The sequence below is a fragment of the Phalacrocorax aristotelis genome, chromosome 1, assembly GCF_949628215.1.
Source record: "Phalacrocorax aristotelis chromosome 1, bGulAri2.1, whole genome shotgun sequence".
Taxonomy (NCBI): domain Eukaryota; kingdom Metazoa; phylum Chordata; class Aves; order Suliformes; family Phalacrocoracidae; genus Phalacrocorax; species Phalacrocorax aristotelis.
In genome coordinates, this window is record NC_134276.1 from 136,914,145 (window position 1) to 136,986,233 (window position 72,089).

The 72,089-nt window shown below is 39.5% G+C and overlaps 1 protein-coding gene across 2 annotated transcripts; it reads left to right on the forward strand.

The window, feature by feature from the left end:
• Positions 1–5,420: 5,420 nt before the first annotated feature.
• On the forward strand, positions 5,421–57,100 carry NTF3 (neurotrophin 3). Of its 2 annotated transcripts, XM_075111523.1 has the most exons (3): positions 5,421–5,656; positions 14,092–14,225; positions 55,975–57,100. In XM_075111523.1, exons 2-3 carry the CDS (start codon positions 14,199–14,201, stop codon positions 56,767–56,769), a joined length of 822 nt encoding a protein of 273 aa, XP_074967624.1. In that variant the 5' UTR covers positions 5,421–5,656; positions 14,092–14,198; the 3' UTR covers positions 56,770–57,100. The 2 variants fall into 2 exon arrangements, with proteins under 2 accessions (XP_074967624.1, XP_074967634.1); XM_075111533.1 differs by lacking the exon at positions 14,092–14,225 and having other exon boundaries at positions 5,422–5,656.
• The last annotated feature ends 14,989 nt before the right edge of the window (positions 57,101–72,089 follow it).

Here is a 72,089-nt window from a genome sequence, read left to right on the forward strand (position 1 = left end):
CAGCTCCAAGCCTGATGATATTCAAGACTGGGACAATGCTCTCAGAGATATGGTATGAATTTTAGGGTTGTCCTGTGCAGGGACAGGAATTGGAGGCCTGATGGTCCTTGTGGGTCCCTCCAAACTCAGGACATTCTATGATTCTATGAACTTGCTTCAGGTTTCACTGGACATCAAAAATACAGAAGCATCAGTCTGCAAGAGAAAAACAGTACTGAGGTTTACCTTCCTGCTGGGGAAATATTAGTGTGTACTAGTGTTTTAGTAAGCAGCTCTGCTATGTGTAGCAGTCAATTCCCCTGGTGATAAAGTCCCTTAGTGTCTCAAACCAAGACATATGGATATCTAAAAGAAACTTCCTGAAAGATTTCACTGGGGAGTTTTCTTCAAAAGTTGTGTCAGAGCACTAAGTACATGATGTTCCAGAAAAAATTTGTTTTCAGAAAATATGTAAGTCATACAGTCATGGGAAAGATGGACTGGGAGAGAGTGCCTAGACCTTCCCTTGCCCCATTGTAGGATCAGTTATGGTCTAGTGGGTCCTGACAGATTTCTTTACCCTGTTGGTGTGGACCTCCTATGAGGCAGATATCACAGCAGCCCCAGACAACCAGTTCTGGAGCTTGGGCTCTCCAGTTTTTCTTCATGTCTAACTTGACCCTGTCTTGCTGCAATTTATCAGCTCTTGTCTCAGTCATTCAGGACATGAGCTGGTCTCTTCTCTGAAGAACCTTTTTGTGAGTTTGAAGTATCCAGTCATAACACCTAGAAAGTTCTCTCTTTTTGGTAAGCAATTCCAATTTTTCATTTCTCATCATATGTTATGTTTTGAACTATATTACACATTTAATCATAGCGTCTATCATTTTCCAGGTTTTTGCTGACATGAACTTGGTCAGAACTAGAACCTGACCACATTCCAGCTGGTGCCTTACCAGAGTACTTTATGTATCTTGCAGGCTAGGCACCTTTATATGTCCCAGTGTGTATTTATCTTCCTTGCAAAAGAATGGTGCTTGATTCTAAATATCTCCTTCCTCATCTAGAATAATTACAAACTGAAGGTACCTCTTCCCAGTTCCAGCATAAGTACTGGCACCAAACTTCTTCATGTAGCATTAGTTCGCCTTTTTTTTTCTTAGGATTTATGGAAGGAAGAAATGGCTTTTTTGCAGATAGCCAAGTGAGTTCTGTTTAACTGATTTGGAAATCATAACAAATGAGTAGAGGCTAAAAGTATGTCTATTGTTACAAAGAAGATTTTTTGTTTGTTAGTTTCCAGAAGTGGTGCCTATCATCAACTAACCTAGTTCTGCTGCAATAATTTTTAATTATTCCTGCAATAAAGACTGTCTCCAGGAAAATTAGATACTATCAGAAAAAGAAAAATATTACACAAGTCCAAAATATGTGCTAAACTGGTAAGTTATGTAACACATCAGTATAGTAGAGAAGATCTGTAATGATCCATAACCCTATTGCCAAAACATAGATATTTATTGGCAAGTGCAAGTCCCCTCTTCTATATTACTTAATATATAACTTTATTTTGATACAGGAGTACAGATCCCTACATTTCATTGAACAGGGAACTTAGAAATGAAACACTTAAAATCTTTGGCTGAATACTGCTCTGTTGTGTGTGTGTAAAATAGTTCCCAGAAGAAAGTGCAAGTAGCTGTACTTAGTAGGTACAAAAAAAGTCTGTTTACTTATTATTTTAATTAATATGGTATTTATAATCCCATTTCATCTCATGTTGGTAATTCTCAGTCAAGAAAATAGGTTCACAGGTGAAATACATAAAAGCTAACTCTGTAAAGTGCATTGCTTTTAGGAATAGCTCCGAAGAGCAATAACTTCCAGAGTGTGACACTAATTCATGGTTCTTGCCCTGCATTTTTTCTGTCCTACTCTTGGCATGTCTACAGCTCTGCATACATGTTTTTCACTGTGTCATCTTTTTTAATTTTTATGAGCTGTTGTAATTATAAGAATTTATCAGATTATTTTTAATGAAAGAGGAAAAACTACAGAAGACAACTTTCCAAGAAATGTGCATTAGAATGAAATTTGGCCTTAATTGTGAATCTTCATTTGAATTAACACTTCTCATTTCTCTAGCCTGGGTGCAAGAATGTAAGGAAAACTCAAATCTGAGCATACATGATGGCTCAAGTTCTGCACTAATGCAAGTGTATGGAAGGCCAATATCAATGAGGTTTCAGCAATGTTTTCAGCTCTGAAACAGTACCATTGGTATTCTTGAAATAATATTTAAATAAAGTTTAAATAAATAATTTCTAAAATAACCTATTCTTTCCCACCACCATTTCTACCAGTTTAATAAAACCACGCTTGGATTAATTTTTACTTTTAACAAAACTTACAACACATGTCAAGGAAAAATCTTTTCTAGAGATGTTGTCATAACCTTTATTACATTCTGGAAGCTCGGACAAAAGTGATTTTGGCATTTAAAAGGCGAACATTGTCCTGAATTAGTGTTCTTAGTTAGACAAAGTGTTCACTGCTAATCTTCTGCTTCCACTTCTTCACCTTTGTCTTTACTTCAAAACTACCACCTCATAAATGGAGAACCATATGGCTGGAACATATTTCCATCGCAGGTAAGTGTGTTTGTCAATGTACATCAAGAGCACTATGGGAAAAGTGCAAACATGTTGAAGCACATGTGATGTCCCTACAGACGTTCCCCCTTTCAGTATCTGTTTGGGACTTTAACCACAAAGTGGTGCTGTTGCAAAAGCTAATGGATAAAGGGGAAAACCAGCTCCCGGCTTTTCTAATGACCCAAGGCATACATTAAAGCCAATAAAATTTTCATCCATTTACATACTCACATGCATATCTTCTCTATAAATATTCAATTTTTTAACATCACATGCAATTACAGTGGTATCTTCTAATAGGTAGAGAATAATACATCTTCAAAGTATATAAAATGTTACATATTTTGAAGTCTGATCAAGTACCTAATTAATCAGAGCACTGTCTAGTAATTATTCCAATTAAAATCCCCAGAATTTAAAGATTACTTTCTACAGCATGCTTTGAGAAATATTTCAAATTCTTCAAGACAGAACAGAGACTTGCTCAAGGTAACAACTTTTTTTGTCCATGTTAGAACCTGAAATCCACAGACTACACATAAAATAAGATGACCATTAGAGAGCTTTATTTTTTCTCATAAAAAATTCAAAAACATGTTTAAAGTGTAAAAAACTCCTCTTGTGCTAAAGGTTAGCATTAAAAAAAAACCCAAACACACCCAAGAATAACAGGTGAAGATGTAAAAATATCTAGAAAAAAACAGCTTCAGAACAACAGAATTGTCTTTAGAGGAAAGGCTGGAAAACTGTGAGGACCAAACATGCCTCCATTTTCTATAGCTGTGAAAACACCCTGTCTACAATGCTTTTTACAGTGCACACATATTTGGCAAGATTAAGGTGTCATATCTCAAATTACAAGGCGTCTGATTGCCCACAGACCCAGACACAAGCACAGGGCAAAACCCCTCAACCTGTGCAAACTGCCCAGATCTGATAGGTTTGACTCCCATCAGAGGTAGGCAGCCCCTCTACCTAGGACATTTACTTGTAACTTACTTATTTTCCTTTTTTTTTTTTTTTTTGCTGGGCTAGCTGCAAATGTGAAGTTCCCGGGCTAGGGCTGCCTTCAGATGCTTAACCCTTTGCCTACCTCTGGGGGAGCGTTCACCAACCACAGGAAAATTTTCTGTTCCTAGCACTGTTTGTCTACTTCAGAAGATTAAAAGCTGAGTCACATTTTAGGCATTTCTCAGGTCTGCCTACAGTGCTGGGGTGGACAGGATTTAATTCTGACTCCCTCCTCTTAGCTGAAAAAGCTGTAAAAAATATGGAAACTGCATTCAGCCAAATGGGGAAGAAAAAAAGGCTCTAGTGTTATTCAAGGTTGAGTGGTTTTTTGACTGGCAAAGCAGCAGGTTTTAGTAGAAAGTCTTAGGAGGCAACAGTGGAAGAGGACTCTTTCCTTTTGCATCTGGGCAGTTAGAGGGAATCAGCAACTCAGGCAGAATTTGTGAGACAGGTACAACTTGTAGTGTTCAGGGTTCCCTAAACAGGATTATTTTATGGTTGAAAAAAGTCAGGTAAAAGACAACCACAACAAACAACACTGACCGTGTTTCAATCCACAGTGGAAAATATTTCAATAAAACTGTAACAACTATCAAGGTAGATTAAAATGTCTTAAAGACAATGGTACACTGCTTTGACAGCATGAGAGGGCTAATCATCCTTACACAGGGAGGGGAAAGAGGAAAGATTCCGTGCTTAAATAACAAAAGAAAAACATTCATGAGCTAGTAAAGGAAGTACTCTTTAAGGAAACATTCCAGTGACTCTTAAGATTTGAAGTGTTGTACCATATCTTATATGACCATGTTCTTATGGTTATGACTTGCTCAATTATGCTTGAATCAAATAGAAAAGAAAGATGACTTAAGCAAGTAAATTTAGAGGGAGACTTAGAGGCATGCGGCTAAATTTATCAGCCATCTCTGTGAGCAATCACTCTAAATAAAAAGTTTGGAAACCAGTCACTGCTGGTTGCTGATGAACTTTCCATGTTTTTGGCACTCACCATCCTTTACTTAATGGACTAATCTGCAAATCAAAACAGGAGGAATATCTGGACACAAATCTATCCTAAGGTCTATTCTTAACAGTGAATATTTCTCCCAACACTTATTTTTGTGTCATGGAAGGTGACTTGGTTGACAGAAACGCTGACCAAAGAAACAAATTAGCCTAAGATTTTGAAGTAATAAAAAAAAAACCAACCCACAAAATAAAAAAGGAGCCAGAGGGAGAGAGCAGAGGCTTATGGCATTCTAGTTCTGTGTCGCTATTTCACCTGTTTTACATGTCCTATAGTGACTTCTGAACATGGGTAAGAATAGCAACACATGCTGGCAGTTTGACCAAAGGGCGTGCGTGTGCATGTGTGTAAGTGTGCATGTGGGAGACAGAGAGAGTATGGGGGGAAAAAAAGGAGGGGGGGAGTGGATGGACCATTAGAGTGCAAACACAGAGACATTCCTGCAATAAAATACTTGTCTTCTGAGAATCGCAGTCCGGAAGAGATGGTTATGATTTAACAAAAGAATTCTCTAAAATGTTCCCTGGTGCTAATACTGTTCTTAATAATATGAAAAGATTTTGCCAGGAAGAGGAATAAAACTGTCAATCAGATTAAAAAAAGAAAATAGACACATGATGTTTTTTTAGAGCACACAGGGGAAGAAATGACCTTCATGACGGTTTTGTAATTTAAAAAAAAATGCCTCATTCTCTGAAATTCCCCAACCAGGCAAAGTTATTATAAATGGTAGGTAGGGAAAGAGGAGTGTGGCAATAAAGGGGTTAATCTGCAGAGCACAGAGCCATCTGGCTGAGCTGGTTTGTTATAATCGAGCAGATTATGTTCACGGGACTCAGAGTTTAAGGCTCCTCTCCCATAGAGCAACTCTGCACAACCCAAGCAGACCAACTTTGGGACTTTGAATGAACATATTTACATCCACCTTTCTCTTCATGTCGACTTTTCTGGAAACATTCACACGGATGCCATGGTTACTCCTACCACGGTAAGGGAAATTTGACGTTTTCTAATAGGGTCCTAAGAGGGCGGGGAGGGGAGGGGGGGGAGAGGGGTCCTTTAAAGAAGTGTAATGAAGAGGAGAGGGGGGTATTGTAAACAGTAGATCTGTCCCAAATGCTGTTGCCTTTCCCATTGTGCCTCCTCCTTCCCCCACCCCTATTTGCCCTATAGCTTGCTTTAGTCCTGAGGTTCCTCTCCTCTTGCTCTGCATGCTGTTGTTCAGGTCCCTGGCAAGAAAACAGCAGAGGAGAAATATGAGGTGCTAAAGGAATCTGATTTAAGAGGCAAAAGCAAAGGAGTCTCTTGGTTTTATTTTAAGAGGGAAACCAGCAACTTCAGATATAACAAAAGGGGTTGCAAATCTTGAGCATGGATTGCAAGAACCAGCCTCAGCATAAGTAGCACGCTTGCCCTCAGGGAAAGTTAGACCCCATGACAAGCAAAGTCAAAATTCCCAATTTCTAGACCTTGCTTGTCTCAGGTAACTAAGTTCACTGGCGCTTTTGGGTTTTTTGTGTGCCAGACACTGGAAACCCTATTCATGACCTTTGAATCAATCCCCGTTCTCCTCAAACCCAAACACTAAATTCTCTGGGAGGAACGGGAGATCAAAGGATTGCCTGCACATCTGTGTCTAGGTGAAAAAGATACTTTGTGCTAGGATGGCAGGAAAACTATTCTTACACTGCAATTTCCAGCGTTTGGTAAGTGCCTTCTAGGAATGCAGCACACAACTAATCAACACAGACGCACATATAGAGAGCAAAATAGAAAGCTGTTTCTCATCTAAACAGCTGAAATGCAGCTTAAAGCGTCAGTTACTGGCGAGTCCTTATGGAGACACCAAACTGCTGTTAGCCAAGAGGGGAAAAAGTCCTTGAATGGTTTAGATAGTTTTCTGATCAGTTCTTAATCCTTCATTAAAATAAACGGGAAAGCTCTGTGTTGGTCCTATCTCTTGAACTATAAATATGCAGTATCCGGAGAGATGGATATTTTGGATTGAATAGGGCTGCTATGCGCACATTCTCTGGTTCCTATATTGCAAAACCAGTTATTTAGAGATGAGTGTGTGTGCGAGGGGGATTGCTTCCCCCCTCCCCCTTTTTAAATAGACAGAGATGTGTGCTATATGGTCCAGTCAATTGTTATGAGCTACAGTCTTTCAGAAAGCACTCTTTACTCTTAGACTCATGTGATTTGTTGCATGAGGAGTGCAAATGGTATGTAAAGTTTGCCTTTACATTGTCCCTTCAGGAAAATACCGAGAAAAGTAGGAGAGACATTCTCAAGCACAGAAATACCTGATCTGTGCAAGCCTGTAAGTGGAGGAGTGATGCAAGAAACACCTATAAATACGATGTAAGAAAAAGGAAAATCTAGTAATAAAAAAAAGAAAAACTTACTTTGTGGCAAGGCAGACAAAAGCAGTAGAGAATGGAAGAGAGTTCAGCATGGTTCCAGCTGCTTGTAGTAAAAAGGCTAGTCTTAGATACACGTGTCAGTACCAGGAGCTCTGTGTGTGAGCATGGTGGGGGGAAGAAAACTAGACATGATTGCAGGTGGTGGACCCAATATATGGGGAGAAAAGGGTGTACCAGCAGAGACAAGAGGGGAGTACTTTGTGTAGAAGCGTTTTATATACTGAGGTATGCAATACATGTAGGTTTAGGATTTTTTTTTTTTCCAGGGAAATAAGAATTGATGGTAAACAGAAAGATAGATATAAGGAGTTTGGAGGGAAAGTGTTATATAATGAAAATAACCTGCTATGTATTAAGTGTTGTGTATTGGGGTAATAAGGGCAGGTGAGCCATGCAAAGGTGGTCAGTTTAAAAGGGGAACCACTGCAGGTCAACTGGAAAAGGAGGATCTTTGTGGGTGGGAAAGGTTTAGGCTCTTAGAAGGGGAAGTAACACTTGAGAGGAATGGGAAAAAGTGCAGACTGGAGGCTGGGTGAGGATATGAAAGGGACATACAAGGATGCTAGAGTCTGCAAGGGATTTGTAGGGTATGGAGTGGGAATGGAGGGAGAAAGGTGAAAATGCAGGGCACAAAGGATGTTTGGAGGAGGAAGAAAGATATGAACTATTGTCTATTTGGAGAAAGGTATGGAAAATAATCAGCTACATGATGCTTGTGGGAGGTGTCTAAAGAAGACACCTTTGATTCTGTCAAGAAATAGATATGAGGATATATTTGCGAAGGTGTTACAGTATGAAAGAGAAAGCTTGCGTGGTGATGGAAATACATGTCAAGGAGAGGAATGCAGAGAAAGAAATAAGCTGGATGCAGACAGGGTGTGGTGATGGGAAAAGGGTATAGGGACCCATAAAGGTATGTGAGGGGGTAGTTGCTTAGAGAAATTTTAGAGAGGGTTGGAAGGCTGATGGAGTAGTGCTACAGACATGTGCTGCCTGGTTGCAAGGGAGAGACAGAACTGGGGAAAAAGCCATGTGAAGGTGCTTTGAGGAAATGCAAGATAATGGGAATGATGGGGGCAGGTTGAACTGTGCCAGAAATACAAAGACATGGCAGGTCTTGAGAAGCATGAGAATGCAGAAAAAAGGAATGTAGGAGACATGAGGGTGAGATTAAGAGCTGGGGTTTCTGTAAAGATGTCTGAGCAAAAGGTGGCTTAAAGGAGGCATAGGGAAAGAGAGCACAGAATGGGAGGAAAATTGGTTTTGTATTGCCTTGTAGGCAAACAGAGAAAGTGGTGCAAATGTGCAGGAGTGGCTTGGGCATCAGAAACAGAGGATGCCTCCTTACTGGGCAGTTGGGATAACACAGGGGAAGAATAGGCTGCATGTTACAGGGGAAGCAGTTGAGGAAAATAATGGAAAGTAGGGAATAATGGGGGGGAGGGGCTGGTGGGGAGGAGGAGGAAAACACTCAAATAAAAAAGACTGCTTTTCTGTTAAGAGACATGAATCAAATGTGTATATCTCTGTGGTAGGTACTGGCTAAGCGAAGAAGCAAGAGGGAATGGAACAAATGTGCTAGTGGAGAAATGACTAAAGATAAAAAGTGGTGGGAGGAGAAGGAACGGGAGGGATAGCTACCTGGAGAGCTGTATAAGCCACATGGCTGTACTAAGGTCAAAATTAAAGTGTGAAGTGTGTGGGGAGGTGAGTGGAGTTAGGCGCTGTAGGGCATGAAGTGGAAATGAATGGGAATGACAGTTCATGTTATGAGGGGTGAGATGTTTAGTGCAGGTTGACATGTGATGGTGTGTAAGCAAGTAAGGTACCTACCAGTTTATGCCTGGTTGTAAGGACTGCAGAAGGAAAGGTGAAAGGAGTGAAAAGTTGTGTCTGATAAGAGAGATTTGTGCACACAGCATCCTCAAAGTAAGTGAGGGAAGTAGAGGTAAATATGCAGACCTGGGTGTGGGGCCATGGAGAAAGAAAACAGCTTATGGGGGATGGAAGAGTGATGAGGAGTGGGAAAAAGTTTATGATAGCTTAAGCCATCTGTAGTTATCTGCCTCTCAGTTTAAAGGGAGGCTGTCAAAGTGTGCAAAGGGCCATTCCTGCATGCAGAGAGCAGAGAGCATGCATGAAAACATGCAGCATCAGAGCAGGTTGGGAGTTAAGTGCAAATGAAGAGCAAGTAGGAGGCACAGGTAAATGCATAGAGTCAGTGATGATAGGTGTACAGCTATATGAGATACTGGCTTTGTGTGAGGGTCAGGGACAGATGTGTTCAGTGAGTGTTGACCTTAAAAGACTGGCAGAGTTGTAGAGGGAGGCATGTGATGAGAACGACCCAGCTGGTCTGCATGAAGAAGCTGAAATCAGTGAGACCCATGTAAGAGCACTGGGTTGCTGTAAAGGACATATATCTGTGTGAAAGTTACAAACACACACCCAGGAAACTGAGTTGATGTGCAAGATGACTATCCGAGGCTCACTGGAGAATCACGTGTCCACCGTGTTTGTGGCACAACTCTCCATGTTGAAATAAGTTATGTAAGACACACAACAGAAGTGAGTTTCGCGAGTGCTAAGAAGCAATGTTTGCATTGAGAAGGAGGGTAGGGAAAGATGACTAACTGAGAAAATGGTTTGGTGCGTGGGTAGCAATAGGACCGAACGTGCACTAGTTGTGCTTGCTTTCTGCATAACATGCACAGCAGGCAGACTATCCTTTAGAGATTTTGCAGGCTTTCTCTAAAGAATTGGTGAATGATCCTGAGAAAATCCCAGGATGTCTAACTGAAATATTTATACCAGCTTCATTTGGAGAAACTTATTTTCATGCCTTAAAACTTCAGTATACATTTGCTGGCACAAAATGGTAGAGAGAATTCTCTAGAACCAGTTAACAGGGTTACTAGGTAGTTAACAGGTCTGTTGGATGAACAACCATTGGGTTGATGTACACATAGGGAGTACAGATGTTAGTCAAAGGAAACAAGAAAGTACTAGCTTTCTCCATGGCTTGAAGCAATACTGGAGTAATGTGCCCTGGTTGAAGCTTGAAAACATAGGATAGATCTTGGGTATCAGAGAAAAACACTAAGAACATCTTTCTCTTCAAAACAATCACATATATTGACCATACCTGCTCTTCAAATCTGTTCTACAAATATCTCAAGTTGTCCAGCTTGCCTAGGGCTTCGGTGTCTTCTTAAGAACTGTCCTACACTGGGTAGGAAAGTGCTCATTCCCATCCATAGCTGATCAGAAGATTGTCAGTAATCCTGTGAAACTTGCACTGGGAGAAGACAGTTTGATCACACCAAACTGCTAGGCTTGAAGGCTGAAAGCTCTGAGCCCAGAACTTACAAAGCATCAGTCATATGAAAGTTCATGGACGCCTTTCTGGTTTATTCCAGGGATCAGCTCCTGCCAAAAAAATAGGTAGCCTGTAAAATACTTAGCTAATAGGCAGTTGGTGCTTGCATAGCCATTCACTGTGTTGGAAAATAATTGTCCTACTTTATGCTCTGGTTTCCAACTGCAATGTCCAGTTCAAGCTCTCTAGCTGGATAATTTTTCCTGGTGGTTCCTGGAGCCAGTTGTAGTCAGCAGAAGGCCCCTTTGGCAGCAGTGAGCTTCCCACCACAGCAGACTGTGGGCTGTGGGGACAGTGAAGCGGTTGTCCATGAGGGGGAGACGCATGACCACAGCCAGCAGTCCCAGCCACTGGGATTCAGCTGGGCTGAAACCACAGACTGCAGCCTACCCAGCCCACTGTCACCAGTGTGGCCCAGGGTAAAACTCTGGCCTCTGACCACTGCGCTTCCCTCCCTGCCTAATCACTGAGAAAATAAAATGCAAATGGTGGCATCAACCTGCTGGCTGGTCAGGAAAAGAGACAGGGATCAATGGGTACAGTTAGAGCTGCACTATTGCAGGAAGGGGTTCAAAGCACTGTGACTGAGTTGTGTTTGAATTCAAAGAACATGGGGTATCTGTGCCTGCCTGGACTCCTTTGTAGCCCGGACACAGCCAGAGAAATGTGTTTGTAAGGGCTGGAACATCTGGGTGTCCCTGCATATGTTCGCCTGTATGGGGCCATGTGTGCGTCTCCTCATGGTGACTAGGAGCGGACAGTGGAAAGAAGCAGCTTGTGGGTAGGGATGACAGAGGTGGATGGCAGCTGTTTCTGTGTGGGAGACAGACATCCCTGTTCGTACATCTGTTGGTGGGGGATGTGGGCATAAGTTGCTTTCTGAGGGGACAGATGGGATGTGCGTGTGAAGAGACAAGTGGTAAGGGTGGATATGGAGTAGTTTCAAGGTTGTGAAATGAGTACCAGAGGCAATATACAGCTATGTTCCTGATTGTATCTTGAACCGTAACTCCAAAGGGGACTGCTCCACAGAAAGCATCAAGGAAGATTACACTTCCCGAGGAATTAAAAGAAAGACACACCAAGCATACAGCTCAGTTAAGACTCTCCTTCTCTCCTTCACAGGATAAAAGCGTCTTGCTTTGTGAGTAAGCTAAGCAAGGTGGCCCTTTCCTTCAGGGCAGCATGCATTTGGAAAGATCAGAACAAGACCATAGACCCATCCCTCTCTTATCTTTCTCTACCTCTCTCTCCTCTCCACCTTTTCACACACATGCAAAAGGGTCTTCCCCAATTCTGATTCTGTTTCTAAGGATGTGTTTGAAATTTACCTCTGGGGAAATGTGCAATGAAGATATGTGTGAATGAGGACTTTGGTGTATTGGGGAAGGCTGTGTTTCTGTACATGTTGAAACAAAGTTCATTAGTAGTCACCTGGCGCTCAGAGAAGTAACCTGTTGGTAAAATTTCAATGAACAGGGAAAGGATAGCAGGTAATTCGATGCTTCCATCAGGCAGTGCTGGGAAACCAGCGTGCGTGACTCATTGGCACTCTGCCTATACTTTAGAGGGAGTCACCACCCAGCTAGCCATGTAAATATACAGATTCCATAGAACAAGCTCCATTTGTGTTATCTATTACAAACCTGTACCACAGGTGATGAAAACATTCTTGGAGGATTGCATCCTACACGGTAAGACTTGCAGCACTCCTCCAACATTTTCTGGGCTTCAGCTGCTCATGATGCCCATAATGGGACCACTGCAATAAATGTGTTTCCTCTTAGTTACTCTTTCACACCTTCCAGCAATAAATTCCTTTATTTTGGGTTTGTCCCTGCTATAGATTTTACATGTCTTATCTTACATTACCTGAGTTAGCATGTAAGAAAGTGTTAATCTAGTTAAACTCAGAAATATATATTTCTAGGCTATGCCCTACAAAAATCCACCTGCATTTGCTGGAAGTCTAAATCAATATCGTTGTTCTGTAACTGGGGAGTCACAGAACGACGAAGTACATTGTACTCTACGTGAACGTTTAAAGGCTCATCTACACCCAGAAGTGATTTCAGGTTGTGAGTGTGAAATTTAAGCTCAACAGCTGCTTCTGAATAACTCCATGGTTAGACAAGTTCTAAGATAGCATCCTTTCCTGTGGCTTCTACCTCAGCCAGGAGGTGAACAAGTACACTCGCAAGAAGAGAGCAGCTTTTGCCCTCTTGAGAGATGGGATTTGGATAGTATTTGGTTTCTGCTTCAAACAAAGGTCAGATGTTATGGCTTTTAGCTATCAAATACAGACCTCATAAATCCAATGGAGACATTTAACCAGTTTTCCCAGTATGCTGTATTTGAGGTAAACCTGTAGTACCACTAGATGCTGAGATTTGTGATGAGCTGTCTTTCAGAATCAATAATGATAATGATAAACTGATGTCTTAGGGGAATAAAATAGATAGTGTGTAGTCAGCTGAGTCAAAAAAAAAATGCTCCTTAGGTGAAAAGGCTGCAGCAGAAATACCTAAGAAATGCTTTGGAAGAATGTTGAAACATATCTCTGTGTGTCCTCTCTTTACCGTTCCCAACACTTTCCCACATGGTCCTAGCACATAAGTGGTATGCACAAAATTAAACTGCAAGATAGAAGCAAAAAAAAGTCCAGTGACACCATCTTGGCAAAAAATAAACTTTATCTTTTATTAGGTAAGAAAAACATGGTGGTCATGAAGACGGACATAGTGGGGGTCTTTCCTGGATTTGTACATTAAAAGTTAGAAAATATTTATGCAGTTCATCATTTGCAGTTCCTGTGAGAAGTACAAAACTCTTTCTTCCAATCATTTCTCAAATAATTTGCTGTCTTATTTTACATGACTGAATTGCTAAATGGATGATGCAGATAACTCTGTAGAATAGGTTTTCTTTTCTGTCTGTTGATATTTCCATGTTCTCTCACTCAGATCCCCCAACCTCTTGAGTAACCTTCCTTCCTTTTTGCTGTTTACTAAATATACTCCGCAAATATTTGACACAAGCTGTTCTTCTTTGTTTAATCCCGTTCTTTGTCTTACGAAGTGCATATGATTTTTTTCTTTGATCTTTTTATTTTCTTTTATATTCTTTTTTTAATCATTCTTTTTTTAGTTTTCTGACTTCCCTCAATTTCATCCACATCTTTGTAGCACTAGAAATCCCAGGAGTAAAGGTGACATTCCAAAAACAGGGTGACATCTTTCATCTCTTTGTCTGATACCACCTTGCATTTGTATGTGCTTTCTGTAATTATATTGATTTCTTGCACTCTCTAGTTCTCTCTTCTCTTTCTCTCTTCTGCTGTAAAAGAACCTCTGTGTAATTAAACTAGGACTAATTTATTGTTTAAATTGTGGATAGCTAATTCTCAGTATTATGCCTGACCAACTTCCTCCCTGATATTTAACATAGGTGCTTTGAATTGATTTTCCCTAGACCTTTTATCTTGGGCTTTTCCACTCTGAGTCTCTTCTGCCCATTTTCTAACCACTCTTTGTCCTTCTGTATAAAATTTGTTTTCTATCCTTTCTATCCATTTGCAGCCCATTCCTTCTCTACCACTTTTTCTTTTTTTTTCCACAGCTGTACCCCTTAATGTTCTCAGACTACTCAATGACACAACTGAAGAGTGGTAGGTTACCAGACACTAATCCAGCCTTCACAGTCGTAATTTACCAGGTTCCTGTTTTATGGCTTATCTCCAGTTTTCAGGCCAGGTTTGTTTTGCAGAGAAGATGGGGGACATGTGTAAGCTGAATCTACATATGTGTGGGAATAATGCATGCGTGTGTGTGTGTGTGTGTGTGTGTGTGAATGGAAGAGAAGGGGTCAATATGTGACTGCAGTGTGAGAACACTGCATCTTATTTCTTTGTCCTCCTCTTTCTGGCCTTCCTAGCACTGTCCTTGCCCTCCCTTTAGGCCATGTAAGACTGCCTTATAATAGCTCTTTGTTGCACTGACCAACTCATTGCCCCTCTTGGAATTTTTCTACAAACTTCTGCATGCTTTCCTGTCAGGGAGTCAGGAATCTTGTCATCACATCAGTGTGCTGAGTAATTCCTTCTCCAGCTCAGTTGTGCCACTCACACAAGCAGCATCTGTTCATGGGCCGGGCTCCCTCATGGTGCTCCAACCTTGTCCTTCCTGACCACCACGGACCCCACCAACTTGCCCTCTACTTTCAGTTTGCTCTTAAGTACCAATTTCTTTTGTAACATGGGGAAATAAGCTCACTTATACTGGAAGAAGTGGGATCCCTCAAGGCGTTGGACAAAATATAATATTTTTTTTTTTCCAAAAAAAAAAAAAGGAAAATAAATTTTCTTATGATGAGGAATGCATGTTATCAAAACATCTCCTGTTCACAGTGACTACCTAGCAGCTTCTTCAGACTTATAGAAAGCTGAAAGCAGCTGTAGTCAAAAAGTCCTTGGCATTAGTACCAGTGAGGGCTATCAAGTTTTTGAACCTGATGGCCCTAAGGCCCAGAAAGCAGAATTTTCAAAACAGAGTTGACATTTCTTCTCAGAAGTGAATGGAAGTTTTAGCATCGACAGTAATAGATGTGTAATTAATCTGGTGCTGTGAGGATCTGAAAGTCCTACAAAACTAGAAGTCTTTTAAATATTCTCAATCTTGTAAATAAGAATATGAATAGTGATACTTTACAAGTCTGTGTGTTAAAAAAGAGTAACCCTTTCTACTTGGGCATGTATGGTGACTACCACCATCTGCCAAACACATCCTTCAGTTCTTCTGTGTAGCACCTGCACATAAAGCAGCCTGCATGAAGCAGGCTTTGCATGCCAGTGCTTGATGACATACCCTGGCCCTACTTTATTTATTACTATAGGTGCCACGTGAAAGCCCTGGACAGACTGTGTACTGATGATATAGAGCGGCTGGTATAGTCTGGTTGCTTCTGTTAGCAGGCATGATTTGCAACAGATAATTTTATGTAGCTAGACTCTTTCTGAGAGATGACAAATATCTCACCATATCGGAACACCTTTAGGAAGTATTGCCTTAGTACGTCTTTCCTCCTGGATGTACTTAGGAAAAATGTCAAATCAATTTTATAATACAAAAGCTAGTCGTGAGGCAGTTTGGGCAGAGACTTTATTTTTCTGCTGAGAGATTGCATTTTCTGTATACAAACCACCTTTAAAAAGTTGAAACACTCAAGAACATTGTTTAGCTTTTGTGTTGAAAGAGTAACAATTACAGGCTCTGAGAAAAGCAGAACAATCTAAATACTACTACAAGATAAGTTGGTTTCATTGTTGTTTTTTTTTTTAACAAAGTAAAAGCAAATGAAACCTTCATAGAGTTAAATCTTGCCCTGGGAAACTAAAACTTCTTTTCACATCTGCTAGGATAGGGAGTGGTCTCCCTTGGAGGAGTTTGCTTTTTGGGAAAATAGATATGTTTTCAAAGTCTAGTAAAATATTCTGATTTTTCTGATTTTTTCTGTCTTCCTTCTACTAGGAAACCTTCTTGTTCATTTTAGTTTTTTACTCATAGTTTGTCTTCATTTACCTCATTCCTCTGACATAAAAGCTGGTGACTTTTCAGTTTTTGCTGTCCTTTGAACCACCATTAAGCAAATCTGATTGGCAAAGTTATTCCTTGGTGAGTTAATTTGTTTACCTTAATCTTTGCCTGTCTCTGGTCAGATTGTGCTTTTACTGTTTCAGCCTCTGATGACAGGTTTGACACCAGCACCTCCACTGAACTCAATGTGGTTGCAGACCAAATTCTGACCTTAGCTGCACCCAGGCAATCCTACTAAAATTAGTGAGACAGTAACCAAACCTTAAATTTGTGTGTTGGTGTTTGTTTTTTTTAAAGCTATGGATGCACATCCAAAGCATTTTAGTATGTTGAATCACAGAAAGCAGAGAGGGGAAGAGAATATGCCTATATTAGTTGCCTGGTATACTTGATTGGAAAAATTGTAGCAAATCCATTCCTTTGCTGGAATTTGCCAGTTCCTCAGCAACAAACCATTCCCCTGTTTGTTCTACTAAATTTCAGCTAAGTTCCCATGGACACCGAAGTTTAAAAACCTGTCAGGCTTCTCCCTTGCTCAAAACCCTGTCTCCTTTTTGACCCATCTGTTGACAGCTACAGGCACCGTCCATCCACAGACCAGGAAACTGGTACTTGCAGCTACTACAGTGAAGCCAGCGAAGCCTGTTGACCGGAAGCAACCCAGGGCATGATACTGTCCCCTCACAGAGGACTCTGAAAGCTGTTGGTCTTAGGAGGTTGAGTGGAATTCCTCAGAGCAGGAGAATTAAAACCAACAAAATCCATCTTCTAGTTCAGTCTAATATCTCCTAATATGGTCTGTGGTCCTAAGATCCCAGCCAGCCAGATAGCATATTCTTCAAAGCTCTGTCATGTCTAATTTTAGATTCATCAAGTGACTGGGCTTCCATCACTCCACTTAAAATCTTCATACCATCCCCCATCTAACTTGAGTGCCACTCGTTACTACAGTATTGAGTGCTTTTCCATGTAAAAGTTGTTAGCAACAACACAGTCCTTGGTGGCAGTAGGACGGCTGGCAAGAGATGTTTTTAGAATAGAGGTTTGGTTTCAATTTTATTTTTTTATTAGTTAACTCTAGTGGTCATTTTTAATGATGGTATTCTTTGAGGAATAAGTGAAAATAAAGGGTATTGTTGCTGAAAATAATGGAGATATTTTAATAAGCTGTTCTTGGAGAATAGCTCTTTTTCAAGAGAAAGGTTTAGCAGCATCTCCCAAAGATAACTGAGGTATGTTTATAGCCTGGCATCAACTTGGACAGAGAACCAGAAAATAACTTTACACAAATTGGCATGCCTATACACTACAACACCATGCTTAAGGAGAGTCTCTTGATCCTCCAATCAGTTAGCAAAACTGCTCCAGATTAACTGGCTTTATTCCTGTTTGGATGGCATTGCAAAGCTCTACAGAAGCAAATTGCCCAAAGACACTGTAGATTGGTGTTAAGACATTCCCATATGTAAAGAGGTTCAGGTGGAGTGAGCCAGCACCCTGCAGTGCCTGCAGTGCCTGCAGCGTGAGCACAGGCTGTGCCATGCAGAAGAGAACCACCTGCTCTGCCATGTCCCTGCAATCACACTGAGGGTCCTCTCAGGTATTCAGATTGTTTGGTGGGACACATGAATTACATTACAGCCTTTTTCCAGTTCCCTCAGGACAACATGCTTTTTTAGAATTACCAGAGTCAGAAATCTCCTTGGCCCTGTAAGGGAACTGGTCCAAATCATTGACAAGAGAAACATACAGACAACTTACTCTTTAAGATATTCAAATATGTGCACACACGGGTACCTTGTGTACATAAAGCCCTCCTTCAGCCAGGTCCATAAATTTCATTATTTTAATTTTTATTCATAAATATCCCATGAGACTTGTTTACTCTAATTGCTTTATGAATTTTCTCCAGATTAACTGATGTTTTTTAGTAACACATGGAAACTTATAGACTACAAAGTAGCATCCAAAATGACTTCCTGGTTACCTGGCAGGTTTCCATTGTTGGATTTCACTTTGGTTTTTTCTGTCTTTTCCCATCCATCAGCTTCTATCATCCTCCTGCTGAATTTTCTTGAATAGTCGGTTGCTAGCTCTGGAGATAACTAGCTTAACAGAGGCCTAATTCTGACCCCGCTTACATGGAAGAAATCTAATGAACCCCCAGGGAATAAGTTCATCTTGAGCAGTGAAAATTTAGAGCAGAGTCAAGACAGGAAAACTCAACAGAGAAACTGTTGCAAACAACCAGGGAAATGAGAGTGGTTGTTTCAGCACAAAAATTTTCATAACGTAGAAACAGTTTTCCAAACCTGAACTAGCAAAATTCTGCTCTGACCTCTCTACTTCTAGATGGTTTCAAATGTTATCTAACCACGTCTTATACCACTTTTGTTTGCTTGTTGCTTGCTTGTTTTGTTTGCTTTTTTTGCAACTATGTGCTGATGTGATGACTCTGACTTTTTCAATTTTTCCATCTGTGAATTTCATCCAGATGAATTCTCTTAGGTAAAACCTGAAAAATTAAACCCAGCATTTTATCTCTGATCTGAGGCAAATAGTCATAGGTGCCATCACCAGCCTTCACAGGATTGTGGTCCAGAATAAAGGACTTGAAAATAATCTCAAAGATCCTTCAAAAAGCCATGAAATGTTTTAGCAATTTCATTTTTTCCTTCCTTTTTCTTACTGAAAAGGAACAGATGGGAACAGAAGTAAACTCTGCCATCTGGAAAGACTGCAAGATTAGCATGAAAAGGGCCAGGTGTCAAGTTTGTTCAGCACCAGCCTATCTTTGAGAAGTATCAACATCAAAACCTACTCTCAACAAAGGATAAATTATGCTAAAGAAAAATTATTTTGGAAAGTCATTTTTTCAGTGTCTTTTTTCATCGAATTGTTCAACTATCTTGAAAACTACAGAGTTATGCACAGAAACACAAAAGAAATTAGTCTGAAGTTTTATCTCTTATAGCACAGGAAATTCTGTGCCTTGGTCTTTCCTACACTATATTTAAGACTGCAGTCTGGATTCCAGTTAAAGTTCATTCACTGTGTCATAATCTTTTAATATTATGCTAATTAGATTTTATTTATGGGTAATTTGGACCACCTTCTTATAACAATTTGACATGGCAATATAGCACCTGTAAATCATCTTCAAGTGGGAAATCAGAAGTTTAAAATCCATCATAGCTCTCTTCAGTCTCTCAGTGGTGTCTGACCCACTGACTTTTCTGCTTTAGATATTGGAAATTATGTGTATATTCTATATACATCTACACGTATATATGTGCACTGACTGTACATAGAACAAGACTGGAGATGTCCTGTTCCTTATCTGAGTGGATTTTCTATTTGGTTTTTTACATTACAATTAAAAGAATTCACAATGCCTTTGGTCTTAATCTTATGATTACATAAGCAGGTATTCTTGCTTTAAATTTTCCACTGAAGGACATTTGAGCAAATAATATACCTTCTCTGTACTAATGAAGCTGGTAATACAGACCCCCATATATAGTCTCCCCAGAATAATAAATATTAATAATTATTATAAATAAATAATAATTAAAAAACAAAACCCTGTGTCAGTCTTGGACCTTTGATTTAAGTTCTAGGAAATCACCATCATTGGTGGTGTGAGTTCAATTTTTTAAAGCTTTTTTTGTGTTTCGATCTTCCTACACTCCTTTGACATAAACATATTGCACCTCTGTCTCAGATCTTCCACTTGTGTGTACAGTATCTCTTAACTTAAAATTAGGTACAACCTTGGAATAAAACACTGTCACATAACACCATAACACTCCTTGATGCTTTCCCATCATTTCAAGTTTCACTTAAACTTGGGCACAAAAGGAAAACGTGTAAGTCAGAAAGCTTTAATTTGGATTTAAGGTAATGTTCCAGCTCATATATTAAAAAAGCTGCTCAACAGTTCCAATCAATACTTCTTTTCTTCAACCATGAAGAATGCATACACACTGAGTTTCTTGGAAAATATCCTCAGCCCTGTTTTGTCATCTTCTGCAGAACGTTTTGCTTCTTAGTTGAAAAACAATTCTTTCCAAAAGCTGGAGCTATGTAAGCCAGTACTTTTTTTTCCCATGCATAATGCAATCCTTTATGCTTCTTTTACAAGTCAGCTCTGATTACCTTTTGTCAATTTTTGCTTGTAGTCCTCAATTTTCTCCTGTGTCTGCATGTTCCTACGGGTTTGTAGTTTGGTAACCCAGTCAGCTACAGCCTTCCTTTGCTTTCCCTCAAAAACATGCAATTTGTTTTGTTTCTGCTGTGCAGCCTAGCAATTTTTCATAGCTTTTTTTTTTTCTTCCCCTAAATATACATCAGGAGTTTGTAATATTTTTTTTCTCAGTTTGACACCTTTGTGCCCCATCACCATCTGAGCAGATAGGGTCCACAAGCTCCCCTGAAATTGCTTGTTTTATTGAAAAATTCTCAAATATGTTGTGTAAAGTTTTGTCCCCATTTATTTTTCCTTTATGTGATACTGATACCTTTCAAAATTTCTTTACCACAGTCTGGTAACTTCCTTCTTCTTCATCTCTTAATGCCATGGTATGAAGTAAATCCAGGACCTCTGACCAATCCCCCAAGACATAAAAGATATAATTATTGTTGCTCATGCTATTTTCCAGTAGCATTACTTATCTATGTGAGAAGACAAATTCTTATTTGATTCTCTTCTGCTTGACTTCAGGTCAGGTTAGTCTCTCTGAGGACCTTTGGCATCTCTATTTTCTTACTCATCATCTTCTTTCTTCTCTTGATACCCTACATATACTCTTCTTTTTCTCATTTTTCTCCTGCTACAAAGCACTTGATGATGGTTAGACAGAACTCAGAAAGAAAAAAGAATTAAGGAAAAAGGCATCTCCTCATCCCTCTCTCCAAAAGACAGAAATTGAAACTAGATTTTAATGGTAAAAACCAGTATTTTCGGAAGTGTTTAGAGGCACAGAAGAAGAATGGCTGCATCAAACTTCCAAACTACATCTCCATTAGCGCACCATATAAGCCTACAGTCATGATTCACCATAACAGTTTGATCTGAGGGATTTTAATAAACCAGCTGTTGAAGATGTTATCCTTCAGGGGGCTCAGCACAGAAGGAAAAGCCATGTCTGTGAATAAAATTGCTATAATATAATGTTGTACAAAGAGAATTGCTATGTAATTCGCTGTTGAGTTTGTTAAGAAAATATAAAGGAAATATCTCACTTGATGCAAATCACATGGAATAAAATGGAAATGTTTACTGTTAGCAATTAAGGTTTTAATGGTGAAAATGAGAAAAATATTGCCAAATCATAAATATCCAACGGAGAACATAAATTGTACAGAATATTTTGCATGACCACAATGAGAAATTTTCAGCCAGTTCTATTTCTAGTATTGCTGACTGCACCTGGCTACCACACCTTAACACTTAGTGCATAGTTTTCAGTCTGTATTAATCCACAATTTGATTTGAGAGAAATAGGCAAAACCACACCACATCATTGCTGTGCAGCGTGGTTGTATCACTGCAAATAAATTCCCTGCTGTGTCTGGTTCTAGTTGTGAAGGAAAGTGAAAGAGCTTCTCAACATCAGAACCATAAACTTATCTCCTATGACTGTCACCTGTGCTATTTTCTTTGGTGATGGGGACAGAAAACAGAGGGCATGGAAAATTCCCCCCTCTTGTTGCTCTTGCATTGAAGAGTGCTGTAGATGATACTGGCATCAGCCATATCACCAGTGTGTTGTCTCACCATATTCAGAACACCTGGAGACAATCTGGTAGTGAAAATAGCAATGACTGTTGGCACTGCTAGAATCGCTTCCCTTCTCCCCTGTATTAGGGCTTTTCTGTGCTTTTCAAGAAAATAGGCTTCTTTCTGAGAGATTTAACTGTCTTTGGAATCACTGATACCATTTCAGTAAAAAGTGAAAGAACAGATTAACGGTTCATATCAACAGCACATTGGTGCAACATCACAATTTGTATCACAAATCCTAAACGTAGAGTTCTAAAGAATTAATATAAAAAATGCCTCTTTCACAATTCCTCTCCAACTGAATGGGTGTTCTCACGATTCTTTCTTTAACTCATTTATGACTTCCTTTATTTCTTGGCAGAGCCGAATTTTAAAGACATTACCTCCTTCTTTTATAAGGGTGATTGCAGTAATGGTTTTATAGCAGATACAGTTCCTACTGGTACTCCCATCTTGGTTTGCTTTTCAGCCATTTCCACATTTCATTTATGTCCCTAATTTCATATTTCACCTAAGAACGCAAGCAGGTGAAAGATTTTATGCATGCAGACACTGCCTCATCTAGAAGGGAAAGGCTTGCTAGGTTTCAAACTCAGTGTCCACTATAATATACATTAGAGAAGTGGAATTTGCAATTAAGAAAGGAAGCTGAAAAGTTTAGACTATGTCTCACTGACAAAAACAAAGAAACAACCTTTTCAAAATTATTCTAACCAATTAAGGGAAAGACATCTCTCAGAAGCACAGGCTTGATACGTCCAGCTGTCCTGAATTAAATGATATTTAAATCTGTATTCTGAATACATGACCTTGATGTTATTCAACAGCTTTCAAAACAGAAGACACGTAGAACTTCATCAGATGATGATTTAACTGTTTTGTTTACTTGCCTTCTTGTTTCATGAAAGGCTTTAAGTAATTCTGACCCTTGCTATGTGCCCTCCTAAATGTCATCGTTCATACAAATTTAGTATAATGGTTATGTCTTCACTACATAATTAGAGTAATTTATCCATAATTAAAATCATGTCAACTTTTCTTCAAACTTGTTCTTGGCAATATCTAATTCCCATAGGGTCAAAGTCCTTGTTCATGGAAAAAAAAAAATTAAAATGTTTTATTGTAAAGCCTAAAGTGTAAATTTAAAGTAAGCTTTGAATTTGCCAGCATGTCCATTTGTGCATAATCTGCTTCTGGTATATGAGTGTCCGGTTTTGAGTTTAAGATAAGCTATTTTCCAAGTAACAAAGACTAAACCAAAACAAGTTGTTTGTTGGCAGTTACATGAATGAAGTCTGGTTTCTTGTCCTGTGCCTGTACTCCTTCCTTGAGCTTCACTCCCTTTCATTCTGCAATACCTCAGCTTCCTCCTACTCTCCTGCTATCACTTCCCTGTCCTGTAAGCACCTACACTGTGTTTTATCTCTTTTCAATGTTCTTTGACTACTAGCTTGGCAGAGTCAGCATGTGCTTTAGCTACTTGAGAGCACTGCCTATGCTAATGCACAGCCTAAAAGCTCCTGAGCTTGCAACACTTCGCTCTTTATGAATGAGACATTCACTAACCTGAGTGTCTTCTTCTGCCAACTAGCATGAAACTTGAGGGAACTTAATATTTTTGAGAATTTTGCGCCTCTATATATTTGGTTAAAATAAACTTGCAAATTTAGAAATTGCTAGGAGGGGATTAGCAGGCAATGTGGTCATACAAAATTTTTCTTAGTAAAACAGGCTAAAAAGTCACAGTGGGAGTGCACAGGGGAAATTGCAGGGTAAAACAGTACCTCTATTGCTAACAAATATTTCTGTTCCACTAATTGCTTTTATGTTTATTCTGTGATCAAACATTATTTTTTACAATTACTTAGGAGCAACTGGGGGTCAGCCCAGGCTGTGTCCGAATTGGGAAATTCTGGAGAAGCAGCAATGTCTTAATTCTTTTTTGTTTTCTGATGCTTAGTTGCCCCAAAATAGTTCAAAGGTGGCTTTGCTCTCTAGTTCACAAACAGGGCCAATACGTTCTTCTGTTTCATTTTTTAATTGTACGTAACGGTACTGGAAGCACTTGACTAAGATCTTCAGTGTCGATAGCCCAGTTCATACAGTTGTCTTATTTAGAGCCTCTGTAAACCCAGCAGATTCAAAGATTTATAGTGGTGCTGGGTATTTCTCTGGGTCCTGGTACTGGAAAATAAATATATCTGTCTGACTGCCTGATCACTACAGCTGTTTCAGAGGGGTTAGCAGTCTCTGAGAGTTCATAATCATGCTATTGGAGAAAACTGGAACCAAAGCTTTCTGGCTTTTTGCCCCACAACAAGTAGGAGCTTGCACTAGCACACAGCTTTAAGTTAGCAAATTCCTTTTATCACATGATTGTAGAGGGGCGGGCATTGAAAAATGCAACCCTTCTCACTGGGCATGGGCATGAATTTTTTCCCAATCATATGCGTCCCAAAGAAGAAGGTACTACCTGAGAGGCAGCACATTGTATCATATTATAGTGTGAGATCTTGTCATGGGACTTTATTTGTCAAACTAACAGCAGTTAAGTATTCCATATAACTGGGTGAGAGTATTCAAGTTATGGGCTGAAGATACCAGCTGATAGACAGTTTCTGCCACAGAAGAAGCCCTGGCTTCTTTAAAAAGAGTTGGATCAGCTTGTTCATGTATTTTTAAATCCCTAAGTTCTACCAGTATCATCTACCAGTATCATGTATTTTCATGTTGAACTCTTCCATTACAAATAATTTGGGCTGGGAATTTGTCAGGCTGTGGTCTACCAATGCCATGTCCACACAAATGCATTCACATCCAAACCAGTTTGAGTGAATGTTTTAAGGAAGATCTCATGAGCTTTTATTAGTAATGCATAGCTAGAACCTAGGTATTGCATGTTTTAATACTCTTCCATTGGCTTTGGTTAGTAACCCATTGCTAAAACATAGCACAGCCTTCTGTCATTCACTCACTCATTCATTAATTCATTTATTAATTAATTCATTCTTGTTTCTATTATTCTTTGGGTTAGGCTAATTTATTTTCTTTATACTTTTCAATTAATTTGTTATATACTCAGTGTTTGGGGTATGAGCTGATTCACTCAGATGAACAGAAAAAATTTTAGTGATTTCAGTAGGAACAGACTTCATCTTTCATGTATGAGTTGCAAAGTTCTCTTTGGCCTCCATCTCTAATTGAATATAACTTTTGTGGACTCATTGATAGGATCCTTCTTGCTTTTTAGATATAAAAATGCTCTTTATATTGACCTGAGTAGTTTCAGGTTACAGGTGATTCATCTACTTAAAAAAAAGAAAAAAACAAAAACAAAACCAAAAAAGACCAAAAATTAACAAGTACAGTCTGAGAGAATAGAAACATTTTTTCTTGAACAGAAAAAAAATTGCCTACCAAAATTGTTTTGACAGTGTTCAGTACCCCTTTTTGTTTTGCTTTCCATAATCATTCCTTCAAGTTCATTCACTTTTAAAGGAATTTCAGACTGTGAGCCCAGAGTGGTTATCGCAAATTTGTAAAAATTACTATCTGCATGGGGAATTCTTGAACGTAGAATGTCTGTTGGAGAGGATGGGATGCACCCATTCCACACCTAGCAGCACAGCCTGACATTTAAGTAGTATGTATACAGCAAAAGCAAGGGATAGGGTGAGCAGGGCCGTCACTTCAGAGAGGCATCAAAAAGGATGCATGTTAGAGCTGTTGCTCTTCTACAAAAGGAGGGCCTGCAGATCCCTGGGGATGCAGGAGTCTCTGCTGGCAGGAGCTGGGAGGAGCCCAAAGAGGGAAGGGAGGGTGAAGGCTTGCCAAAACAGGCTCCAAAGTGTCTTGCTGTGACTCTAACCAAGTGCTTAAAACAAACTGTCCAGGAATGAGTTCCAGCTCAAAAAAAGCAGTCACTTAGTGGAGGTTTTTTTGCATGCCTGCCTGAATAACAAATACACCGGGGTGGGGGCAGGAGTGTCATAATCGACTTAAAACCAGTTCTCACAGGCTGAAGCTGACCCCTTACAGAGAACCAGCGATGGGCACCTCCACCTCATTGATTGCACTTATAGTCTATTATTCCGAAAGTTTAGCCTGAGTCCAGCCTCCTTACCAGTCTTCTAACAGAGTGAGTTTCAGACAGAAGGAAGAAGGGAAATTCATTGAATATATTCCCTTTTTGGACATGTTAATTCAGTTCTCCACACCTTAATATTCTGCATTGATCCAATGATATCTGAGCCACTTGTGGTGGTGCCAACAGTATAGAAATTTGTGTAAATATCCATGAAACATGGGTTGTTATGCATAGTTTGGCATTTTGATGTAGGTAGGCTGCCAAAATGAGACAGGACCCTTATCAGAAGGAGACAGGAAATTCTCAAGCAAATTTGGGAGTTGACTTTTGAGTCAGGAGTGTTGACAGGCACAGATCCCTCTGTCTGGCAATTATCAATTCTCCCCCTTATAGCTGCACAGCAAATCCAAGGATCTTCAGTTTTTGGCTGGACAGGAGGTGTGTTCAAGACTTGGTTCTCCAGTGCCACTCTAGTTCAGCAGTTCTGGTTCTGACTTCAGTCCAAAAGTGCAAGGGTCATACTTCTATATCCAGAAATCTCAGAGCAGCATCTGTTGCTCATGAAATTTCCACCCAACATTGTAGAAATTTCAACACATATCTGACAAGATTGTAATATTGTCAAATCAGAATATAAATTCAACTGTAGACTATGTTTAACCCAGACCCCGAACGCTGCCTAGGAAGTATTAGAGGTGGTGCTGCAAGTCAGTAGTCTGTTTTCCCTCCCAGGTATTTGTGTTTTTTTTTTCTCCTTTTCTCCCCCATGTATCATTTGGCTCTGCCAGGTAACAAAGTAGCTGTAATCAACACTAGTTAGTACCTTGTATGATTGCTTCAGCACCAGACAATACATTCAGACACTAGTAGGAGTACAACTGGGCACAAGGTGAATGACAGTTTTTCTTGAAGTGGAAAACTTACTTGATTTTCTGCTAAATTATTCTGTCCATATCGGCAGTTTGTTATTTCCACAGACTTGGCTCATAAATATTGGATGTCTGCCTACATGGGAAATTACATTTCCATTTTCAACACCTGCTATGTGCTAGACTTCTATGAGAGGGCTAGCTAGTTTTCTGCAAAGTTGGGATACTTACAGTTGCAATTGTTACCCATAACTACTGTTAAGAAGTGGTTAATACTCATCCCAGTTTTACCTTTCCCTCAAGATTACTTCAGTTTGTATGAATTTGGAAGTATGTTTGGGATTCTTATTAGCCTTCCACAGTGTGTTTGTTAGTGGCTGTTTAGCAGGATGCAAGCATTTGCATTTCATAGCGCTGTATCTATAGAGGCTGCAGAGAATTCTGCATATCTACTGAGGTGTTATGTAAACAGAGGACTTCTTTTTATGATTGTAATTATACATGGTTGTACACAATTGTTCATGGAAGCTCTGAAACCATCATTATATATTTTGTTTACTAGTTCTCTAACTATTTTAGTAAGACAGACAGATTTAGGGCTAAATCTAGTCTCTTTCAGGTTGGCAAATCTGGATTTCTGCCCATACACAGCATGGGTACAGAATCAATACCATATATTGGGCTTTTCTTATGCAATGATGCATAAATATGTAAATGCTGAACTTGCCAAAACACACTGAAGTACAGTGTCCCCTCAGTGCTCTACACCATAGACATATCCTTCCCTGCCTCCTATTTACCTTTACCCTAAAGCTGAGACCAGCAAGGGCAACACAGGGGCATCCCTTCACAGTCTCAGTAGCCTTGTCTTGATAAACATATGCACACAAGCATGTATGATATCATTAACATAGCAGATGAGTGCATACCTTGTAGCCTAATGCAGCCTAAGATGGTGTTTTTATTTCCTATAGCTTAGGTTCTGTCATCTTTTGTGAGTTTAGAAAGACAATTAATTCAGCAATAGATATTTATGCATAATTTGAATTAACATATGACAGCATCTCTATACAAGCTGTGTCATCTATTAACCATAAATTTGCAAACACATTTTTATACATGAGACACTTCTCTCTCCTCTTGCAGCAGCCCTAGGGTTCTCAAAAAGAAAAAAATCCAGTCAGGACTCTTAAATGGACATGAAGAGATCACCCTTCTCTTGCTCACAGGTTTTTCCCTGTAAATAAATATCTGTTTGTCTATCTAGAGGCACAGAGTTAAAATGACAGATGAGCACAGTGGCAGAAGATTCCTGTACTTAATGGATTTGTTCCTGCAACTTTCAAGTATGGGTTTAGCTTACGTCTGGCGGTAGAATAAAAATGAAAATGCAATTTCCTGCCTCCCAGACTGAGTGAAACACACCTGGGAATGAACAGGACTAGGGAACACAATTGTCTGGAGTCCCTGAAATGGAGACTGGGTGGCATATAGGTTTTGTTGTGGTGCTTTCCATAGGAGCACTTTTGTCTTCTCTGTTCATTCCTCTGGAGTATGCTAAAGGTTATCACTGTTCTAGTTTCATACTAGTTTCAAACATTTACGCATTAATCAGCCTAGATACGGCACTGAACTTTTCCTTGGAACTTCTGCATATTTACTGTCTTGCATGACATATGTATATATCATTACTGGATGTTGATAAGAACAAATGAGAAGGAAATATTTAACAGACCCAAACAAGCACTATACTTAGCATATGATTTATAAGTTTAAAATGGAGTCCAAATGCTAGTGGTGGGAGCCTTGTAAACTGCATATGCAGTATTATGTTCTTCATCATCACTTAAAAATGAAAAATTAAACATTACTTCAATTTACTTAGGCTACAATTAATATCTTCAGTGCTTTATGAATTACTGAGATGTGCTTTCATGCCGAACTAAAAGCAAAAAATAAAAAACCCAAATATCCGCAAGAAAACTCAAGCCTCTCCACTTTACAAGGTTTTTTGAGTCAGAGACCGACATGTGCTTATGCCATCATAGTGCAGTCTGGCCCAAGACAAGACAAAACAAAGCATTGCAGAGTACATGAAAGCAAATTAATTCACTGGGAAAGTCCTTTGTAGGTCACTTCTGGAAGGCAAAGAAAGTGATCTCCATTTTCAGCCCTCTCCAAAATATCCGCTTAGCAGCATTTCAGAAGGTTGGGTCAAGTGGTCTCTGTAGGAGATGGAACCAATGGAAACACTTTCCAGTGTCAGACTTCTCTCTAAAACAGCTAAAAAGGGGTTTTAATGTAGAATAGCAATGAAGGAGAGGAAAGGGAGTTTTCATATAAAAGGAAAGCATAAACAGAGAGAGCATTCCTTCAGAGAAAACAAAACAAAGAGATCAATTTTTCCTGCCTACTCTTAAAGTGAAAACATTAGGGCCTTGTAGACCAATGCAAATGAATTTAATGGAGACATTCTTGAGGATTTTAGTGGACTTCGGAGTTGTGCTGAACTTCTGGTGTTTCAAGGACAGGCTGCTGACATGTGGGTAGGAGGGATCCCGTCCTGTCCACTTTATTTCAGAAATAAAGCAAGCAGTTGATCACAGACCTATGGGGTCATGCCCTGCTTATCCCATGGAAAAAAAGTAGGCTTTTGTGGTGGTGACAGTTTTCTTCCTCTCTCCCCTTCACAATGACTGTGAACCAAAAAGCAGTCATACAAAGCAAGACAACACTGTTGAGGCAGATAGAAATCAAGAAGTAGAACAAGCTATGCTAGCTGGTGAAGTTATGGTGCTTGGGGAGACATGAAGCATTGCTGAGATGGAGTGTTTACAGAAAAAATCCCACAGCTCATATTTGTATTATGTATTTATAAATTCCTGGAACTCAATTTTATAGGGTTTTTGATTAATGGCTGTACTGCAGTTCAGCTCCAAGCCTATTGAACTTACTGTACTGGAACTGAGCAAGACATACACTAGCCAAATATGAACACTACTACTGGATTGTGATTTAAAGGTGGTTCATTGCTCAAAGGCATTGCTGTGGAAGCTCTGCTTATTGTACATGTACTGCTCAAAGCTAAAGGAGGGCCTCTCAGAAGCCTTCTTAAAATCAGAGATGTGTTTGTCTCAGATGCTTTCATGGCAGAAGAGGTGAAGAACAATGAAAAATGCTGTGATTTCCCCATTACTTTTACAACAAAGTGGGTGCAGCTCTTGTTGATGTACAGATTCTCCTAATTATATATTTATGTCACTTCAATCACAGTATCTTCCAGGAGCATGGCCAAATGCTCGACTTTCTTATGCTGGTAGTGTATGCCAAGTGTTCCCACACTGTGGTATTTGATGTTAGTGCTGTTTCTCCCACACTTCAGAGAAGACATCTGTGGTTATGGCTGGCAAATGCCAACTTAATTGTTGATTACCATAATAATATAGTAAAAGCAGTCTCATTCTGTTGAGGTGGGAGTTACTTCATTAAATACAGGCCTTATGGCTATTAGGATTTGTGAGGTGAAACTTGATGCCTGTAATCTCTTGGTGTGCCAAGCGGAGTCAAATGAAGGAAATGAAAAAAAAAAAAAGGATGAGAAATCTGAAGATTTGCCAATGTTGAGAGAAAATTCTACAGTCCTCTGGGCTGTGGTCCTCCCAGACAATACAACCTTCAGCTGAAAGATGGAATCAGTTTAGAAGGTGCAAACACTGTTCAATCCCAGAGACAGTTTGTGAGAACAGGATCACTGGGATATTTGACCCACCCTCTTACAATCACTTCTAGTGAAAAATAAAACAGAAGATTGATTAGCGTTGTTGATAATACCAGTCTTCAGAAAACACAAGGAACATTTGTACTTCCTTTGAAAGTGCAGGATTTAAGGCAACTAAATCTGTTTCGTCTCACTTCTTTCTGAGTATAGCATAAAGATGAAGCTGCATGTGAAATTTGGAAACGCTCAGACTCTCTCTGTTAAGAGAATAGTCTCTTCTTCCATACACTGTGTAACAACAACAGCAAAAAAGCCACCCACCCTTCTACACACAGAATGAATACTGGAAAACTGAATTTGCAAACAAAAATTAATACTGAGGAATTGTTTCTAAGAAAGATTTTCTCCTTTAGTAGTTTGGCTTTGTGTTTTTAAAAACACAAAGTAGTTACAATGATGCTGGCTTATTAAATAGCCCCAGTCAAAAAAAATTAAGAGGTATAGAGTTGCTGAAATTCATTTAATTGCATTTTTGCAACATAATGGGCTTAGTCTGTTTTTAATGAAAATGTTACTAGTTGTTATGACTGCTTGCATTTGGATAAATGTCCTTTATTGTTAAGTCTAAAATACTATACATAGGTAATTAGCATGATCTATTTATGGCAGAATTACATCTTGGGTTTTTTTGTTTGTACTGGGTTTCTTCAGTACTCATCTTCCATTAACTACATTTTTACTTGGCTCTTCTTATTTTCTTTGAGCTTTGCAAGGCATAGTGGCTGTCTTTTCTTACTCAGGGCACTATTTCATTTCTGTTGAAGTCCTTAGTTTCCGGATGGTTCAGATATAAAGCAGCGTTATTCTTGCTGTGCCACACTGTCTCTTGCACTGCTGTGATGATTTAGACACAGCTAATGGCTCTCATCACAGTATTGAGTTTTGTTGTGTTGAGTCACAACAAATAAGACTCTGATTTGTTATTTCAGAAGTCCCTGCTGCATGATCTAAGGGTGCGAAGTGGGTCAGCCACCAGTCACATTGCAGCAGATGGTCAAGATTCAATAGGAGTGACACACAGTTATAAAGTTGCCATTTTAATGGGAGAATACTGTGGAAAAAAGTTACAGTCTGAGTATGTAAACTCTGGAGAAAAAAAAAAAGAAAGCAGTGCTTTAGAGAGGAAAGGCAAAGACATTAAAAGACTGTCGAGGCTTTAGATTCAGATATATTCTCAGGCTTTCAAAGTCGGAATGATGTGAAGTAGTGTGAGTGTAGTTGGAAGTACCAGCAGTTAGAGTTGAGCCGAAGGATTTGGATGAAGGTGTATGCAGAAGACCATTCACATTGGATAGTTAACTTATTCACAAACTGGTGATTTGTGCTATCTTGGATGTAGTCATGTCTGGTAGTATCAGGGACCAAAAGGGTGGAGGAGCTGTGAGTGACCTCACTCTTCAACTCCCAGAACTAACATCTCTTTGACACAGTACTTAGATGAATGATGTAAAGAGATGACAGCCCCCACTGTTTGGTATAGCTGTGGGTATAGTGGATTTAGAGGATAAAATCTGGTGTCCAGTATCTTGACATACTGTATTATTGAAAATACGAATGATTAGGGAATACCAGAGGGATCTTGTATTTTCAGCCTGACTCATTAAGTAATTTTGAGTAAGTATTCCCAAAGGTTTCCTTAGTGTTTCTCACAGCTTTATCAGTCCAATTCCATCTTACCAAAAGGAGACAGACAGACTCCCACTGACTTCTTTTGGAACTGGAGTGGTTCCGAAATGTGCTGCATACAGTATATACAGCTATTTGCTTAGAAGCCTGAAAATAACTAAAAACATATTAACAAAATGCATGGATGCTCATGAATTGTAATTATTTTTGCATAAATTGTATGCTTTTTATGGTTCTTGTTTATGGCTGTCAGAACATAAACCAATCACCCATACAAAAGGCATAAAAAATTAAGAAAAGCACAGGATCACAGTATCACATTATGTCATGTATCCTGTGTGAAAGGAGAACAAGGACAGAATGCCTTTGGGACCAGAGAAACTATGACCATTCAACAGTATTCATTCTTGTAATTCACTTCTGTATGTACATCTTTTAGGGTGATACCATTTTTCTTCGCTATCATACTTCAGCAACTAGAAGCCACTGTTATGTTTCTCTTATGAATTTAGTGTGAAAACTGGAGAAAAGGACTTTCTGAAACATTGCAGTGATTCTACACACTAACCAAAAAACATATTTGTTTTTTGCAGAACAAAATTATCACAGAAGGGCGTTCTACACAAACTTCACGTGCTATGGTTTATCTGTGTAGAGAACATCATACCGGATTCCAGTCTTTATCAATTCTGCATTCCAGAAAAGCTGTGTGTTTGACATCTGGACTTGTCCAGATGGTAGATCCAGAGCATAGAGGCAGTGCACACATCTCATTAATACTCCTTGAATATCTATACTTTTTTAAAATGTTGAGCAATTTTCAAAGTCCATCAAAGGACAGGGGCTCTAAAGTTTTTGTCACTTCCCAGTGTTACAGAGCTCTGAGATCTGCAAAGGCACCAAAACACTTTTGGCAACTGAAGGGGTGATCACCTTTAGACAAGTTTGAAAATCCTACCTATGATGCTGGTTTTTCCTTTTTGTTCCCACAGGTGATGACTCACTGAAAGGAATTGAACAGGTTTATTTTCTTTCTTGAACTCACATTTTGGCTATGTCATCACTGTGAGGTTTCACTATGTGTAGGAGGTGCAGATCCACAAGAAAACTTCATTGATATTATTGTGATCACCACAAATTTTTTCTCATCGATAACAAAAAGGAGTCAAAACAAATAGTTTCTAGTGCTTACACATGGTCATGTAAACAGTTTTTGGGAATTAAGATGGTCACATTTGATTTAGCTGAAATTGATTCTACATTGCCTTATGTAAAACCAGATAAGGGTCTGTGATCAAAAAGTAGTGTCTGGATAACTTTTATTAGCAAAATCAGTATCATGTTTTACATAAACAAGCCCAAATATGTGATCTACCATACAATGAGCAAAAAACATTGTTAGTATCCCTCTGGAGGTGACATGGGAGTGGGTTCACACCTTTTCCAAGCACTGTTCAGGCTACCCACAGACCACCGGATAACTGACTACATCAATCACGAGTCTACCAGGTCTGCATCTAGCAATAGCATTTACAGCTATATGCATGTAACCTTTTATTACAGATATTCTGCAGCTAGGAAAATAGTGGCAAGGAATAAACTAGTTTTCCCTAGGTTTTATTTTTAGTTTTTGCGACACAGATAAGTGAAATGTGCAGTTGAGATAAATATCTAAATATATTTTGCCCATACATGAATAAATCAAGGGAGCCTTGGGTACAAGAACTGTCTTCATCTCCCACAGCAGCTCCCACAACAAATATAGTCTCAGTTTTACAGCATACTCAACAGAATCATTGAGGCAAAGCTAATTAGTACTATCATTCCCATTTCACAGGGAGAAAAGTAGCTTTAGAAAGCTGCATTCTTTTTCACTTCAGAACCCCTAAATGCGTTCTAGCTACCCAAGGTCAAAACTACAATGAAGGTGAAACAAATAAACAAAAAACTTCAAATGTGCTACTAAGAGCCAACTTCAGCTAATAACAGCTCAAACTAAAACTAACGTTTTTTCTTTACTGGTATAACATTGTGGCAGCTACATGTTTATCAGTAATGAACAGCAAAATGAATCAGTAAAAAAATGAAGTTAATTTTAGCAGCGTAAACAAGTCCTTAATGTCTTTCCCAAACTTATAAAGGCAGTTCCCAAGGGAGTTAGAAACTGAATACAGGTTAGATACCTTAACCACCGGATCACCAGACACCCTTTTCTGACTAGTTAAACAGTGAGAAGAACTCCCGCAAAATTTCTGTGAACTGTCAGCTTTCAATTGGCCTCAGTGGGAGCACTGACTTGAAGTCATGAGCATTTGGAAAGCCACAAATACAGTCTGCACGATACTAAAGGCCAGTTCTGATAAGACTGTAGATGTTTCTTTGCAACATTTTTTCTAAAACTGTATGAAAACCAAGATTTTAAATTCATTGTACATTACTCAGTTATGGTAGATTTTTAATTGTTATTGCTATTGCAATAACATCTGGAGGCCTTCATCAGGATCTGGCCTCACTGCCCCAAGACTCTGTAAGATGCAACTTTTCAGAGTTATAGTGAATGAGACCCCACAGACTTCATCATGTAAAGGAAGAGGAAGTGGGGACATGCTTCTGGCATCTGGGGCTGGCAGGCAACCAAGATGCTCTGGGATTGTCCGATGGGCACATGTCCAGTCAGGAGAAGGGCCGTAGCACTAGGCTGCAGCTGAAAATAAAATCTTCTCATAAGGCTGCTTTCACACGCAACCCCATGAGGTGCAATACTCAGCTGCAACGCAGGCACATGACGTTTCTCCTGCTCCGTGACCTCAGTTAATCCAGCGTGTAGGTTCACAGAGCAGGAAAGAGGCCACAGCGGTGTTTGATAAAGACAGGAGGTTTGGCCTTCCCTGCTTGGGAGTGATAGGAGCGTCACACATACGGCTCAAGATTTGACAGAGCTCACGCACAGGCATGAAGTAAGACATCAGTCTCCATCCCACAAAGCTCAGAATCCAACAGAAAAGATTTAACACATGGCTTGAGAAAACAAGGCAGGGACGGGGAAAGGCTGACAAGAGAAGAGGGTATATTTATGTATGTAGCTGGGTGCTCAATTCACAGACATGCCCTCAGGCAGTCTATACCAGCAAACACAGCAGTAAGCTGTACTCGTAAATATATATTTTTGCTTACTCAAACTGTAAACAGTGATGACAGCTGGGAGAAGAGCAAAGATGAGTAGGAGAGAGAAAAGGAGAGATTTTTTTCAAATTTCTCATGAAGAAATAAATTTGTCAGTCTCAGAACTGGTGAAAAAGTACACTGGCATCAAACCATAAAACAGTTTCTGCATGACATGTGCTGACAATCAAGGTTTGTGTTTTATTCACTGAATGATATTGTTTCACAAAGCACTGGAACATTTTCAGTTAAAGGCCAGATCCTCACAATGATGCAAGCTAGAGTAATGACACTAGTCAGTGATGCTATACTGCAGAAGATCTGGCCATCTAGGCAAAATTCAGATGCCCACATTGTTAGAGAAAAAGGACTTCCTAGGCTTTTAAAGACTTTTCCCTCACATCTTTTGGATAATATTGTTTGTCCTTATGATTTCACTGCGATGATATTATCATTCAGGTCATTGACTTGCTAGTATCTAGCAATCAAATGAGATTCTCACACCATACCATACATCCTAGTCTTCCCAAATTCCTGAAAATTTTTTGAATCAGAAACGTCCAATCAATTAAATTCAAGCCATGTGGAAGGAAAGCCTATTCACTTCAAACAATTAAACAATTTGTGTTCCTAAACATATTCTTTGTTTGTTTATTTCTTTTAAAGTTCAAGTCAAGCAAGCTGTTTTGATCTGTTGAACACAAAATATTTTCAGATGGTCATCTTGTAAACTTTTTGCCATTGACTCATGTTTTTTCTTGCCAAATACATGACTTTTAACTCTTTGAGACTCCCTCAGCTTTTGGGATTCCTATCCTCAATTTTAAATAGTACTTCAAACCCCATTTTACTTCATCTTTAACTGAAACATGCTCTAGTGATTTAAAGCATTTTTGACCTTTTACAATCCCAAGACTTAGCTTTAAGAAGTTACCACTTTTTTTGTTTACTTTTTCTGTGTGTTTAATCTTGTTTCCTTCGCTATCTAAAATTCTACTCAATATAGGTTCCTACACTCTCCTCATGAGCAGAGTATGTAACTGCATTTTGATTTGGTGGGATTTTTTTAAAATTTTCTTTTATTCCTAATGCATTAAAGAAGACTGGTCTGTGAAGTAAGTTTTTTTTATGATCTTAAACAGGCTGACAGTGTCCTGCAGTCCATACAGAAAAGTTAACATTGCAGTAGACATTTCTATTGAGTGTGAAGAGAAGATTTCTCAGCCCTTCATGAAGGGCTTTGAATTAAAAGTCCTATAGAAACAAATCAAGAAAATGATATGAATCAAGATAATGATATAAAACAGAAATACCCAAAAAGCAATTATTGCAGCGTCTGATTATTACACCATTCAAGCTGGAACAAAAATGCTAAGTCAAGTCACAGGCTCTCCATGCTATGCCATGCTGATTTCAAAACTGAGAACCTGACATAAACTTTGGCTTCTTGACCTTTATTTATGCCAGAGAGCCAATTTGCTCTCAAATGCAAGATGTGCATTATTCTTGAGCACTACAGTAGTGGTGCATCTGAAATCATGTTCGAGGGGATGTCACATTGCCACTGTCTCACCAACAGAAAAATTCTAATTCAAGTAACTAAGATCCTAACACCAATTGCTTTGGTACACCTTAAATAACACCATCTCAGCTTTGCAGAGCTCTGACTATAAATCAGCTCAAGAACTGGAGTAGAGGTATAAACCTCAATTGTTCCCTGTTAATCGGTTCATTTTCTGCATTCAAAGCCTGGAGTCCTTTGCCCACTTGGGCAACATGGGAAGAAAGGCCTATGTTTTGCAGCTCCTATCATTCCCCCTGGAAGGTGTTCTGCAGAGATGGCAGAGAGGAATGTTTTCTACCATTGCTCAGGACTATTGGTGGAGTAGATGTCAAGAGGAACTGGGGCCATGGCAGAGAGAATAAAATAACAGCTGAGAGACCCAGAGACTGCAACAATGATAATGGGGCAAAAACCAGACGTGTTTCTCTATGTCTTAGCAACACATAGCCCATCTCATCCAATTTCTGGCAATTTATTTTTAATACATAAGGCTTATGTAGTGATACAGCCTGTGTGTCTGTTCATAAGTCCCTCGCAATAAGTTTTGAGCTTGGCCATTGTTGAGAGAGAATCTTAAGGTGTTTGGCTTTTATGAAGGTCATGGAAACAGATGGCCACAGAGGAAAAATGGCAGTGCTATGTTAATGCTCCCACTGAGGGAAGTGCAGCCAAGAAAGAGAAATCTGTAGACTTTTGTACTAGATAATCCACCCAGCACAAAAAGTTAAGAATATCCAAACTACAGCAGGAGTTTCAGTTTCAGTTTGACTTTTTAGGAGACTAAAGAATCCAACCACAAGATACTAAGCTCCAGTAAAACATACTTCATTATTGGTACTACTCAAGGAAGTGTACTACCACAGACTGATTTCAGCCATTGAGAGCTCAATGCATAATATCTCATCAGGTCCAAACCCAGAAGCTGCTCTGGCTACTGCTTACATTGGCTCATTTCAGTCCAACTCTGTCGTACCACAGGCCTCCTGTGGGCCTCAGGCAGATCAGCTTGTATCTTTGCCAGACAGTTTTTCACCTGCAAACGAGGAATAATTGGAGCACAGATCAGGTCCATGGGAATATCATGAAGTTAAATACTATAAAGATACCAAATCACAAGTTTTATAAAGTTGAGGAGAACAGAAGGGGTTGTCTAGATCCACAATTCTGCCAGTTGCCTCTGCCATCGAAGCTTTCTAACGGGAAGATGGCACATGACAAGAAAAGGGATGTAGCTACAAACAGAGCGATGCTGCCTCCTAGGCATAAGGACTTTGCAGCAGCATATCTGTGTCAGTGCTGTAAGGTAAAGATTGTTTTACAGAGGCTTTTATTTCATAAACAAAAGAACTTTGTAGGAAAATCTCTAGTGTAGATCTGGCCCAGGCCTACAGTTGAGTGTTTACCAGGATGACTCCATCAGCCCAGTACTCCTTGTAGGCAGCATCCTCCAGAGGCATGATCATGCTTTGTATAGAAACAGCTACCTTCCACAAGCAAAGTAGACTAAAGGAGTAAAAATCCATTTTCCCCAGGACAAATTCAGAGTCTTCTGCCCATATTGTTGTGCTGATGGCAAGAAGAAGTAGTGCAGTCCCTGACTGATCCTGCTATAGAACTGCATTTTGAGATAAGCTCAGTCAAAATTTCATAGGTGAACTGGTGCAACTTTTCTATGTGGGACATTTTAAAACTGTTTGTTCTTTTTTCCACCTGTAGAACATGCTGGACCAACAGCAAGCAGATTAACCCACTGAAAAGACATTGTAGATTTAATTGCATCAGCGGCAGAGGGGATTCCCCCAGTCTAAACTAGTGTTAGAGAGAGAAGTGAGGCACAGGGAATATCAAGAATCCACACTGAGAATTTTTTAATTAGCTAGTGAACTGAACTGTCTGGACAATTTTTAAGTACATACATTTCTTACGCAGAAGCCTGATAGAAAGGCATAAAGAAAATAATGCTTGTAAAGATGTTAAATGCAATTTATTCCAAGAAAAAAGTATCAAAGGGAGTATTTGCCCAAGAAGAAATTTATGTTGTATGCAAAGCATAGAAAAATACTAGGGAAGCCACTGTTAACAAAAAAACCAAAACCTTTTTGGCATCTACTCCAGAAAATAGCAACCAAGAAAAAAGAAGGTAATAAGGTTCTGTGTTGCGTTACTTTAAAAATTTACTTGAATGAAAGCAAGTAGTATAATAATGAACTGAGTCAGGGAGCACTGTTCAATTACATGTAGGATTTAAGAGAGTTTATAATAACAACACTTGCGAAAAAAGACTTTGTTGGGCTTATTGTTATGGAAAGGGGAAAAAAGTTGTGGTGAGTTAAATGACATTTATAAAATAGGAGGGTCTGATCAAGCTGATCCAGATTAGTCCTCCACAGCAGCAAGACCTAAAATTAGGTCACAGGGATGAAAGGAGAATTTAGTCTAAACTATTTCATACAAAGGCTATGTGACATATGGAACACGTTACCCTAAAGAGTAACTAAAGCAAGGAGCATGAATGTTTTCAAGAAAGAAAACGACAGGGAACTGCATAAGGAAATTTCCAACCATGGAAGCTTCAAAAGGAATACAATTCCTATTTATTTATGTGTTTATTTAGGGCAGTCAACTATTATCAGCATTCTGAAGGGAAATTACGATAAGCACTTTTTCTTTTTCTTTCCCCCTTCCTAACTGGTATTTGTGGGATTTAGCTTGTTTTGTTTTCATTAGAAGGGCTGCAATTTTGCCTTCACAGAACACAAAGGACAAGAGCTAATATTGTGTTAATGGCTGTGTTTTTTCTTTCAGTATGTAAAGGTTTAAAATCTTCATTCTTTGTATTCTCTTTTGCTTTCACTATGAGTTTTATGAATATGAAGATTTTTTAGTAAAAAATTGGCACTTTACTACTTTTTATCTATCTGGGAAATCTTTATGTCCTGAAAATATTCTCATGGCTTAGTTTGTCTAGAATTAGACACTGGCAAGCAATCACCAGAACAAGCCATGAGACAATTTGTGATAGTACTGCTGGTCCTATCCTGTTCTACTTGAGTTCCTTGAACTAGTTCTTACTCAGCATCCCTCCTAGGTATCTCAGACTGTCTCCTATATTACACATTGGGCCAAAGAGGTACAGTGCTTTTTCAATTGCTCTTTATCAAGTACCAACCTGTAATGTAAAGTTTTAAGACAGATGCAAGCACTAAATTAAGTAGAAAAAAGAGAACAGCCAAGACCAGGCCAAAATTGCAACCTCTCATCTGACCACTTTCAGCCTCTAGGAAAACCAGATTTCAATCACAGCCTTAGAATGGCTTATTCACAGTAGTGAATAAGATTTACCTCACCTAACACAAAGCATACCATTTAGACAACTCAACACAAATAGGCAGGATGGATATTTACCTTCAGTGTACACACTGGAAAGGATTTAAAGTTAACCCTCAGTTATGTGAGGGTTTTAAATCCCTTAACACAACTGTGTGGTTTTGGGATGGAAATTGAAGGAAAATAATGAAAATTAATCCAGAAATTTAATTTTAAATCTTGAACCTAAGACCTTATTGTAGTATGAAAATTTCTTTTCAGTTAGAAACACTTAAAAGAAAATTATGAGACTGTTGTCTTTATACTGTAAATAAACTCTTTTTTCCACTGTCAGAAATCACAGGTTAGGGAGAAGGCAGTGAAATCACAATATTTTTTGCTGGAATGATACTTATATTTTAAGATATTTCTTTCACTAGCGTGTAGACAGACTAGCCCCCTTTCTTGCAGTAATGTCAATTTCTTCCCTTCACATAGCTGTAGACCATATGAGCCAACAAAACAGATTACTCGAAGTTTCACAGCATAGACTCATGTTTTCCCCAAATTTAAGGGAAAGGAAAGAATTTGGAGAAATTACAATCTTTGTTTCAGCTTGTTAATAGAACACAGAAAAGAGGGCAAGAAGATAGTTTGGTTTTACCACCTTGTCATTCAGAAATTTCCATATGCTTCCTTCCTTCATTTTTGTTAGAGGTCTGACATGGAAAGATCTTCTAAAAACAGAGCCACATTTTCTTCTAACCTGTACCAAGGTAAATCTGAAGTAGCACCACTCAAGTCAATAGAGTTATTTTAAGTCTAAACAAGTAACTTAATCATAAAACACAGCACTGTGTCTTAAATTCATCCAGTTTATTTGGAATCATGTTGATTGTGAGCATTAACACCTGACCCATTCCCTATTGGATTTCCTCATAACAGCTTACCAGCACTGATATTAGCTTAATAGAAAACTGAGCCAGCTCAGACACTGTGCCAGATTATGACCTCAGTTACATGCAACTCACTCTATAGTCGCCTGCTTTCTCTGTGACCAAAAGCAGAATTTGGCCTCAAGCTTTAATTTTTAAGAGTTGCAAATACACAATTATCTCCAAGCAAAATATCATTTAATAATTTAAAATGGGAATACGTGTTCTTTGCAATTTTCCTTAATTTCTAGCAGACCCAAAATATATGTCTTATCTTTTCTAAATAACTCTAGTGCAGTATTTTGCTTGTGAATCCAACTTCTGAACATGGCCTTGAGTCTCATAGTCCAGATGACCTGAATCCCCCCATCGTGATCTGCCAGGTTCTCTTCTGTTTTCCACTCACCTGTATCTTAACTGAAGCTATACTGAAAGTTTGAAATCACGAACTGTACCCCCATATGTACGTTAACAAGAAAGAGGCCCTCATGACATGGTCAAGGAAGACATTTCTGAGGCTTGATGTGCTTTCAGCCCTGAGATACAGGTTTAAGGTAAGATTATGGGAGCATGGGACAGAAAAGAGATGTGTGTGTGCTTTTGTCTTTTTCTGGGGGCACAGGAGATACCTCCTGGTTGTGTGTAGGCTTCCAATCAGGGCCAGCCAAAGGAAAAGTTGCCTTCCTTAGGAAAAGCTCTTTACTCCTGCTTGTAGCTCAACAAAGCTCTTTGTGTTCCCATTGTCAAAAAGGCCTGAGAACTTATTATCCCTTTTACCTCCAGTTATCCCAAGATGTTGACTGACCTCTCACCTTTAGCAAAGAGTTTCCCCATATGTTTGCCTCCCAAAAGTTCCTAAGGATGTGATTGCTTTGTTTTGTTTTTGCAGTGGGCTCCCTTCCATATTTTCTATTAACAGATTGAGATCAGGTTAGGAAGATGTTGGCCTTCCACAGGTTTCAGTGAATCTACTCCCCCTTTTTCTAGCACTGGTAATATCCTGTATCATTTTAAAATGGGCTTTTAACTCGGAATCTATACAGAATACACTTGCTAGGTTAAACTCACCACACACCGCCAGGGCCAGTACCTAGCCAGACAGAATATAAGACAGAGGGAGGAGTGTCCCTCCCCCCCAACCCCTTCTTTCTTCCCATGAGTGTTCAAGTTCAGCTTGCTTAACACAACTCTGCCTGCAGCAAGGGGAGCAGGGGCTGCTCACCCAATACTCCCTGCTGAGAGGAAATGGGTGGAGAGGGGTTATTAAGATGAGAGAAGTGCAGAGCCCAAGCCTCACCCCGCTCCCCTTCCTTGCTAGCCAAAGTAGCTGGCTGGGAGCATGGGAGAGTAAACTGCTCCATGAAGAAGAAAAAAAAAAAAAAAAAAAAAAAGAAAAGAAAAAAAAGAAGGATGAAGTAATTGACTCTTGTAGCAGAGCAAAGGGAGTGCGTGTGGTGGTGGAGGGAAGATGGGGAGGAACTGTGACTCTGACTCACAATATATTCTGTACTCTGCTCCTGGGGAGATGCAGCTGTGCATCTCCCCTTGTATAGGCTACACTGTAAGGTTACATTGTTGTCCAAAGTAAGCATCCCTAATTCTCCCACTTCCTGAAGCACAACAGCATTTGGCTTCTTTTTAATCAGGGATTTCTACTGTGCAAATTGAAGACTAGGACCAAGCTTTTCCTATGTGCAGAATTAAAAATCTCTCCCTTGATTGTTTTGTTGGTTCCTGGGGAAAACTACTGAACTGTTACGGCCGATTTACATTGGCCTGCTCCTTTTTTAAGGCTGATTCCAAGTTATTCTTAATTCCTCAAGGCACCTGAGATCTTCTACATGAGCCAGCCATGGACACCTTTGGCAATGTTTTCCACATCCTTTCTCCTCCCTCTGCTTGCTTCCCAGTTACTGCTGACTTCACCAGAGTAAGGACTGTTTTCCTTTGCTACCGCTTCATAGGAAGAAATATGGTATGGAAGTACTTCTGATTTTGGCCAGCTGACTCAATGGACTTTGCCTGGGGCCAGCAGAGTATTGGGAAGAACCAGAACAAAGAGGCTAGTCCAGTGGGTAGAACAAACCACACCCTAGACCTCATGAGAGGAAGGTCTGAATGCCCACTCATTCTCTTCCCACATGGCCTTGGACTCACATAACCTTGGAAAATTCACATAACCTGTCTGGGCTTTAGTTTCCAAATTGTAAAACAACAGCAAAAGCACTTGATCACCAAAGGCATTTTTAATTATGAAAAAAGCTTAATCCTGCAGCATTGTCATGCCTGTGATAAGACTGCCAGCAGCCTTCCCTTACCCTCTATTAGCTCTCATGCACTCACATCATCCACTCTTGCAGTGGGGTTTGTGTGTCCAAGCATGATTTCTTGCCTCTAAAAGCAGTGAACACCTGATCTGTCACAAAAGGAGTAAACTCCTGCAGCAGCACCTGCATAGCTCATATCTAACCTGTGAGGCAGTTATCCAATAGTGTAACTAACCTTTGTGGTGATCAGATGTCAGCAGGATTCTTTCATGAAATGTATAAGGTGTGTGTATGACGAGGTGAACAAAAGTCTGTTAAAAAATTTACTGTTTCTATTCCTAGTTCCCGTACCCTGAGAGTTACTTTATTCCTGCCCTTCTATAGATAAGATTTCTCATAACCAGAATTTCTTCAGTAAGAAGAAATATTCTAAAAAGCCATTCTAATTATTGACTGTATAAGGAGGGGCAAGGCCAGCAGCTGTACAACTCATTTGTCTCCTTCCCATGCCCAGTTTAAAACTGCTTTTCTATGAAATATCTGATGATCATATGCCTGGCAAGGGACAGAATGCGTTAAAGTACTCCCAGTTCTAAAATTCTTCTTTCAAAGATTTTTGGCAAGAAGGAGGGGGGAGGCATTGTTTGTCAACAACAAAATGGCATCTGGACGGAAAGATAAGAAAAGCATGGTGTTTTCCAAAAACCAAGGCAGTTTTCAGATTAGTTTTGGGCCTGGTGCAGAGGCTGCATTAGTGCAGTAGGAGAAGACAGAGATCAAGCTTTGACTTTGTAAGGTAGGGCTCAATTCTGCACATTAGCAGACACTTTGGATGTGGTGTAGCAGGTCATTCAACTGTGATCTTAAGGAGTGAGCAATCTATATTTCAGTGGGGCAACACACAAGCTTAAAAAGCATACACTCTGCTAGACTGGGACCAGAATACTCTCACCCTAAACATAGTTGAACTCACAGCGAAGTGTTAACTGAGAGTTAAAATTAGAAAACTTCAGTGTCTCAAGGAGAACTGCATACTGGAAATTTTACCCACATGAACACTGATGATATAGGGGATTCACAAGTGAAGTTCCACTTCAGGCAAATTTTTACAAGGAAAAAAAATGCAGAGTAGCTAGATTTACCAGAACAGTCTTTACCCTCAGGACAGGCAAACATGTAAATAATTTGCTATAAAGTAATGCCAATTAGTAGAATAACTTGTTTCTCTAAATGGGCAATGGCTTTTTTAATGATTTAGATGCAATGGGAAAAAGCACAGTGTCTTTCATGAGTACACATTATTTTTGTGAGCTCTTCTCTGTAAGAGGGATTCCACTGCACAGCTAGGAGAAATTCTAGGAGAACCATCATGATTTCAGTGTATAACTGAGGAAGGTTGTTAGGAGAGGTGATCTCTCATATTAAACCAGCTTATTTAGCTAGTCAGAATAAACTTTTAGGCATACAAGCTCTTTTTAATCTAAAGTCTATATTTTACACAAAGAAACACTCTTCTAACTTTATATTTCCCAAAAAAACCCTTACCTGTATTTTATCAGAAGACTGCATTTCTCTGAGAATTACTTTAAAGATGTAATGTTAAGCTGGTTGCAAGCAAGCTACTGCACCTGTACAAAGACCATGGAAAAAGTATTAATTATATACTGCAATGCTAATTTCTCACTGTGGTCCTGATAAAAACAATTCAGTTGCATATATGAAAAAATAAGGATCAAATATCATCTCTAGTTATACTGTCATTCTCTCACACCTCTTACTGTGCAAAAACTTTGTTCAATTCATGTTGAAATCAGGGAGGTCCCACTGGTGGTTTTAAAGAATTCGGATCAGGCCTGGAGTCCTGTTCTTGAGAACACTGCATCAGATACCTTGCACCTGACTGTCTTACAAGGCTTTTCTATTTGGAGGTTCGTGAACCTTTAAGGAAGAGGGAGAGGCAATTCAGAAAGCGAACTTTGATTCATAAAGTGGCCATAGATGTATTTCTGTATGGCTGTAAAGAAGCCTGGAGTCGTGGGTTTTGCAAGCAAACACAGGTGCAGCTTTGGCTGAAACAGGGCTTGCCCACCAAGCCTCTTGCGCCATGGCTTGCCACAATCCCAGTCCCATGGAGCACACCCCAGGGTGGCAGTGCATTGCATGTGGAGGTGCAGCAAGGCTCATACCTGGTGTTTAGGAGAAACTCTCAAGCAGCAGTGCTGATCCTTCTAAGCAAATTTGTCTGGGCCTTTTTAGAGGCAGTGTTGCCCTAACAGCATTCCTACTCTCAAGGCAAATATCTGTATTCAAGGGTCACAGTAGAACAGTCAGAAAACCAAATAAATTTTCTTCTTTCAACAGAAATATCTCGGGTTCTCATCAGGATTTTTTTTTTATTAAACCAAACAAAAGCTCATTTCATTTCTAGCTAGCACTCCCTATTACTGTATTTCTGTTTCCTTGTGGGTGTGAGGTCTGTCTGTACCCATAATATAGGTTTAGTGATGAAGTTTTTTCATACTGAGACTAACATTTTTGAAGCTGTCACCCTTGTTTTCTTCTGTTTGGTTGCTTGATTTCACTGTTTTCCTTATTTCATAAAAGAAAAAAGAAATTGGAAGGTATTAAAAAAGATGGAAGACGACATTTTCAGTTTCTAAACAAAACTAAAATAGAAACCATTTTTTTCAATGTAAAATCCAGCAAAATAATCTTGAAATTCACAGTTTGAAAAAATTTTCCTCTTGAGTTTCTTAGCATCAGAAAAAGTAAAAAATAGAATTTTAAAAATATGTCAATATTTTTCTACATTTTTTTTCCTACAAATTGAGTTGTCCAGTGAGAATATAAATGTAAAAACATGTTAGACCATCCTACATCACGGGGTCTCTAGGAGGCTGCTCTTTCATAGCCTAACAGGAGGGGGGCAAAATTCTGATGATCTCAGAGTTGTTTCCCTTTCTCCTTCTGCTACCAAGTTAGATAGAACACACCTCTGGCATTTAAAAATAGAACAACTAGAGCAATCTGTTATAAATGTGGGCCACATCACCTTAACCCTTTCCTTGGCTTGCCATGCTCTTTCCAGAAACTTACACCAAATATAGTCATGCCTCTCTCATAACCAGAGGCCAGGCTTGAATCCCCCAGAATTGCGGGGAGGTGAAAGAAGTGAGTTTCATCTGGAGGACTGCTCTCAGCTTTAATTATGGAGAGCTTAAGCCCTCAAAGCATCTCTCTGACGAAAATAAGAGGAACTGCAACTATTGCCTGACTTTAATACAAAACAATTAATCAGCCTCGATTGAGCCAAAGTAGGTCCAGGTTGACTTGAAAGGTTAATGGATCTTCAAACTGTTTTAAAAAAAGACTTAGATGGAGTTTCAGGGCTGCAACGAAACATGAAACCAGGCCTCTTTGGTGTGGCTTTGGGCTTGTTACAAACATCTTGCAGAGCTTGAAAACTGCTTTTGATGATCAGCTTAACTTCCCTTTCCTTAGTTTAATCCCATTTTTCCTGATTGCACTCCTTTGCCCCACCCTAAAGTGAATGCCTTCTTTCACCAATGCTTATGCTTTCCAGACCTTTGCATTGGGTTTGCTGTCATGCCCTTTCTGTCAGCTTGTAGCAAAGGCTTGCACTTTCAAGGCAATTTCCTCAAAGGTCAGTTATACAGCCTTCCTAGTAATTTTTGCTGCTCTTCCCTAATTTTCTTTTCATATGACAATATGTTCCAGCTTTTAAGCAGCTTTCCCAAATTCTCTGCTGTGCTACAAAACTGGCAATTCCTTCCCAGCGCTGCAATGCAATGCCTCAGTATTTGCACTTATTAAATACTGTGCCTTTCCAAAGTTTTGGATCATTCCTGGGGCTGATCAGGTATTGCTCCTTTCTAAAATTCTTTCCCCTCTGAATATCATTGCTCAATATGACTAGTCCCCCAGCACATTAACTTGTAATTTCTACTTTGACTTTCATTTTGCAATTTTCTGCCAATATTTTATGCCTCCATCTCCCCAGCAGATATTGGATTTCTCTTTGCTCACTGCTGTTTGCATCCCCTCCAAATTCAGCTGCAAATTTAATTTGTTTGCTGCTTGGCCCTGCCACTATTAACAAACAGTAATGAAAAGATTAACTAACACACAGTTTATCAGCTTAAGTTATCCATTACCATAATTTAGTTCTGGTGCTTTTTATTCTTCTGTTTGCAAATGACTTCTCAAAAAAAGAAAAAAAGTCAAAGCTCTGTGCAAATATTCTGTTTTTGGAAAATTAGCACAGGTCTAGTCAAGTCATTGGAATTTATTGATTTAGCTAAGGATATGACCTTTAGATTTCTTGCTTCTTTGGACAGTTTTCAAAGCTACACAGTGAACTATATGTAGAAATACTTCAGCTTTTGTGGAAATTGTTTACCCAACTATGGCTTTAATTCTTTGTCATGACTAAGATGCAGCTGACTGCTCATCTCAGATGGCACTGTTTTTATTTCCTTGCATTTCATGCTTGTCATTGATCAATCAAACTTCTATACAACATTACAGCTGGACTTTCCTGATCCAGGCAGTGCAACATGAAAACCCAGAGGCTGTTCCCCAGCTTGCAGCAGAATACCTGTATGACCTTGCAAACATCATCTGACTTCTGTATATTCCAGTCTCTGATCTTTAAAACAGGAACAGTGACACTTTTCCTACTTTGTTGATATTAACCAAGATAAATGCTCATGGAGTGCTAAAATATCAGTGATGTGAGAATTGTAAAAGACAACAGAGGATGATTTACACTGAGAACTTTTATGGAAATATATTTGTTAAGATGCCTCTTTACTCTCAAAACAGACAGCCATCTCCCACAAGGCATGCAGGGCATCGTACTGCAGTGCTATCATGCCCTGTATGGAGAGAGGAAATCTTTACTTTTGCTTTCTTAGTAAGGCAACAACAGCCAGTTCTTTGAGGGAGAAAATAAAGGAAGTCAGGATATATATATATATATATATAGGGTAATAAAACCCCTACACCATTCCATAAAATGCCATATTTTGCAGATGTAGAAAGTAACGAACAGAGATTTTGCTCTTGACCAAACTCTTCCAACAAATCAGAGGAATCAGGATCCCAGCCTCCCAAACTCTTGCCTTGACCACCTCAATACACAGATTAATTAGTCAGCTGATTAATGCAAAATTACATTATGGCAGTCTGGGCAGAGATTGACATGTGTAAATATCATGTAACAAAAATATCAGTGAAGAAATAAATTAAAATAGAATAAGACCTAGTTGTGACTGAGGAAAGCCTGCCTAGTTCTGTAGTTGATTATAGAGCTGGGGATGTAGCTAGTGTGGTTGACATTGTACCGGACATTATTAATAGCCGAGTCCCTCGGTGGGATTGCTAGAGGATGCTGGGGAGTGTCAAATGCCTCCAGGGGGGTCTCAAGTGCCCTGAACTCCAGACGATGTCGGTGGCAGGGGAGGAAGGTGTGGGGCCAAAACCTAACAGAATTAACTTTGCACAAGGTGTGAGAAGCAGCTGCTGTTCCAAGTAGTGAGGTAAGCACCGAGGAACTGCTCCTGACCTTTCTCTTGGAAACGGGCAGGTATGTGTAAGGCGATCACGTTTTGATCTCCAAAAAGATATATTTGTAGAAAGATCAAATGTAGACACACTTGCCATTGCAGTCAACTGTATTTGAAATGAATGGACATTGCCACAGCTCTACACAGTGCATTTAACCATTCAGAAAACAGATTGCTCCTTGCAGCAGATGCATTATCACAAAACTATCCCTCAGAAAGATGTCACCAGTCAGGAAACCTGTCTTCAATGACTAGTAGGTCATGGTCACAATGGTAATCATAAATAGTAGTGTAGATTGGTTCAAAGTGCAGATGATGTTTTCATACTTGAGTGAACAGCTGTCTTACTGCACTTTGCTCAGCCAGTCATTTAAAGCGGAAAAGGAAATGTCAGTGGCTCAGTAGGCTGAACTCAGTTTCCATAAGAGATTAGATATATACCATTCACAGGAGGCTATTGGGGCTCAGCACTCAGATGTGTCTTCCCTTTTGAAAATGGCCTTGAGTAATGCATGGTTAAAAGCAACTGACCTGCTGCAGAGACTGAAGAAACTTTGGTGGCCTCATCATCAGGTATGGTGTGTAGCCACACTCCCCAGCCCCTCTGCAAGAGGAATGTGTTAGTTTCAAATTCCTTCATTCTACCTTATGGTTTGGTTGGCCTGGAGGATGGGAGGGTTAATACTTAGAGCTGCCATAACTCAGTCCCTTTTGATTTTGTCGCTGAATTCTTTGGCTTCTTAGTGGGTCTGGCTCTGTGAAAGCTTTAACTTCAATCTGTATGTGTTGAAATTTACATATCTTGAGAAATGGAAATGTTCAGGAGGGTCATAGCATCTCTAGGGGCATTCAGCACTCTGCAGCAATTTACCTTAATAAATCCTTCTAGAGGCCCATATTGTACAAATAGTTGATTACTATGCTGAAATACAGTGCAAATTTTCATCCTCTTGTCTTTCTGAATATTCAGAATGCAGTGATGTTCTTCTTGTCTTGTACCTTTTCACTGTCCCCCTAAGCACAGGGGAAAAGAGATGCATTTCTCCTTAATGTAGTTATTAGGATAAGGGAATCAACAGGACATTCTGCTACTTGTTGCTTTCTGTGAGTTTGTGAAAACAATGCTTAGCAAGCAATGAGAATAATTACACTGTCATCTTTGGCAAAAGCCTGAATAAGCTGTCAGCCACCAGAAATGATCATTAGTTACACAGTCTGAAGAACAAAAGCAGTCCTTAAATTTTTCAGAAAGTGACAAATACTTCAAGCTGACTTACATAAATCATGTTGGGTATTACAACGCAGAATGTAACATTCACCAGTCACTTTTCCTTCTATTCCAGTTTGTCTTAGCAGTGACTTAAATGAAAAGACTTAGGCAGTATCTCACAGTACTAGAATTTCGTTATTTTCACAGAACATATTAGATGACACTTCACTCTTCAGCTGGGTAGACTGTTCAGGGACCGATAGAAATTAAAGCAATACAGATATTTTTTTAAATCACCACAAACAAAACAAAGATCAGACAACTTTGCAATGCATGAGCTTTTCTCTTCTATGGTGTTTGCTTGTACCCACTGTGCCACAAATGTCAGCAATCTCTAAGTCAAACTTGTTTATTACCAGGATATGCTGGTTTTCCTGCCATGCTCTTGTGTGTGCTCCCGCAAGCCCTCTGGACTGTTCATAATGACTAATTGACACTTAGTTCTACTCTTTGTCCCTTTAAGGACCTTCTTTGCTTCTGTTGCCATGTTTGAAATAATTTTTGAAAGCCAGGGTCCTATCTCTGAATAAAGGGCCACTACCACAATGCAAAGGGACCAACTTGGAGGGACTAATATGTCTTCCTACCTCAATGTCCAGTGCTTTTTCAAATAGCAGAGTGTTTTCCAAACACATTTAAAGGCTGATTTGAGAGCCATGTGCCCCTTTTTAGATTAACTCTAGTAAAAGCTCAAAGCATCAAAAGTGCATCCCAACATTTAGAAAGTCACACAGGATAGCACAGCACAAAAGCAGAGCTGATCCAAAGCTTCTCAGGGGCTTAGGAAAAACAGCTTTCTGGTATATGTCAGCAACCATTGCTGAACTCCCAATATATGGAATAGAAAAGGAATTGGGTGATACAGGAGGAGAGGCAGAAAATGGGGTATATATCCCAGCAGCAAGACTGTATTAGACTGCAGATGCCCACCCTAGGTAGCTGCCTACGGTCTTTGTGGCACAGGCACAAAGTGAGACGAGTAATCTGCTATTATGTCCGGCCACTGAGTCTGCAATCAAATGATGAGTTTGCCATAAACAGGTCAACAAGGGATACCTTTTGGTGTGGATCCAGAGAAAGTGCTGGATCAGTTCTTCTCAATTCACACTATCTAAACTGTTCTATAACCACATCGCTTATACGACAGGTATGTAGTAGGTACTTCAAAGTAAGATGATTATATGGGTTCAAATAGATCTGTTGTTATATCCAACATATATACTGAAGACACATTTAAGTCATGTGCTGACACATATCTGAATGTTGACTAGGCTGTGTGCCACAGCTGAACTGACAACCCATGGAAACAGAAACTGAGCTGAGGTAGGAGCATTAGTACTCTAGCACAATCAGTTGTCAGGCAGAAATGAAATAGAAGCAGTCACTGATTAAGGTCTTTTCTATTTGTATCTAATAACATTACTTCAGCTGATACTGGACTAGGGACCATGCACAGGGCTGCGCTCTTATTCTGAAGTCATCATGGAAATGCTTGTCTATGCTTATCTGGGACCCATCCCCAGGCCCCAAATATAGTAATCTAGTCTGTACTTCCTGTAGGAGCATAAATAGCATTGTGTCCATTTCTAGGACCATTCATCACACTTGACTGCAGACAGTACACAGTCCAAAATTAACATTTTCAGGGATTTACATGTGGAAAATTTCGAGAAGAACCTTGAAGAACAACAAAAATATCTCACAATATGCAACTAACTAGAAAAAGTTTGGCTTGAACAAAATCAGCCTTTATACTTGAAATGAGTAATTTTAATTTTAAGAGTTTTTAATGAGACATCAGAAAAATTCATGTGAAGGACTAAATTCTTCAGGGATTTTTATACCATTCTCCAAAAGGCTGAAGAAAGAGCTATTGTTACTTATGTTGGCTTAGTTTCTGCTAAGGTCCATACAAGCCTGTGCCCCAGGATTCTGGAAGTTAGGTCAATATTCTTTTAGGCAGGATGCCTCTGTTGAAATCTTGCTTCTGAACGCAAGTCTCCTCTATATGTAACCCACTCACTGTACTGAGTAAGAACTTGTGTTCTGTGAACTATGCTGTGTAACTTATGAAGCATGTCTAGAAACATCAGAATGATTTCCTCTGTAAACATGAAAGCATAAACATTTCAGTGTTTTACATTTTTCTCTCATTTTTATTGGTTTAACAAAAAAAAAGTACAAATTGCAAATTATCCTCAATTTAGAGAAGCACTATGTTCCATTTTGTCCAAAAAGTAATTTATCAAAAGCAGTATTGCCCAGCCCTGCAAACTAGTACATTTTTAAGGTGTCTTCTACTCAAAATAGAACCAAGGCCATAAACCCGCTACAGTTTCCCAGCAATGTCCATTTCTCCTAGCTAGAATAGTGCCTTAGGCATATTCTGAGGTGCTGGACTTCATGGCCAGCCAGACAACTTCAAGCCATGAACTGGAATTTCTGAACACGCCACTTTAGAACCTCCTAGGTAAACTGTCTTGGGCAAATTCCCTGAAAACTGTAATCTCATCAAACATTTGTATTTTCTTTCCAAATTTTATACCCCAAAATGTAAATGTCTTCACATTTACAAAAATGTAAAGAGAGGTTCTAAAATATTTTTACTTTTGCAGAAAATAATTTGCCAGGTACAAATCAAACTGCAAGTCAAATTTCAGAGACTTTTAATATGCTTCCCACCAAATCCACAAGACATTTTACATTAGATTCAGAAAAAATACTTTTAAACATTTTTTTGCCATTAATGGGGTTCCTCTGTGGACAAGACAAATAGTTTATTTGAACTACTCTAATTCTGAGGTACCTAGCCCTTCCTTTTTGTGTGCAGCATGACATTAAAGAGACTCTGCAGGAACTCCAGTCTTACTTTTCCCACCTCATCACCTGCTCCAACTTGTGTATTTTGCTAGTGCCACTTAGTTTTGAAACTAAGCAGACCAGTGATTACATGCAGCTGCATGTTGGCACGAATAATGCTTTCAGCTTTTGAGCTGAGTGTTGTCAGAACTTTGCTCACCATCCTATGGAGTTGTGTGTCATACTGTGTGTGGGTTAGCCCTTCTGAGTGCTGTAAGAAATCTGCTGAATGACATCTGTTTTATAATATTTTCACTGTTTTTAAAAGCACATATTTTACTGAGGGAAGACCAAATTGCACAGGTAGAGGTCTTTTTATACAGCACACTATGGGCTCTGAGATATATCCACATTGAGTTAGTATTTGTTTAGGTATGGCAGTAATTGTATGGTAACTGAAAATCTTATTTTTTTTTCCCCCAAAGCATAACATTGCTGCAAGCAACAGTCTAGATTTAGGTGAACTCATACTGTGACAAACTGAGAATGGAAAAAACACATTTCTTGTCCATAAAAGGACAGATCACACATCCACAGAGAGTAGCTCTGATTTTGCTGCAGTTCCAAACTATGAAGTGGGTACTCACTGTTGCTAAAAGAAGTTTTGCTTAGAGTGGATAGAGGATTCTCCAGTAAAACTTTTTTCTTTTTTTCTTTGCCTTCTTAAGTAGAAAATAGTTTGCCTTAAACAGAAAATGGTGATTTGAAGGAATGGAAAATTTTCTGTTTAAAAGGTCTAATTTGTCTGTAATTTCTTCTGGGAAAAACACAGAGTACCCAGAGCATCACCAGCAGGTTGAGGGAGGTGATCCTTCTTCTCAACTCAGCACTGGTGAGGCCACATTTGGTGTGCTATATCCAGTTCTGAGCTTTCTGGTACAGGAGAGACATGGGCATACAGGAGCGAGTCTGCAAAGATGACGATGTCATATGAGAAGAGACAGAGAGAGCTGGGGATGCTCAGCCTGCAAAAGAGAAGGCTCAGGGGGATTTTATCAAAGTGTAGAAATACCTGATGTAAGGGAGTAAAAAAGATGGAGCCAGGCTTTTCTCAAGGGTCTCCCAAGAAAGAACAAGAGACAATGGGCACAAATTAAGATATACGAAATAATACTGAAACATGAGTTGTTTTTTGTGGTTTTGGGTTTTTGGTTGGTGGTTGGTTTTTTTTTTTTTACTGTGAGGGTGGTCAGACACTGGAACAGGTTGCCTAGAGAGGTTGTGAAGCATCCATCCATGGAGATATTCAAAACCTGACTGGGCACAGACCTGTGCAAGCTGCTCTAGCTGACTCTGCTTTAAGCAGTGAGATTGGACTAGATGATTTCCTGAGGATCCTTCCAACTACATCTCTTCTGTGTTCTGTAACTCTGTGCCTTCATCCCAGAATGCTACTGGTCTGACATGTAGTGGACATGTCTGCAGTACAGGAGAATCAAGGTCAAGACTGTTTTGAGCCACCTGAAGCAGTACTACAGCAAGGGTTTCCCACATGGTATAAGAGTGCTCTAACATGAGTTTAATATTTTTTTCCCTCAATCCACTATTTGTGCAACAATTCAATTAAAATAAGTGAGCTTTGAAGTGGTAGTTTGCTTCCATGATTTAGTATTTTATATTGAAAATTAATTTCATTTAAATATAAGTCAAAATATACAGGTATCCACAAGGGAAAAAAACCCACCTGCTTAGAAGAATGCTCACAGTTCTCAACTACACAAACAGTACAATAGAAAGATCTAGCCAGAAATTACAAATGAGCTTCTAGCAGATGCTCAGAAGCTAGAGTTACAAGAATCCATTTAGAACAGTTCATGGCAAAGTACAGTACAGAGAAGAAGCACAGTTTTAGGTCCAGTTTTCAAAATCTTGATCTTTCATTCATTTTTATCTTTTTGAACAAGATTCTTCAGTTTCCGGATGGGTGGGAGGTCCTTTGTCTGTCCTTGAATATTTCTAACTACAGTTTTTTTCCACTTCATATAACTGTAATGAAGGAACTTCATTAAAAACAACAAAAAAAACCCAGGCCCCAACCCTGCAAACAACCAGTACAAAATGGTCTGTGGATACACCTGAACTTCTCAGTTGTGTCACAGAAATCTAACTACCTCTTTCTGAAGTTCAAAATATAAGAAACCCTACTTTGCTGCTTGACTGCATCCTTTTCCTTCAGGAATAGTTTCCCTTATAGCACCAGAGAGAGGAAGAGAGAGAGCACTGTTGAAATACAGTATTTATTTCCCAGTATATGATGGTGCTCTCAGGGTAAAGTTAAACACAGCCATTTGATGAATAGGAATTTGAGGGTTCCATGAGGTGTCAACACACAAAAATTGACAACACTTAGCAAAGCCAGAAATTCTTCATTTTACACCATTAGATAATCTGCTACTCTGCATAATCTTGTGATTTTGAAACTAAACCACTCTGTAGAATAGACTCTGTGAAAGTAACTTGACCTCTCTCTGCTGCCAAGACCTGGATGTACTATCCCAAGAGTAGCTACCTACCTCTGTAAAGAAAGGACCTGACTGACATATCTGCCAAAATACATGGAAAGAAGGAAAGCAAAGTCATCCTGAAAAGTGCATGAAATATAGATGAAACACTGAAAAAAACCAAAACCAAAACCAAAACAGTTTCATTCATTGTATAATACAATGAAAAATTATCTTAAAAGAAATACATGGCCTATCTGTATCTATAACATGCAGAAGATGTAAGACATGACAGAAACAAATCTGAATTTTCATGCCTACATCTAGTAAACTTCCTTAGTTAATTTTTTGTTGACTTTCTGTTTCTTTGCAGATCTTACAGGTGAACAAGGTGATGTCCATCTTGTTTTATGTGATATTTCTCACATATCTTCGTGGCATCCAGTCTACCAACATGGATCAAAGGAGTTTGCCAGAAGATTCAATAAATTCTCTTATTATTAAACTCATTCAAGCAGACATTTTGAAAAACAAGCTTTCTAAGCAGATGGTAGATATTAAGGAAAACTATCAAAACACAGTGCAGAGAGCAGACACTCAGCAAGACATGGATGGAGATGAAAATGTGAAATCAGACTTCCAGCCAGTTATCTCAATGGATACAGACCTCTTAAGGCAGCAGAGACGCTACAACTCTCCCCGAGTCCTCTTGAGTGACAACACGCCGCTGGAACCACCGCCACTGTACCTCATGGAGGATTATATTGGAAATTCAGTAGTGGTGAACAGAACCTCCCGACGGAAAAGGTATGCGGAGCACAAGAGCCACCGAGGGGAATATTCTGTTTGTGACAGTGAAAGTTTATGGGTCACAGACAAATCGTCTGCGATTGACATTAGAGGACACCAGGTAACTGTGCTGGGAGAAATTAAAACAGGCAACTCTCCAGTTAAGCAATACTTCTATGAAACGAGGTGTAAAGAAGCCAAGCCTGTAAAAAATGGCTGCCGCGGCATTGATGACAAGCACTGGAACTCCCAATGCAAGACATCCCAAACTTATGTTAGAGCACTGACTTCAGAAAACAATAAACTAGTAGGCTGGAGATGGATAAGAATAGACACCTCCTGCGTGTGTGCGTTGTCAAGGAAAATAGGAAGAACATAAATCTGCATCTCTTTGCTATATAAATTATTACTTTAAATTATATGATATGCATGTAGCATATAAATGTTTATATTGTTTTATATATTATAAGTTGACCTTATTTATTAAACATCAGCAAATCTACAGTATATAAGCTTTCTCTCTCAATAAACAAGAGCAAAAGGTGTGTGCCTGTGCTGTGGGCAACTCCAGGGTTTTTTTTAGACTATGTTTGTGACACTGCTTGTCGGCAGCATACCGTAACCTTACTGTAAAATCTGTGTAAAATCAGTATTTTCCATTCAGTATTGTCAAGCCAGTGACTGTCGTTTAGTAAACTTGTTAAAAATCAGATCAATGTCATGAGTTGTGTACATATTTATATTCCCCACTCTATACATTCACATTTAATTGGATGCAGTGTTAACTCCTCACCGCCAAAACAAAAATGGACCAAAATACATGTTGTAGCCTGCAGATGATGTCAGTTATAGCCATAAAATACAATTTCTGTGTATTATGCCAGTTTTGCCAGTGAAACGACCATTTTCCCTGTTTGCATTTCAGAATAACAGCTAATAATCCAGCAACTTCCGTTTATGTTTTTGAGGCACATTTGTTTTGCAACTGTTTCTAAAGCTGCCAGTTCATCATAGAAAAAATATGACAAAAATATAAAATATTTGTAGTGGAAACTTACTGAAGCCAAGAACCAATCTAAATTAATCATTAATATAATACATAGTTTTCTTCAGAATTTACTCTTTATTGTGAACAGTCTCTTCTCCCTCACATGAATTGATTATCTTGTTTGAATTATTGCACCATTTACCTCTGCCTGAGTTTTTAAAGTGGAAACAAAGCTGGTAGTGTATTAACATTAAAAGAGCCCTTAGCTTGTATGAAGCTGTTCCTCTCCTCAACAATCCATTCTCCATTTTTCACAGTGGTAAAAATGTGTAGAACTGCTCAACAAACCTGGTAGCTTTCATAGGGACATGAAATAATATGTCTTTTTGAGCAGTATAGTGACTAAAATCCAGACAGTCCATAGTTACAATGAAGTTCTTCAATTATGCAAGTGAGTTGATACTTAGGACAGACAAATGTACTAGCGTATATATACCTCAAACTCTTCTTTGTATTGTCATGTAGCTCTACTGGGGACAGTAATAATTACACTACTTGAAGATATAGTCTATTATACATCAGCTTTATAATGCTCTGGATGGGATCCCACTCCCATAAAAGCAAGTTAGAGTCTTGCCACGGATATCAACAGGTTTGATTGAACAGCATATGCTATATCTGTGTCTAGCTAGACCTTAACCCACAGTCAGGGCTGAAAAATGCCAGCCATTCGATAAACATTACATCTGTAGTGGTCTTAGGTTTTTACAACACAGCTTTCACTGTTGTAGTCGGTTCAGCATCACAAACGAGAATGAGATCAGAGCACTCAAAACCAAGGTTGCAGGATCCCTTTGTTCATGGAGTTTTCACTACTGGAGAACCAACTTCAAATCTGCAACAGGTCATCAAAGGCAGCAAATGGTATGGTCTCCCCTAATCCCTTACAGAGAGCATTACACATCGTAAAACCACCAGAGAAATGGACAAGTTGCTCATGAGGCCAAGCACTGGAACAACAGTGACCCTGAAAGCCATGTTGGAGCATGTAGGTATAATTCTGAAAGGGAGGCTATGAATAAAGGTTTTGAGAACCGACTCAATTTTCAACATAAGGCCAGGGGATTTACCTCACAGGAAATATCATCACCTCACAGGACTGAACCCTAAATTTGCTTCAAGCAATAACTTCAGAGGTTTGATACCAAGGCAATCATTTTAAGGAAAGTGAGTACACAATATAACAAGGAACTCGATATCTGATAGATCTGACTGGAATTTTTCCCACATTCTCCTTCCATGGCAAACATTAAAAAAAAAAAATCGTGAACAGAAGTTTTACTAGTAGGAAAGTTTAAGTTTCAACGGGGAAAAAAATAACCCCTATCCATTAGGGACAAGCATATTTTTCACAGTCCTGTCCCACTGAAATTTTTTGCAAGTTAAAAAAACTAATTTTACACCCTGAATTCCCAAATAAAGATCATTTTCAGATGCTGTGAGTAATTGAGAGCAGATATTGTCATGGATCATTAACCTGAGAGAACTCCATGCTTCAATATGCCAGATAGGTCTATCTGCATATGAGAAGAGGAAGTAAGAAAACTGACTGAGCTTGGTTAGTCACTGTTGCTTACAGACCTCATACCCCATTACTTGGATACTACCTTGTTCCTACAGTATGGATGCCATGCTTGTCCACATCACCGCAAATCCAAAGAAATTCTACTGAAGACGGGTGAGAAAATGTAGGTTTATAGCAATGTAAACAACTTCAGAGTCAATCCTAATACCTTTATTTCTGCTCACTGAAAATCAAGGGAGGTTCATTCTTTATAGGTTCAAAGGCAACAGTTTGTCATTTTCCACTGTAAACCCAGTAAAAGGAACTGGACTTTGACTCTTAACTTTACCAATGCACCAAGTATTTTACAAGTGGACAGCAAAAATGTATCAGAGTAAATACAACACCCATCATCTGAAACACATAAAACAAGAAAGAAGCATGGTGCGTAAGGTTATTAGATCAGCTGCCTCTTTCCCACCCCAGTATAACAATGAACGGAAATGTTACCCTCTGGATCTGATCCAGTTTCCACTAAAGTCAGTGGAAAAATTCTCACCTTCTCAAGTGGAAGCTGGATCAGGCCCCAAGCAAAGAAAAACATGCAGATCTCAACCAAAGATTGAAGCAATCACACACATCAGTTACGCGTTCTTGTAAATCCTATGTACGCATAAGGTGCTGTATAATTTTGTAACAATTTTGTAAACAAAGCCTGTAATAAATTTGTTAAGGCCTAATCCTCTTTTCACTGTAGCTGGGGATGGTTTTATTGTCAACTTTAGTCATGGCACAATGAATTCAAAGTTCCGATCCAACTCCTTTGTAAGTGTGTTAAGTAATTAAGGCAAATATTCAGCTCGTAGTGCTAGTTTAATTTGAGAATTCTAAAACTCACTCCCATTAGGCAGCTCAGATGCTTTGTCAATATTGTTTTGCCAATAGATCATTATAAACACACATTTTATTTAGCTTTTCTCCCAAACGACCGAATGCTATTCTGAAATTGCCTGTCTGTGTCAAACTGTATTTTCTCCATTTTTTCCCTAGTTTTTTTACAGTCCATTTAGTAACAGTAAAAAAATGCTCCACTGAGGCTTTGGGAAACCATCTGCATTTATTTTATCACCTTTGAACATGTGTTCAGGAATGAAGTCTGTGCAGCAAGTTTACTGCTACCAAGAGATTTGTGCGGCTGCACCAGGAAGAAAGTTTGACTGGACTATACAGAGTGTGTGCTCGAAACCACTCTGCTCATACTCTGTTTTTTGATGCTTTAGCAATCAGAGTCTTTCACTCGGCTATACATTGTGTGTCTGCAGACAATACCAAACAGGAAACAAGTCTGATTGGGAGTTCCAAAATTAAAAATTTAATGATAATGATCTGCCATTTCTGACCTTTCAGCAAACGCATTTATGCAGCAAAGTAAAGCGCATAACCATTCATTTCATTTAATAGAAACATTGTGGCAAAATCAATGGGATTCTGTGTTCTCCATGCTTGGTACGCGTATGTAATTCATCATGCATGTGGTGGGGGGGCCAACAAAGGAGGAGGAGAGGATAATAAGCACTACAGCTTGTGAGAAGTAAAGGACTGTGCAAGGGGTTGGAGCATTTTAAAGTGTGGAGGGGTTGTTTTCTGAAATGCTTTGCCAGTATTTTGTTACAGCAGATGGCAGAATGACGAAGCAAGCACAGATGTGGTATAAAAAAGTCAAGCAATATAAGGATAACAAAACCTTTCCTGAGAGAGTCAGCCATTCACTACTGCTGTAGGTCCATGCAGTTCTGTGCAGGTTATTGCAGAGCTCAGCAATGGCATTCTTAGTTAAATTGTTTAACTAACCTCTATGGGAAAAAAAAAAAAAATAAAAAAATTCCTGAAACTTATTATATTCACAAGCTGGATAAATTTTTCTGTTGTTGTTGTAATTGCTAGTTACTCTGTGAAGTACTTTGTGAAGTTAGTTACTCTGATGAACAGCAAATGGTAATGCTTTCCATGAAGGTCCCCAAATATAGATTTTCCCTTTGTTTTACTGCTGAGCTTTAAAGCCAGCAGCACCTGAAAGCCATACTTTAACTACAGAATAGGCCTTTTGATGTCATGACCTCATGTTTCCCGACATTTTGATCACAGGGTCCTATTTTGGAGCTGTTAGCCGCACAATTAGGTGAGATCATGACCAGGCTGCCCTAAATCATGCTTGACAAGCAACTGTGTTCATGGCGACCGAGGAGTGAAAAGAGGGTGAGGCAGCCCTACACACTCTTTACATCCACCTTCCCAAATCTGCTCTGCTTTCAGTCTTCAGCTGCAATTTGCATGATCAAGGGCTGCAAAATTAAGGGTTGCTTCCTGCACGTCCCAGGGTTGAGATGCAAAGTAGACCTTTGACAGAAAGGCAGTTTCTCAGTTCATATTTTTTGCCTGCCCAGAAGTGTGCCTTATGTGAATCTGGATGGACCTTCTGTAAAAGGGTGCTCTGGTTGCAGCATGTGAGTTGACTCCTCTCTAAATCACAACATGTTGTTACTATTTACCTGTGTCACAGGTAGGAGAGAGCATCATTGATAGACCAACTCTATTATTTGTAAATTACATTGAGACCCTTCGACAGAAAACTCTAATATGTGCAGGGGAGGCTGCTAAGGTCGGACGATCTTGTTTTCTAAGCAAAAATATTTCCATGGAGGATGTGAGAAAAAGAAAGCAAGTGCTGAAAAAACAGGGAGTCATAGCTGTTGGGTGGCAAACACCTTACAAAGATATAGGAAAGGAGGGAAAAGTGATTGTTCAGCTATAATCTCAGATGAAAGACTCTTTCCTGCTGTGAAAAGGGTTAGAGAAATACCGTTAGATCATCTGAAACATTAATTCAAAAGGAAAAAGAACCTCTATTAATTGGGGTCAATCCCACTGCATTGGTTAAGAATTAACTATGTTCACTGAGCTCAGACGATGAAGTCTTGCTCTCAGTTAGACCTATGCAGCCCCTGCTGTCAGCGTTTAGGACTATGAAGCTGTTAAGTGAGGGCAGAATTTGACTCAGAAGGTATTAAATCCAAACTGAATGCGTAAGGGGGAGCCTAAGTTGAAAGCGTTATCCACCACACAAAACAAGCCAAGGTTTTAACATTGGTGTCTCAAAAATTGTTCATTACTTTGTCTAGTTCCAGGGATTTAAGTTTTAAAACATGTTTTGAACTGTTGGATATGACCAGTGCACATATATTTAGCAGCAATTTACAAAAGAAAAAAAAAAGGTAAATGCAAGTATTCAGTAAAATACTGGGTCTAGCACTGTAAATAACTTCTGTTGATTCCCATTTATGTTCTCAGTGTCTGAGAAAGGAATTTTAATACAAATCTTGGTTTTGTTTTACACATGGTATTTTGTATAATAAGCACCTCAACTTCGTGCTTGTAGATGTTTGTGGTGTGCAATCTTTGTGGATAATGGAGCAGAAATATGGCTTTAAAGTTGCTGGGCAATTAAAAGTTTTAAGTCTCACATTTGTACAATAGATAGTTAAACCAAACATGTGACAGTGACAGAATCCACTTCTCAGGCTCAGAAATTAAATATATTTTAAAATATGAAATGGCAGCTTTTGTCAAGTTATTACAAGTACCTTGAGTCAGATTCATGTGTGACATGGCTCACTGCTCATATGGAGTGCAATTTTTTGAAAACTTTGTTATTGCACAAAGCTACTAAATGTGATTCCCATGAAGTTCAGAAGACAGAAGTTTGTTCATTCCTGTGCTGCTGACAGAGCATACACCATAACCCCAATATATGAGCCAAATCACAGGTCAGAGCATGATCCCTGAATTTGTCCTGAGGAAAAAATTCCCAGGAAGGAAATTTTTCCATTCTGCAGAGAGTGAGAGCTCAGCTGTTACAGCCACAGTGTCCATGGCACTATATCACAAGGACCTGTGTTTGAAGTTTTGAGGAGGTAGAAACTGGCTGACTGGAGGGCTGAAGGGTAGAAGAAGTGGGATGGGTGAGGCAATAATTACTACATTGATTTCTTGAAAATTAGACCCCTCAAACACATAAAATAGACTGCACAGCCAGTTTATGCACAGATCCTGATCTCAGGATCTGACTCAGAGGCACATATCCCCTAGGTCAATAATCTTGGCTGTCTTGGGTTCCTGAGACTTGGCATCAGGACATGGTACTTGTCCTAGGCGGGGGTAAAGGTGAAAAAAAAGCCCCTTCTCCCACCATAATCAGATAATGGCAATTATGCAAAAGAGAGTTCTCTTGGGAACAGTTTTGTATCAAACTCCCATGGTTTTTTGTTGTTGTTTGTTTTTTTTTTTTCCACAGAAGTGGAAGACATGGGTTCCTGAGAAAGGCCTGCTGTGTGTAGTTTTTTTCAGAGGGATATGAGGATGCTGGAGAATAGAAGTTAGACAGAAAAGGGAAAATTCTGCTTTAGTAGATTCATTCAGTGATCGATTTTCCCTTCAGGTTTCCTCTTACCGTGTTGGCAGTTCTCCACAAAAATATGTGGTGAAGTCTTCTGACCTAGATCTTGCTGTGGGGAGCTTTTATATATGAGTGGGAAAGCGGAGCATTGCAGTACTATGACTGGATTGAGGATAGGGACTCAGCAGTCTCTGTGGCTCCTTCCTTTCTTTTTCTAAATGCCATGGAGACTGGGGCATGTCAGTGGCACAAAAATGGAGAGCAATAACAGTACGGCTGCACAGCACGCTTCCCCATTCACAACAAAGAGAGCATGAGGTCAACTCCATCATCTCACAGGTTGATCCTGGGACAGGTCCTTCATCTCCTCTTATGGAATCTTTGAGGAGAAGAATCCATGCTGCTACTTCTAAATCAAGTTTAAGAAATATCAAGGCAATCCTGCAATGGCTTGGACCTGGGTCACACAAAGTGAAAGACTAAAGAGGAAGGCAAAAGTGGGTGGGGTTTTTTAGCAATATTTACTCTTGAACAGTTTCAGTTGCATCTTGAATGTACAGAAACAGTCAGTCTGAACAGTGGAAAGTGTTTAAGTCACCCATATAGTTTTAGGGGCACCACCACAGGCACAACTAGTAAATATATAACTCTGATCTCACACAGGTTTAATGTCTGACTTCAGTAGGACTAATCCCAGTTTTTACTGGTACAATAAAGCTTGGAATTATGCCTGTGACATTTTAAAGCAGGTGGTGAGCTCTGTACTTAATCAGATTCTCAATTTCTGTATACCACATAGCTGCTGCCTGCATAGACACATGATGAATACCAATTGAATTATTTAATGTGATAGATTACAAGGGACATACACTTCTTTGCTGTAGCAGCTTTAAACTGTATCTGCCCTGCCTGGAGAGAAATTGTTGTCAGATCACAGACTGATTCAATGCAGTTCACCAGGTAAACCCAGGGGCTTTCCATGGCACCAGCCAAGTAGTCTCCCCTGAAGACCACCATGCATAGCATTCAAAATTTACTTCTTGCTTCAGATGTAACTTCATTGTGCATTGTTTTGCTTGAAGAAAGTAAAAGCTAGATTTGCGGATACTGGCATTCAGAACTAATTTCAGAAATCCATAACTATGGTCAATTCAAGAAACACTGGAAAATTAAGATTGCATGTGCACACTACAAACTCTGTGAAGATGCTTTTGTTCAGAAACAAATCTGCTTTAGACGACAACCATCTAATCTTAGCTAAGACAAAGCACCCAGTCCTGCTGACAGAGGTGCCCACCTATGATTCTTTTTAATTCACCAGAAACCTCATATTTTGGCTTTCCCAAGCATTTTTCAGTAAGAAAATATTGAGTATAATTAACATGATGATAACTTCTACTACCTAAGAAACATTCCAGAACTACAATCTGAAATAAACTAAAATTATTATTTCTGGGTAAGCATCACATCCTGAATTTGGTAACATTTACCAGCCTTCAGTAATGACTCAATTTGCAAACTAGAGCATACAGCTTGACTTTATGGGCTTGGAAAACTTTGATATTTTAATCTTAATATGCTTTTCATGAAGTCTTCATAAATGCCAAAGATTTTACAATCCCTAAACATAATCTGAAGTTTCCAATTCCATCAGCCCTAAGATAATTCATTATTCCATGAAGTGTTTACTAAATATTCCATTGCCCCAAGCAATGACCTGCTCAGTAGGAATTGGAACACTGCAGGCTCCAGAAGTGATGAACTACAGCTCAGGAGCTGTGACTAAAGCAAATAACACAGAAGCTGATACCAAGAAATTCTCTGGAAAGCCAAAACCGTAGTTTAACAAGGACAATAACAGGAGAGAGAAGCAGCACCTGAGGAAAAAAAAATTAAAAAAAAATTTGTATTCTTAGGGAAAAAAGATCAGCTGGCCTTTGATAACAGCAATAATTGATTGTTTTGTTCTCATAGGGTTTATCCCATTCAGATTACTACCTTGTAAAATCCATTCCTTTCCTGTGAAAGTAAATATAATATCCTGAGCTGAAATTCTGCTGTCAGGGAAGTTTTCGTGCTTAAAACATTTTGTAGGTCTCTGCTAATAATCAGAGTAACCACTCCTAACAAATTCCTCACTTAAACCTGTAATCCCACTCTGTCCATCTGGCTGTGGGAGTGGTTTATAGATTCATTCTTCAGAAAAATACACAGTCAGGATTTACCAAGAGCCAGTTCCATAGCTCAGGCTGCATTTAAGTGGATTTAATTCTCTCAGCCTACTTGCATAACTCTTGATCCAAAATAGCCCTTAAGCATATGTCCAGTTTTAAAAAGAATAGCTGTCTTGAAGTTGGTAAAATTAACCCTGTGCTTAAAGCTAAGCGCATGGTCAAATTTTTTATGGACCAGGGCAATAATAAGGTTCCTTAGTGATTTTATTACTGGAAATAATAAGGATTCACTAAAAAAACCAAATGGAACAATAATATGAGCAATTCTAGTGGTTCCCATCCCATAAATTTTGCTTAAAATTCCTAGAAAAAAAAAGCACAACAAGTAATCTGTAAACATTTAAGACCTGATCCAAGGTCCATGAAGTTTGTAAAAAGCTCCATAAATTTCCAGTGGGTCCTGGATTATGTGCTTAATAACTGAACCATGATCAATAAAATGCCATGGATTTATATGATAAAGAAAAGAACACACCAAATAAAACTGATCATTTGGTTTTATTTTTTTAAATCAAGGAACAAAATTAGCAGACAAAGTAATATCTAGAGTGCAGTAAAGCATTTGGCAGTACTTCACAAATTCTTACTTGAAAAAGTCATTCAAATAGACTTGGATATGAATGCAGTCACCTGGATGGGGAGCTGGGGAAAAGAATATGAATTACATGCAAAGATAACTGAAAATGTGCTGAACTGGTGGAAGAAGTCATTCAGTGGGTAACTGTGGAAACATCGTTAGACCTGGGGTGAAATTATCAAGACCACCTCAGGGACTTGGGCGCCCACATCACTTGTTTGAAGGCAAATTGGATAATTCCCTTCAAATAAGGGGTTTGGCAGCAGCACTCTCTAAAAGGTGCTGAGAAAAGAGAAGAGAAAATATTTTGGGTAATAATTTGAGATTACTTTCTCCTTGTTTAGTGACTCTTACTCACTTAGCTTCTTCGAAGGTTGCTGCAGCTGCAGCTAAATATTCTAGTCACATGCCCGAATAAACTTCCTTGCAACTTCTCTGGATACATCCCTCCTACCATCAATATATCCTATCCCAGACTTAAGCAAGTTACTACAATGAGGTCCTAAACCCTTCTGCGTCCCTGGTAGAGGGCTCCAGCAATTTACAGAAGATTTAAAGCAAACACATGGAAAGCTGAGGGATTCCTTTAGCATAAGACTGCTTATATAGAATTTGGATTAAAAGGGTCCTTGACATAGAAGTCACGTTTCTTCTCCCTACAAAATAAAAGCCCTAGAAGTCACCCCAAATAAGGATGAGCACTTTTGCCCTCTCCTACTGCTTTGCTCAATGCACATTGTATCCAGAAGGGAAGAAACTAAGCATCATTCACTTACTAATAGAGTGTCTTATATGCAAAATAGGTCCTATTTTTTTGCCTTTTCCACTTCTGTTGGTAGCTGGGCTCAGTATTGCCTTAAACTCAAAGTCCAAAAAATTTATTGTTCCCACTGTTAGAATTGGTTGTTGCTATAACTTGGGTGGCGGAGAGTGGGACACACTTCTGCAGTTTGGCCACCCGAGTTCACATTCATGAATAAGCACTTTGCATCAAAGTGCTTGACTAGGTGCTGTGGGTCCAAGGCACATGCATCCCTTCCAGAGGGAAGAGAGTCAGGCCTAAAGTGGCCTGACAAAGTAAGGTATCAGTTGTGCAACGTGATTGCCCCTACCCCCTCTCCCAGTTTCACACATATCACAGAATCTCAGAACCACAAAATGGTAGGGGTTGGAAGGGATCTCTGGACATCATCTTGTCCAACCCCCCTGCTTGAGCAGGGACACCTAGAGCAGGGGGCACAGGAACGCGTCCAGGAGGGTTTTGACTGTCTCCAGGAAAGGAGACTCCACAACCTCCCTGGGCAGCCTGTTCCACTGCTCTGTCACTCTCAAAGTAAAGTAGTTTTTCCTTATGTTCGGGTGGAACTTCCTGCTTTCCAACTTGTGCCCATCACCCCTTCTCCTGTCGTTGGGCACCACTGAAAAGAGTCTGGTCCCATCCTCTTGACACCCACTCTTTAGATATGTCTAAGTATTGATGAGATTCCCCCTTCAGTCTTCTCTTCTCCAGGCTGGGAGAAGTTCTGCAAAAGTGATAAAGTAAACGTAGAGGCCCTTAGATCTAGATCTACTGCTATCACCAACAGGTGTGCACATCCTAGAAACAAGCAGTGGTGTGCCACCATCTGCATTAAAAAAAGCTGATGCCAGCCTCCTGTCTTGCTGGCTGTGAGTGCCATGCAGACAACCAGTGCAGACTTAATTCTGTGCCCAGTCCTTGTTCAGCCACAGTTCTTGATGGCTGCTGGAAGAGGAACATTCAACCTGCTCTTTAGGAGCAGAAAGGCAAATACTTGTTAACAAGGCACTTTGGACATCTCTTCACCACCTAGTGCAAACTACTCCAGCACAGACACTACTTCATTGGCAGCAGATGGAAGAAACAGGCAAGGAGACTTTTCAAATATTGAACACAGAATGTGGTTAGTAGCATGACAAGACACCCCTGGGGATTCATGGTTCTTATCAGCAGAAGAGACTAGATACTGGGAGAAATGGATGAACAAACATTCACCCTCTTCTGACTCATGCAATCTGACTAGTATTTCAGATGCTTAGACTTCATTTGGGATAATAAAAGTACTTGGGCTATTTTCTTTCTGCATCTACCTGTGGCTTCTTCATGCACTAATGTCATTCTTGCTGTCAGGATAGGTGAGTGTCTTTCACTGTGGGGATCCAGAGGTGTTAAAAGAAAAAGGACTAATAGCTGTCACTGAAGCTGACAAACTGCTGTTAAGATAGCACTAACATTTGCTTTCACATCTCTCTCCCCTCAGCAGTTAATTTCTGATTCTGGATGGAAGTGTCTGTGTTGATGGCCAGCTGGAAACAGCTTGTATACTGCAGGCTGGGCATCCCTATCTTAGGGAGGGATGGATTCCACCACAGACTTAAAAAGAGGGACAAAATGAGGATATATTCCTTTTCTGTCAGGATCACAACCTCATTTGCAGACCATTTTGCTTGTCTTCTGTGCTGATGTGCACCAACAGATTAAAAGTAGGAATCATGAATGAGGAGAAAGGGGATTGGGCTAATTGAGAGAGGTTTTTGGCACTGTCAGAGTCAAGTGCAGAAAACATCAATACAGCCCAAAAAGAAAAGATTTTTTCTTTAAAATAATGAAAGATATAATAATTCATCACAGGTAAATATACATCTACATACTTATCGATTCCTTTTTGCCCTTGGTGCTAGACTATGAGGTGGCTGTGATTTTTTTTTTTTTAACAGACCTACTGTGCTCTGCAATTCCAGAAGCCTCCCATGGGCTGGAAGACTTGTCCCTAGTACGGTTTATCTAGGAATCCCAGCTAGTTAAGGGAAAGTGGCATTTTGACTTAAGCTGTTCAGTGAAGGGGAAGTCTCAGGTGTTTTCAGAACAAATGTGAGCTCTGAAAATGAAGTTAAAGCTGTCAACACTGACCAAAAATTAAAGGGGTCATGTGACAGCGTACATAGGAGATGGAAATCCCAGGACAAACAGCTTCAAAAAGTGAAAAAAGAGAGGAATAGAGAGATGAAGGGTGGGAGAGGCAAGGGAGGAAGAGGTAACTTCTTTGGACATTTGGCAGTGGGGACAAAATGCCAGTCCTCAAATAAAAATGTGCAGTTTACAATAGGGATGATGAATTGGGCGCAAGACAATAAACCTTTTCTGGGCTGGGCAGTGGACAGGATAAACTAGCAAGAAGATTGACTAAGGTTAAGGAATAGTTGAGGCCAAGAAGCTGAAGGCCACCCACGCAGATCAAATAGGAAAGCGCTAATGGGAAAGACATTTTGCAAGTTAAAAATACAACCAATTCCTTGATCTGGGAACACAGAGCTGTAAAATAACAGCTGTACAGCAAGGCAGAACAAAGTTTTCTTTGGTGGTTGAATGAAAGGTGGTTGAGTGGAAAGACACAGTCTGCTTTATCAGAAATAGGCCCTGCCAGGCCCTCAGCCAGGACAGCTTCATGTGGAGAAAGGCAGGGTCGCATTCCTCCGAGATGGCAACACAGCTCTGTCCCACAGGCCAGTGCAGAAGTCTTCAAAGTAACAATGAAATATTAGACGTTTTAAAAGGATTTCCCACTATATTGATGTTGTTCCCATAACACAAGCCAAGGAGTGGGAAGGCAGCACATCAAAACACATTTGCATGCACTTGGAAACAGGTGTCTCTTCTGTACCAGATAATGTTTTCTGCTGTCTGTAAAGGCAACATTTGGACTGTGAGTGCATGGAAAATCTTCCTATGGCACCTGCACCAAAGGCAGGATGCTGAGAAAGCAGCCTCCATTGATGATGGTGTTTGAAGTAATTAACAAAACCCACGGGCATGTTGAACCCTGTAGGGATGAACACTCATTCAGCCTGACCAGTTCCACTGCTACAAGGACACCACCACAGTTTAGGATTGCTATGACTGTAGTGGCTGACCCAATGTAGAGTATAGACATGAAATATACTGTGATTCAAACTAATTGCATAGCACTCATGAACACTTCAGAAGCACAACTGATGCAATGCAGGCAAGATGTTGTTACGGCTGTTGCAAAAAGTTAATTATTCATCTCTCAGTGGCACTTCTGCTTGAGAGTGAGCACTGATAATGCTCAAAGAACCAAAGAAGAACCACAGGTCACAAGGTGCAGCAGACTGCAAGCTCAGGAGCTGAAAACACTCTGCACTTCCCAACCATTACATTTTGTAACAGCACAGGACACAATCACTGACACTGTCTGCCTCTCCGTACTCTTCTTTCTGCCAGCTCAGTGTTCCCCGCTATTACAGCTCTTAAATTTTTCTTTCAAGCTGCAGTACATGACAAATGCAAAACAGTGACAACTTCTACAGTTTTTTATCTTACAGTCTTATCAGCTCTTCCAAAATCCTCTACAAAGCCTGTAAGAGTCACAAAGCAGAAAAAGACCATCATTTTGCAGCATAATGACCCTCTGCCTTATGATGTAGTAGCTACTACTCACATACTCCCCTGGGATAAGGTGTTGGCATGCCGGAAGAGGGTAGCTTGCTGAGCTTATTTGCGAGTTTCCTGCAGACTAACCACATTCATACAAGAAGACAAGTAGATCCCTTACTGCTTCATCAAACATTAATTTGTAGACAAGCCTGTCAGTTCTTTCTATTAAAACTTCCGATTTGTGATGGAAATCAGGCTTCCAAATTTAGTTCCTTATCTTTGCAAATACTATTCTGACATTACTACCTCAATATCCTTATTATTCCTGTATCCTTATTATCCCACTGTTATTCCATATTAATCTTCAGGAACTAGTTCTAAAGCATTCAGTGGCATCCAGATTTTTAGCTGATGTAATATGATATATATCAAGGGTGGAAACATTTACTGATACTATTTGGTGAATCAATGCATTATAGAGATCTGAGAACAGCATCCACTGACATCTGTTTAAGATGCAGCATATCTTTTAGCTACCCTGCCTCTTATCACCTTCAGCTGCTACCTCTGCCTTTTAGTTTCAAAGCCAAAAATACTGCAAAATGACATTTACTTAAGCAATAAACAGGGCACCTGTCTTGCACCTGTTTTAAGTAGTTACCAATGACAGTGAAGCACTGAGCTGCCCCAACTAGAGAGAAAAACAAAAATATTACTGAAAATTGCCAGGGAAAGAGCCTACAGAAGACTGCTTAATCAATGTAATCTGGCAAAGTGCTGCATACTGGAACAGACCCTGCTCTTCAGTACTGGCTAAAGAATAGAGACAATCTTTCAAGGCTGTGGATGTTCTTTTAATACTAGCAAATGATGTGTTACAGCATTTTCACCATGATCAAACATAAAAGAAAAGTCAGACTTACCGCTGGATGAACCTTTTTCAATCACATGTGTGAGATGCAGGGATAAGAAGGAGAGGGCTGTGGAAAAGCATAAGAGGTACTAACCAGTTAGGAGACAGAACAGGCACCCAGCAGTCAGCAGTTGCAAAATGGCTACAGTAAGACTGGAGCAGTTCGGCTCTGTAAAACTTAAAGGGCCAGATTTATACAAGCACACTGGGGGAAAAGCCTGTGTAAGAGCATAATTCTCCACTGGGAGAATGCAGGGCCCCGTCCCGGAAATATTTAAGCATGTCCTTAACTCTAAGCATATGAGTACTCCCATTGACTTCAGTCTGTGTATTCCTGTACAAACAATTAAGCACATGTATAAAAGTCTGCAGGATGGTGTTTATTGACGTACAAAAAGTTACCCAGGAAGGTGATCCTCTAGCATAGTGCTTGTTACAGCTTTATCACAAAAGGAGTGGGGTATTGTCACAGTTACCTCCCCCTCTGGTGAGTTAGCCTAATCACTGAAAAATGGCAAGACACACTGTAGGAGTCCAGAAAGAAAAAAAAAAGTGC

What these genes read in the sequence shown, in the direction of transcription:
- NTF3 (XM_075111523.1), top strand. Translation starts at nt 14,199, where the DNA reads ATGGCTTATCTCCAGTTTTCAGGCCAG. An exon ending in ATCTCCAGTTTTCAGGCCAG is followed by an intron (nt 14,226 to 55,974) that starts GTTTGTTTTGCA and finishes GTTTCTTTGCAG; the next exon opens with ATCTTACAGGTGAACAAGGT.